This window comes from Sceloporus occidentalis, unplaced genomic scaffold, assembly GCF_023333645.1.
Source record: "Sceloporus occidentalis isolate IW3139 unplaced genomic scaffold, rSceOcc1.0.p SCAF_86, whole genome shotgun sequence".
In the NCBI taxonomy this organism is placed as follows: Eukaryota; Metazoa; Chordata; class Lepidosauria; order Squamata; family Phrynosomatidae; genus Sceloporus; species Sceloporus occidentalis.
Window position 1 is genome coordinate 3,947,721 of NW_028317066.1, and position 72,089 is coordinate 4,019,809.

Consider the following 72,089-nt stretch of genomic DNA (forward strand, 5'->3'; position numbering starts at 1 on the left):
AATTCCAGCTCTATCATATTATGATCCGACATCGTCCTTGGCCAAATTTCCATTTTTTTCTCTTTAGTAACCAGTTGCTTCGTCACGAAAAACATATCCAACCTTGAGAAGGATTTATGTGCATCTGAATAGAAGGTATACCCTCCTTTGTTCCCATTACAATGTGACCAAACATCTAACAAATTAAATTCCTCTTTTAAAACAAAAAACCTCTTGGTAATTTTCCTTGTGTTTTCTTAATTACTTTTTTCTGGGATTTCCTGTCCCAAATTGGATTTAGAACTCCATTGAAATCTCCTGTCAAGATTAATTTGTCATTATCAACTTCTCTCTTAACCTCCGCCAAATTTCTATAAAAGGTTTCCTTCTTCTCTAATGGCCCATAAACATTAATCAGTACAGATTTAACATTATCTATCAAAATCTCCACACACAAGAATCTACCGTCTTTATCTTTCTTCTTTATATCTCCATCTTTTATTTTTGTTTCCTGTAAACACAATAAATCAAAATTATTCTTCCCTAGATACTGCATTACATGCTTTCTCTTTCTCTCTTGGCTTATTCCTTTTACATTCCACGAAACTATTTTAAGCCCCATTTTCCTTTTAGAGAGGTTCTTATGTCTTTTATGTAGACTTTCCTATCTCTCCTGAGTAACCCTCTTCTGAGCTTTTGTTTCCCAAATTGTCAGTATTTACCTCCTTAATCCCTAGATTATCTCTCCTTCCTTGCCCTTTTCTCTGGGTCTTTTCTTCTCTTTGTCTATTTACACTTTCTCCTTCCTTCTTGTCCCTTTCTTTATTTCTTTCTTCTTGCTCTCTGTTATCTCTGCTTAATCTCTCATAAAAGGCTTTTGCTTGTTCTATTGTACTTATCCTATATCTCCTCTGATGGTAATGAAAGATCACTCTTTCTATCTCATCCCATCTGTACAGTATCTCATTCTTACTGCAAAAGAATATTGTTAGGAATTTATATTCCTGTCTCTTTCTAATTATTTGCAATGGTAAATCCTTATAAATTTCCACTATTCCATCTTCCACAATCAATTTTTTCTCATAATTTCTTTGCAATATTTGCTCTCTCATCCTTGAGCTTGTAAAACATACCGTAATGTCTCTGTCCAATTTCCTTTCCTTTGCTATCTTTGAGCTAAGTCTAAATATCTTATCAATCTGTGCCTCCATCAAATCCTCCTCAATATCCACATATTTTGCCAGCATAGGTATAATTTTGTCATATATTTGTTCGTCTTGTTCTTCTTTACTTTCCCTAATTTTAATTGCCCTTTCCCTATATCTGACCTGCTGCAGAAGATTACTCTGTTGTTCCCTTAATTGAGCCTTTTCCAATTCTTCTGTTTTTTCCCCAGACTTTCCGTTCTTTCTAATACTTCCTCCATCTCCACTTTCACTCCTGATATCTCTTTAGCTAAGTTGTCTATTTTTCCCCCTAATCCATCTAGAGGAAAGGAGATTAAATGATGGTCAGAAAGTGGAAAGTCAGGTGCCAGGTAGTCAGAAATGGCGGAGTTTGCAGCAAGAACCAGGTCAAGACAGTGACCAAGAGAATGAGTTGAAGAGTTGGAGTGTGGTTGGAAGCCAAAAGAAGCCAGGAGAGAGTTAAAGCGAGATGTTGTCGGGTTATTGGAATCATCAACGTGGATATTAAAGTCACCTAGGATCAAAGTGGGGACTGAATCTGAAAGAAAGAATGTCAGCCATGATTCGAAGTCTGAGAGGAACTGGGTGGCAGAACAAGGAGGGCGATAGATAACTGCAACACGGAGCTGTAGAGGAGAAAAGAGTCTAATAGGATGAAACTCAAAAGAAGAGGAATGATAGCTGGTGGGGAAGATAGAACTTGAAACTGGCAGGAGTTAGATAGCAAGATACCAACCCCTCCTCCTCGACCCTCAGGGCGGCTGGAGTGGGTGAAGGAGAGACCACCAAAAGAAAGGGCAGCGGAGGTTGTAGTATCATGGGCTGGGAGCCAGGTTTCTGTGAGAGCGAGGAGGTTAAAGGATTTAGAGAGAAAAAGGTCATGAATTGCTGTTGCTTTAGGGGCAGCAGAGCGGCAGTTCCAGAGGGAACAGAGGAAGGGAAGCAGGGAGACAGGGAGAGGCCGAATGGGGATCAGGTTAGGAGAAATGTGGGAGCCATGGGAAAGATAGGATTCACTGCCCAGTGATTAACGGGGGAAGGTGTGACACAACAGCAAGGATGACCCTAGCAAAAACAGCAAGGATGACCCTAGCAAAAGAATGGAGACAAAGGAAAGTTCTTGAAGTAGAGGAAGGCTGTTAGGACTATTTGATGCATTGGAAGCAGATAAACTCACAAGGATCTTACAGAAACAAAACAAAACTAAAATGTATAGATTGATAGAAGACTGGGATAAGGACTATATCAAAAAAGGAAGGAAGACTGAAGGGCATACAACGGATAAAAAGAAAACAAAGACACAGCAAAGAACATACACTTTGGAAGTCTTTTAGTTTGTTTGTTGTGGAATCTGAGGTTGGATGTATGGTGAGTTTGGATGTAATTTAGTATGTTTTACAAGTTTTGTCGCTTGTGAATATTTGTATTTGTCAAGTCTTTTAATTGTATCTGTGTTATTGTTGATGGTCCTATATGTTTTTCCCCCCCTTTTACCAATAAAGTTTTAAAAAGTACAGAATCCTGAAATCTAGAAAGCATATCCAGGAGAAGGTTTTTTTGGCCACACTGCAAACAACAACCTCCAAAACCCACAAAACAGTGATACCTTTCTCCTGTTTGATGTTTAATGCTTTTTTCCCAATGAAGAAGCCAGTTGAGCTTCAAAAGCTTGCTTTATCTATTTTGTGCATTTTGGCTGGCCACTAAAGGTATCCCTGTTTTGTGGATTGTGGGTGTGCTTGTGGTTTACTGTATGGTCCAGCCAGCATGGCAACCTCTGGATATGATCCCTAGAGTAGGAATCCCTCTTCGTCTCATGGCTGTTTGGGGCTTTTCTCCCTCCCTCCTCTCTGCCCCATAAAAGTCAAGGGGGGACTCGACTCACCTTTGCGAAGGTCTCTTCCAAGGGGCTAGGATTCAGAGACATAGGTTCAATTTGCATTACAGAAATAGTGCACTTCAACACTGCTTTAACTACCATGGGTCAATTCTATGGAAATCTGGGATCTGTAGGTTTGTGAGCCAATCTCAGTGAGCTCTGGTGTGAAAACAGACTACAAATCCCAGAATCCCATAGCACTGAGAAATGGCAGTTAAAGCGATGTTGAACTGCATGAATTCTGCAGTGCAGATTCAACCATAAGCCATGTTATTCAGGAATATCAGTATCCTAAGGGATCTTGTAGCACCTTTGAGACTAACTGAGTGAAAAAAGTTGTAGCATATGCTTTTGTAGACTTGTGTCTGGAGGTTTGTAGAAGAGAGTCATGGCAACCCTAGTAGCCAGAACCTTCTTTTGTCCTCCATTTTGGGAGAGGAGAGAGGGAGGCCGAATGGAGAGCTCCCTGGGAAAGAAGCTGTGTCTCTCCAGGGTGAGAGGCCAGAGACCTAGGAGCAGGGCCTCTGCGGTTGGGGAGGAGTCGCTGTCTGAAGCATTGGACCTTCTGGGACCTTCCTTTTGTGCCCATGGAATACAACTGCTTCTTCCCACCAAGAACCCAAAATACTCCTCTCTGAAATCCCTTTCTGGGAGCATTGGTGAACTGCCCTGGGCCCTACTACGTTGCAAGAAATAAAAATACACATTTGAAATGATGCAAAACAGCTCATGCTTAAATAATACATGCCTTAAAAGATTCTCCCCATCCCACCCTGGGCTTCCCTTTCAGGTTACAATGTGGTGGGCAAAGCATGACCCACGGCTCCATGCATCAGGGACTTCTCTGTAACCCACAGCGGTCAAAAATGTCTGGGGTCTTTTCATGATCTTGGGATGTGAGGGGCACTTCCGCCATGTTTTGTGGGACCCCAGGGTCAATTTAACACCATAAGATGAGGTGTCCTCCGCTCACTTCCCAGAAGTCCCTCATGTTGATGTTGATGCTTATTTTAACCAATTCTATTTTATATTATTGCCTATTGTTTTATACATGTTTTGTAGATTGTCAGGTTTTATTTTTATTGACTTGATCATTTGTATGTACAGCACTGTGTACATTTACAGCGCTATAGAAATAAATGATGATGATGATGATGATGATGATGATAAAGTTGCACTCTCTCAGCCTCAGAGGATGGCCATGGGAAACCCACTCTGAATAAACCTGCCAAGAAAACCCCTTCAGAGACTCCCATAAGGTCACCATAAGACCTGGAAACAACTGGGAGGCAGACACCAAGAACAACATTGGAAATAGGGGCAAGCCTTGCCTTGGGAAAGTGTAATGACTGGGCTCCAGTCAATGGAGGTCTTCTTCAGGCAGAAAAGGGAGGTTTATGCAAATGCAGAATGACATCACTGCTACGGAAGGCTCTCTTGACCAATCAGAGAGCAAGATGAAGGTTCTTCTGGAAGCTTCCGTGAGAAGGAGATATAAGGCCTGAGAGACCAAGAGACAGTTGGGGGAATTGTGTCGGTTGGAGATCGAGAGAGAGAGAGTTAAAGAGCGGATCTTGGAAGTTAGTCTCAGAATTGGACGCTTAGGTCTATTTATTATTTTAATAGCTTTTATGAATTGAATATTATATACTTACAAATATTGTAACCTGCAAGATTCTTAATATCTTGTAGACTTATATTTCAGTCATATTTTGTTATTTATAGTAAATATCTCCTTGGAGTATGTACTACTCAGGCAGAGCCAGCCATTTTGTGTTCTGGTGGCCATTTTGTGCTGCTTGTGACTGTGGGCAATAATGTTCCAGAACCTTCTCTGAGGCCTCAGTTGAACAGAGGCTTCTCTTTCTCTCCTGAGGCTCCAGAGAGAGAAGGAGGCCAGGCTCCTTGGGCCGAAAGGAAGGAAGGGTGTCTCTTTGTGTGTCTTTTGTGTGTCTTTTCTGAGAGGGTTTTCATATTACACAGCTCTGCTCTTTCTGGGGAACATGGGTTTTGAAAGGGATCAGAAATGGGGAGCATAGTTTTAATACAAGCCTTATTCTTCTTCTTCACAAACATTGGGATTTGGCTTCTAAGAGGAAGCTTGTCCCCCCAAAAAAGCCAAATGTAGCTCCTTTGGAATTTTTTAAAGTCTCCCCAGTTTTCTTATTAATACATTTTCAGGGAAGACGGAAGGAGGCAGACCCGACCATCTCATATTACCAAGAATGATACATACAAACATACAAACAAACACAAATAAGAAGAATAAGGATAAAACAGAAAAACAAACTGCTTATATTTCAAAAAAGGCAAAACCATATTTAACAGGATAAAAATTTGACATGGGTGTTTCTATCTTTTTACAACCGACTTTGGCTGTATCTGCACTACAGAAATAATCCGGTTTGAAACCACTTTAACTCTCCTGGTCCCATCCTATGGAATCCTGGGATTTCTAGTTTTTGTGGCATGAGAGCTCTCTGGCAGAGAAGGCTAAGTGTCCAAAGGTAAAATCCCAGGATTCCATAGCACTGAGGGTTAAAGACAAACCTATTACTCGCATTTACCATCCGCTGCTTCCAAACTACCAGACAAACTTTTATTTCTATCTCATTCATTTTTAATTATCTGTTAATAAGTAAAAAGTAAATATATATTGTTCTACTTATACATATCCTTACAAATAATTTGTTTTCTCTTGCAGTCCTCATTAAAATTGTAAAACACTTGATACAAAATCGCTCTCATTAGATTAGATTCCACAGTACTGAGCAGTTAAAGCGGTGTCAAAGTGCCTTATTTCTATAGTGCGGATGCAGCCTTCTTGGGAAAGGGGCTGATGCTGGGGAAAAGAGGAGGAATGCAGAAGGAAAGGAGGCCAGAGGGATGGACGGAGGGCCACCTGCAGCTGGACTGGCCTCCCTGAGCGGTCAAGACCTGAGCTGGGTTGTGGACGATGGACACTCTTAATATTAATATTGATATCTTTCACTATTGATTGTAATTAATCAGGTTCCTCCTTTCAATAGCATCAGGAAAATGTTTAGGCTTTGTTAAGGTTTAGAAGTCCTGTTTGGGTCCCTTCCGACTTTGGGGCCCTTTCATCCTCCATTTTGGTTTCCCTGAAGGCCACAAACTGAAAACTGCCAAGCGCTGAGGCAGAGGCGGCCATTTTGTGTTCTGGCGGCCATTTTGTGCTGCTTGTGACTGTGGGAAATAATGTTCCAGAACCTTCTCTGAGTCCTCAGTTGAACAGAGACTTCTCTTTCTCTCCTGAGGCTCCAGAGTGAGAAGGAGGCCAGGCTCCTTGGGCAAAAAGGAAGGGTGTCCCTTTGTGCCTCTGACCCTCCATTTTGAGGCAAAGGAAGGAAGGAAGGGGCCTGTGGGGGTCTGAGGAAGGGGAGGCAGGGGACCCAGGGCTAGGCTTTCGGGGCTGGGAGAGAGAGGTGGGGAAAGAGACCCCCCTTTGGGTCCTAGCTGGGGAGGGTCCACCGGTCCTTGCCTCCCCCTTTGGGAAAGGAGACCCCCTCAATCCCCTGGACTAACTCCTGCCACTCATTCCTAGAACGGCTGGGACTCAGAGGAGCTTCCTAGGCATTGTCACCTTCTGCCCTCCATGGCCATTGGCACTGACCTTTTCCCATTGCCTTCTCTCCCTCAGCCCTTGGACCTCCTCCTCCTTCGCACTCAGAGCAACCCTTCTCTACGGCTGAGGAGACTGCCTCTGGCCCAGGGAAGCCTGGCCATAAAGGACTGCAGAAGAGGCCTTTCTGGGTCTGCAGGAATCAGGGTCTTTGTACTGAAGGTAGGCCTTTATTCCTGGAGCTGAAAGAGGACCTTTGTTTAAATGTTTCAGTCCAGGATTGTGTGGAAAGGTTGCAGCTGAGAGAGTGAGACCATGCTTTGCAGGCATAAAGCCCCAAATTCAGTCTCTGGCAGCATTGTCTTCCCAGAAGGTGGAAGTGAGATTTCCAGACCCAGACACACAGTGAGCCAGTGACTCCTTTGTGTGGGGACTGTGTGTGTACATGGTGTTTACTAGAGCTTTGTAAGGTGTTTGTTTCACTGGGTTTATAAAACATAACTTGCACTTATCTTTGTCGATTTAGAAAAGGCCTTCGATAACATAGGATGGGATATGTCATTTGCAAGACTTGAAAAAATCTAAACAGGAGCTTTTTATTTAAGATGGATAAAGGCAATGTATAAAGATCAAAGAGCCAGGTCAGGAGGTTTCAGCAGATGATGCGCTCATTTCACATCTAGCTACAGGGACATAGCCAGGGTCCTCTCCAATTCCCCATCCCCTGACCCCCCTCCACTCTCACAAGGCATGGAGTGTCAGGACCATGGTGAACAGGTCTGAGGAAATGACATGCATGTGGCCACTAGGTGGAGCTGTTGTGGAAGTCATTGACAGCTCTAGTGGCAGTTAGTTGTGTCAGCATTTAAACAGTGCATCCTTGGAATGTTGATGCAACTGTCAGCTGTCATTCTCAACTGTCACTGAGGAAGAGTCAGACAGTGTGTGCCTCAGAGTGGGTTGTTACTGGTGTGGATGGTGGAGGGTTTCGATGTATATAGTGTTGTACACAGTGGAACTTCTTATAGGAATAAAAGCCTCATCTGAGAGAAGATTACAGTGTCTCTTTGCTTACTGAGAAAGCGACAGGTGTTTCTTCAGCTCACCAGCTACTGACTACAGTCAAGGTGGAGAATCTGGCGCAATACGTTAACGTGTTGCCTCACGTGCTGCACAACATAGCAACCTCAAAAGCGTTTTAACATGGACTATCTGTTGTGTAGGGGAGCTGCAGTGAATCTATGCTAGGTCCAGGGGGCTTTGTTTGGTGCAGAGAGAGGAAGGGGATACCCACTTCTGCATTGGCTCAAAGGAGGCATATGTCACCTGCATATCTCACTAGCAGCATGCTGTTCTCTGTGTCTTTGAGTGATGCAGGATTTCTTGACAAACCAAGCCTAACCCTAGTCTCTTTTCTCAGGAACCTCATCTTGGTCTCCTTGTACACAGCTTTGTGACATATTTTGCTGGAAGAGACCCAAGTGCAGGGCCACCAGGACCCCTTCCCACCTAATGGCCAACACAGAGGCCAAGCAGAGGGAGTTGGGCTCCAAGAGAAAGAGGCTGGCAAAGTACAAGAACTCTTTGGTGAGTTGCCATCCTGACTATTAGTTTCATTTGTGTCACTGCTGGGCCAGCTCATGAAAGCAAGTGGAGAACATATTTTCCCAGTTCGGCAGAGAAAGTCCTGGTTAATCCTCTGCCACCCCACCTTTTCAGGGGCTTTCAAAAATGTCCCGGTTTCTCTCTCCTCCTCCCACTTTCCCCCTTCTCTTCAGCTCTCTTGGGTCGGTGAAAAATGACTTCCAAGGAGTTTGCACCCATCAACCCAAAAGGGGGGATAGGAGAGGAGATAGGTTGCCAGGGTCTTCCCTTGCCAGGAGGCTGAGGCAAAAGCAAACTGTTGTGCCCTTCCTAGTTTGTGTGATCTTCCTCATAAACAACTTGCCCATCCTCACCACCTTCTAGTGTTGCTTGTCCATATGTGCCTTGCTTTTCCTGTCTGTGAAATGTTGGGGATATGGGAGACCATCTCTGGAGCTAAATTGGGGGTGGGCCCAGTGGCCCTCAAGTCCAGAGTGCTCCCCAGAACTGTTTTTATAAAATGACATTTGCCTCCGAAATGTGGAAAGAAATGGCTAAATGCACCATAATTCTTTTGTGGCTAAATGTTCTATATGTGTTGGGATAGTCTATCCGAATCCATCCTCAATATCCCAGCCATGGCCTAAATTATACTGTTTATTATATTGTATATTATGTTGAAAATATCTGAGACAAACTGGATCTCAAAGGCAGTACAGTGGAGCCTCGGGTTACGAAAGTAATCCGTTCCGCGGCCGCTTTCATAACCCGAACGGCTTTCGCAAGCCGAATCCCCATAGCCGCTAATGGGGAAAAGTCGCGATTTGGTGTAAAATCGCGGCAAAAAGCACCAAAAGTTTTTTCGGGACCCGAAAAAACGTTCGTAACCCGGAACAATTATTTCCAATTGGATTTTTTCGGGTCCCGAAAAATTCGTAACCCGGGTAATTCGTATCCCGAGGTTCCACTGTACCTTTTTTGCATATGTATGATGGGTATGATGGGCACAAACGGGACAAAGTCTTTAATGAACATCTACTGAGGAAACCTTCCATTAATAACTGGCTAACTGTGAAAAAATGTTTTACGTTGGACTTCCACTTTGGGTTTCCACACAAGAGGCTTTTTTAGGCCAATGGGGAAAAGATCAGAAATGGATAAAGTACAGAGACATATTTACTCATGATAATGAAGGAAATGTTATATTAAGGTTAAAGGAAGAAATCATAACTAAAATAGGCCATATGAATTGGTTGAATTATATTCAACTTAAAGAAGGACTCATAGGATCGTAGGGTTGGAAGAGACCACAAGGGCCATCAAGTCCAACCCCTGCCATGCAGGAAATCACAATCAAAGCATGTCGAACAGTATGCAAAGCAATCTTGTAGCACCTTGAAACCAACTAAAAGGAAGAGATTGGCAACATGAACCTTCATGGCCTGGTGCCCAATTCATCATATGCATGATAGACCTTGTCACAATAGGTCTACCAAGCCAGATTTACAAAGGATAAGAGTTTATTTGGTTTTGAGAAAGAATATAATGAATATTAATGAAAGAAAATGAAAAAATATATTATGTAAAATATATAACATCTTACTGAAAAGATCCCTTGAAGAAGTGGAAATTAAAGATTCTATGACAAAATGGGCACAAGAATTGGGATACAATTTAGGCTCGGAAAAATGGGCGAAAGCTAGATTAAAAACAAAATAAATACTGTAGCACAAACAATAAAAGAAAATTATTTGAAAGTTGTAAATAGATGGTATCAAACACCATTCTCACTAGAAAAAATTATAAATTAAAGGATAACCGGTGTTGGAGATGCCAAAAAGAAATGGGTACATATTTACATATGTGGTGGCAAAGCACATATATAAAGTCTTTTTGGGTGAAGATTCATTTGGAAATAAAGTTAATATTAAAAATTGATTTTGAGTTTGGACCAGAAATATATCTGTTAAGCAAGACTTCATTACTAGACCCAGAGGAAGAAAGGAAATATTGGGAAATATTATTATACTTAATATCGGCTGCCAGAAGGATAATAGCATAGAACTAGAAATTACCTATAATAACCCCACAAATAGAGACTTGGCAAAACGAAAAACAGGAATTGAAAGATCTAGACCAGGGGTAGGCAACCTTTTTGAGCTGGGGGACAGGTTGCTGTCCCTCAGACAACTGGGGGGGCCGAAGCCAAAAAATAAATAATTAAATAATTTTTAAAAAAATTAAATAAATAAATAAACCGGGACAAATGTAGGACACATTTTTCAAATGGAGGACACTTTTTAAAAAAAAATATTGAGGTCATGCAAAAAAATTGCTGATTTTTTAAAAAAATGTTAATATAAATGCATGTTTCTGAGGCTTCTATAGACAATTGCCCCCGCTTGCCCCCCCTTGCCCGCCTCCTCCTGATAGGCCAAAGGCCCCACACCCTCACGCGAGAGGCCAAAGGCTCCAGTGGCAATCGGAGGCAGGACCGGGCTGGGGCTGGTCCCAAGGCCTTGCTGGGCCGCATCCAGCCCGTGGGCCGCAGGTTGCCTACCCCTGATCTAGACAGATTAACAGCATTAATAAACAAGAAAAATATGGTTAAAAGGGAAAGGATTGGGAAGCTATAAGACTTTATTTAGTGGCTGCTCACTAAGGAGAGCTACAAGAAACAAAACCTTTTTATTCATACCTAGCGATAAGGGAATAAGATTTTGTATTAAAAGATAAAATTATACAGTTTCTTGTGGAGAGTTATCAGGTAAAAGCCTAATATATAACAGATTTATAGCTTGTTGATATATGTTTTTATTTATCTTGTTGTAAAAATGCAAGCTTTGTAATATATATATATGTATATATATATATATAATCATAAAATGGGAAAAAAAGGCAGTAGCTGTTTTCTTGCTAACAGAATTTAAACTTTATTTCCTGGACTGAATTCTGAAGTGAGGAAATAATATTTGGGATGCACCATGTGCTTTCCTCCCCTTTTGCTTAGTCACTCTCTGGATGAGGGCTATTTTCTATTTCAGGTGACCTTTGCGGATGTGGCAGTATATTTCTCAGAGGATGAATGGAAACTGTTGACCAAGAAACAGAGACTGATGTACAATTATGTAATGATGGACAATTATGAAAATGTGGTTTCTGTAGGTAAGGAACCTGAATCCGTTGCTCGTTCTATAAAGACTGAGGGTCCTTTCATACTATATTATCATGTTGCTTTGGTTCCACTAGAATAATAGAATCATAGAGTTGGAACAGACCACAAGGGCCATCCAGTTCAACCCCCTTCTGCCATGCAGGAATACACATTCAAATCACCCCCAAGAGATGGCCATCCAGCCTCTCTTTAAAGACCTCCAAAGAAGAGGACTCCATCAAACTCTAAGGGAGTATATTCCACTGTCAAAGAGCTCTTACTGTCATGAAGTTCCTCCTACTATTTTGATGGAACCTCTTTCCCTGTGTCTTGCATCCATTGTAGTGTCTCCTTTTCTCTGTAGCAGCAAAAAGCAAGCCTGCTGCTTGCGCAACATGACACCCTTTCAAATATTTAATCATGGCTATCATATCCACTCTTTATTTTCTTTTCTCCAGGATAAACATAACCAGCTTTCTAAGCTGCTCCTCATAGAGCTTGATGGCTTTCATACCCTTCACCACTTTGGTTGGCCTCCTTTGGACATGCTCCAATTTTTCAACATCCTTTTTGAATTGTGGGGCCCAGAACTGGACCCAGGATTATTCCAAGTGAGGACTGACCAAAGCAGAATAAAGTGGCACCATTACTTCCCTTGATCTAGAAACTATTCCTGTATTGATGCAGCCTAGAATCACATGGGCCTTTGTAGCTGCCTCATCACACTGTTGGACCATGTTCAACTTGCGGTCTACTAGGAGTCCTAGATCCCTTTCAAGCCTAGTTTAATTGTGATAGCAACATCCTGTAGAATATTTGAATCTGTAGTTCACTGAGGCACTATTGCTCTCCAGTTTCTAAGGATTCTAAATACTCCATCCTAAACTGCCTATTATAGGATTTTGTAGGAAAAAGCCATAGAGATTAATGCTTTTCTCACCCAAATGGTACTCAGCACATCCCTGGGCAAGTTTCCTACCTCTTTTGGCCCCTCTTCCATCCTTTAAAGGCTCTGGAGAGTCTTCTTGGGGGAAAGACCTCCCTTGTGTCTGCAATGGCTCAGAGAGGGCCCAACAATGGCAAAATGGCCTCCATGTCCCCAAAGGGATGCTGTGGGATGTTGAGGGGCAAAATATTATTTCACTCCCCTCCCCCAGGCATGTGGGGTTGCCCCTGAGGTCTCCTCCAAACCCCATCAGTAGTCCATGCCTGTCTTATAATGTTTTAAGGCTGCTCCCTGGTGCTTGACCCTCACCAAAACTGGAGTCCAAGTCCCAGCCCCCTTGCTCTGCCTTTGCCAATGAGTTATTTGTATATTGATTATCCTGCCTTTCTCAACAAATGGGCCTCAAAGTATCCCTTTTATGCATCACACTCTGTGGGTAGGTGTCTGTGATGGAGAGACAGAGGGAAAGTTAAAAAATAGAAAAGCAGGGAAGAGATGCTGAAAATGAGATGCTGAAGTGGTGCAGATGTGCAAGAGGGAAGGTTGGGGAGCAGAGGGAGAAAGGGAAGGGGATCAGGCTATGGGAGCCAGGAGGGGAAGGCAGGAGCAAAGCCAGGATCGCCTAGCTCTGTGTGGAGAGGAAGGGACCTCTGGGAAGGGCCAGGAGAGGGGCCTTGGGGATTGGGAGGCAGCCACCAACCTGACAGATTTTAAGAACTGAACTGGTGAGAACCGGCTCAAGTCCTTGTTTTCAAACATATTAAGGGGTTCCATTTAGAAATTATGAGCAATGTCTATGAATAGAGGAAAAGGTGACAGAAAAATTCCTTTTTCTCTAATGTTTCTTTTCCAACCTGAGCTTGCTTAGCTCCATGGTTGATTCCAGAGGCTCTTTGTTACCCGAAATGCTGGAGTCTGGGGAGGACACTCCCAAGTGCTATGCATTTAGGGGAATTTCATACTTCGTTCAAAGGGGAGATTGGGGCAACAGTGGCCTCGGGAGTCATCCCGTCCCCCCCCCCCCCCCCCCGGCATTAGGGGAACTCAGTGTATTCTCGAGACCTATTTACATGAATGGTGCTCCGCGCAGTGGAATGTCCGTGCCCGGCACAGTCACAGGCGCCATTAACCCTTATGGGGCACACCTCCCTTTTTCCTAGTGTGGCTTTTAGTGTATGCTGAAATCCGCCCAAGGCGTGCCCGCATGTGACATAGGTGCACTGTACACGCTTGCACACACATATAAGTGTTCACATGCACACACAAGAACTAGGTAACAAAGGTAGGAGTGGTGAATAGATGTTAGGCTTTGCTAATGGTAATACATAACCTAGACAGAACTTGATTCCAATTGCTGAGGGTCCAGAATGGGGAGAGAAGTCAGTAACTCCCAAGGCAAGTGGAGCTGGTGAGTGTAGTGAGATGTTTAGCAATGTAAACCAACAGAGAGTCTGTCTGCAACAAGACTGAAATATTTATACTGAAATTGTTGCTAGTGGGCAGAACCTGAGTTTTCTATAAGGTTTAAATCACTTTAGAATGTTTTCTGGGTGGGGAAAATATAGTCCAAAATCAATTTGAATGCAATAGGTGCTTGGTGCAAATACCTCAGACATAAGGGATTAGCACACCGGTCCTCAGGTCCTTGTTGGCTCTGAATTCCAGTCCTGTTCAAAAGCCAATGTACAGCGCAATGTGAGCATGATGCTCCCAGATGCAGCTCAACTTAGCAAAGTATGGAAAAAAAATTCCAGGTACAGGTTTTGGCAATGCACTGACTACTTTTCACACTTAAAAATAAGTCACTGACACAGTTGATTTCATCTGAATCTTTGGGAGTTCTCTATCTTGAGTTGCAAAATAATAAAAGTATTTGCAAGCTCTCTTCTCTGACTTCCATCATGCTCGCCATCTCTTGTATATACAACTCCAATCCAATCCTATACACAGCAATTCACATGTGAGGAGTATACTGTATTGGCTGTGATTCATCTTCTGGTGCCACACAGCATGAAGCATCCTCTGCAGTTAGCTTGCATCATGCCATGTGCTCTGACTTAAGAATCTATGGCAGTCTCACTGGAAATGATGCCACCTGTCAATCAAAATATTTTTACTCATGTTTAATGGAATATTTTTTCAACAGCCCTTTGACTATCAGCTTCCACTGACTCCCTCAAGGTAGTCCCCATCCAGTCTCTTCTTTGCTAGCTCATATGAGTAAGGATACAATCGTTCCATTTATTTAGGGGCATAAGCAGCAGGATCATGCTCAGGTCACCCACTCCAACTTTATTAATTTAATATCAAATAGGTGTTGTGGATGATAGGCTTTAAAAGGTTGTGACAGAATAGAGTAAGGCAGAGGAGCCAGATTTTGTTAACAATTCAGATTTATTCAAAGCTAGCTGTCCTCAGTAGAATTCCCATTCTAACAAAACTGAGGCCCAGAGCCAAAGAAAATGGCTACCTTTATAGGAAAACAAACAAAGAAAACTCATCTTCATCACTTTATTGGGCACTTCGCACTCCAAACATATACATTTCCAACAATCATAGTTCAGATACATGAATACATTTAAATATACTTTAAAATACCCTTGGCTACACCCCATTGCCCCTTATCAGATATGGTGGCACTCAGAGGAACTTCTGCCAGTGAAATTACATTCTATATCAGTCTTTTCCTAATGCTCTTTGTTGCCTTTAAGTGCTTGGACAAATGCTTCACCTTGAAGAACTTCACATCTGCCTCCCTTCTGCATTCCACTCTCCCAGAGGCCTCTATTCTAAACTGTGTACTTTGGTTCACTCTCATACTTTATTCCATCTATATATACATTGATTCTTGCATATTACCAAACACTGATATTTGGGTTTCTTCACCTCATAGAGAGGTGGGCTTGGGCTAAAACGTTCCTCTCTTAAATCTGATATTCAGTATTATCTGTCATTATCCTTCTTTACAGAAGAACTTGTCAGTCATGAGAGAGTCCACACATCAGAGAAGCCATACAACTGCCAGCATTGTGGGAAACATTTTGCTTACAAGTCGATTCTTGTCATGCATCAGAGAGTCCACACCGGAGAGAAGCCATGCAAATGCCAGCATTGTGGGAAATGTTTTTATTTGAAGTCAAGCCTAGTGACACATCAGAGAGTCCACACCGGAGAGAAGCCATACAAATGCCGGCATTGTGGGAAATGTTTTTCTCAAAAGTCCCACCTACTAACACACCAGAGAATCCACACAGGAGAGAAGCCATACAAATGCCAGCATTGTGGGAAATGTTTTTCTCAGCTGTCAACCCTACTGACACACCAGAGAATCCACACAGGAGAGAAGCCATACAAATGCCAGCATTGTGGGAACTGTTTCTCTTTGAAGGGAGACTTAGTGAAACATCAGAGAGTTCACACAGGAGAGAAGCCATACAAATGCCAGCATTGCGGGAACTGTTTTTCTCAGCTGTCAGCCCTACTAACACACCAGAGAATCCACACAGGAGAGAAGCCATACAAATGCCAGCATTGTGGGAACTGTTTTTCTCGGCAGCCACACCTAGTGATACATCAGAGAGTCCACACAGGAGAGAAGCCATACAAATGCCAGCATTGTGGGAACTGTTTTGCTCGGCAGTCAACCCTACTGACACACCAGAGAGTCCACACAGGAGAGAAGCCATACAAATGCCAACATTGTGGGAACTGTTTTTCTCGGCAGTCAACCCTACTGACACACCAGAGAATCCACACAGGAGAGAAGCCACACAAATCCAAGCAGTGAACCAACATTATTTTTGTAAAGAAGGAATAAAAACTATTTTTCAGTCCAGCGGTGCTAAGAAACGGCCCTTATGATTTTATATGTACGGTTTATCTGTCCATATGTCTGTTTATATTTTAAAGTTATGTTTTGTTAAGTTTAGGTTTTAATTGCTACTAGTATAGATAATCACTTTGGGTTATAAATTTGGCTGGGGATTATGGGTCATGGTTTAGGTTAGTTAGACGGGGGGCTGGGATTTGTTGGAGCTAGCTAGAATACCAATGATAGCATTCAGAATTTGTGGGATGTTGGCTGAAGAAAGTTGGGGATCGGTAGTAACAGAAAAGGAGCTAGCTTCTTCGAATGTCTGGAGGGAGAGATTGTGCTTGTGAGAAGGATGGCAAAGTGGGGCTGGTTAATAGTGGGGGATGGATGGTGGGGATTGTAGGTGGGGGCTAGGTTTGGTAGAAGGTGGAGTTTTAGGTTTTGGGTTTCAATATATCCTTTGGCTTGGGGAGGGCAGTTCTGGCTTAAACACTGAATTTCTGACTATGTTTTCAATAAAGTTCTTTGCTATTTCAACACATTGGACTCTTTGATGCACAGAAGTTCTGAATTTGCACAAAACTGACACCTTCTTCTCTCCTCAGCCCTCAGCTCCATTCCCAGTTATAAGAACAGGCCGCCAGCAGAATGAACAGCAGCAGCAGTAAGGCCCTGGTGATCCCTGTGCATGATCAGAAGGGGCCTTTCGATGTATGTGTGCTTGCGCAGTCTCACACCTGAAGCCATTGCTGCTTTCACAGTCTGTTCTGAGAGAGGCAAGGAAGTGGGGAGAGCTCTCGTTCTATTGAAGGAATGGCTAGAGGGTCTCCCGGGGGGGAGGGCTCGGGGTTATAAGAAGGAAGAAAGCCCCTCTTCTCCCCCCAAAGAAAGGGAGCGGGCTTCCCAGGCCTCCTCTCCTTCTTTCTTTCCCTTTGTTCTCCTCAGGGGATTCCTTGAGGCCTAGGTACTTGGGGGTTTATTAGGAGAAAAGAGGGCAGGAAGGACCCTTGGAGAGAGGTATGGCCATGGACGGGATCAGGATCCAATGGTAAAAAGGGCTTTGAGGAGCCCCCTTCCTCCTGGAAAGTGGGGCAGAGGAAAGACCCTCCATTCTTATGCCTCATTTGGAGAATATTTTTGTGCCAAATAAAGAGCATCACACAGGATAGCATTGGAAATAACATTTTTTGGGTGGGATGAGTTGTCCCTGGGGTCTTGTGGAAGGGGCTCTATCTGGGCAGGAGAGAAGAGCCCAAATTTAGGACATAGACAAGAGAAGGCAGATGGAGGGACCCAAAGCCCCTTCTGGAAGAGGGACACCCCCATGGGAACCTCGGAACTAGGCATAGAAGCCCACAAGATTTGGATTTTCCTTCACAACAACCCTGCAAAGGAGGAAAAGGAGAAAGACCTTCAGCCCCTGAAAGATTACCCCCCTCCCGGTTCTGGGAAAATGCTGAATGGGCCTTGGACCCCCTTGAAGGGATGTAGGTTAAAGGATGGGAAGGAGGAGGGAGGGAGGGAAAGTGTCAAGGGCAGAGAAGCATAAAGGGACTGCTGAAGTGGGGAGCATCTGGGACCTGATCCAGAAATCCACCTCCCAGAACCCATTGTTAGAGCCTACCACAGCTCAGTGTGATGCTTTAAATGACCATTTTGCAGATAAAATCTCTCACAGAAGAACCAACTTCGATACCAGCATAAGATGATGATGATAATAATAATAATAATAATAATAATAATAATAGATTTATTTCTAGGTTACAACAATAAAATACATTGAGATTACAATAACATCCAAAAGAAATCAATCCCTATGCCCACCCCGATCCCAATACTAAAACTGGATTAAACAATGATAGTATAAAAACAGTAAAACAGTAAAAACATTCGATTAGAGGCTATAGGTGAGGTGTCCAGTGACTCTGTGAATAAGATCATACTGGATCATTTTGAATCTGTGAGTACCAAGGATGTGGACAAGCTCCTTGGAAGTGTGAAGAAGACAAATTGCCCTCTCGACCCTTGCCTTTCATGGCTGGTCATCCAAGGAGGAGATGCTTTGAGGACTCACTTGAGATATATCATAGATGCATCTCTTAGTTAAGGCTATTTTCCATCTTGCTTAAAAGAAGCGGTGATATGGCCTCTTCTGAAAAAGCCCTCCCTAGATCCCTTGGACATGAAGAATTACAGACCGGTCTCCCATCTTCCATTTCTAAACAAGGTGATTGAGAAGGCAGTTGCTCTTCAACACCAAGTAGTCTTGGAAGAATCAGATTATCTAGACCCATTTCAAACTGGCTTCAGGATGGGATACGGAGTCAAGATTGCTATGCTCACCTTAGATGATCTCCACTTGAGTATTGACAGTGGAAGTGTGACCCTGTTGATGCTTTTGGACCTCTCAGTGGCTTTTGATACTAGTGAACATGGCATCCTTCTGGAACTCCTGAGAGAACTGGGGATAGGGGCCAATGCATTGCAATGGTTCCGGTCCTATTTCTCAAGCAGATTCCAGATGGAGATGCTTGGGGACAGTTGCTCCTCTAAAAAGGAGCTTAAATCCAGCATTCCCCAGGGCGACTTCCTATCCCCAATGCTATTCAGCATCTACAGCGGCTTTCGATACCATTGACCATGGTATCCTTCTGGGACGCCTGGCAGAGGTGGGAATCGGGGGCACTGCGCTCCAGTGGTTCCGGTCCTACCTCTCCGGGAGGTCCCAGATGGTGCAGCTGGGAGACGTGTGCTCCGATGAGAGGGCCCTTAAAACTGGGGTCCCTCAAGGAGCCATTCTGTCTCCCATGCTATTTAACATTTACATGAAACCGCTGGGAGAGATCATCCGGAGACATGGGGCGCGGGGTTATCAGTACGCTGATGACACCCAAATCATTTTCTCTATGTCTCCGACTGATGCAGTGACTGGGGATGGCGTCTCTCCTCTCGTGGCCTGTCTAGAGTCAGTAATGGGCTGGATGAGGGAAAACCGACTCAAGCTGAATCCAGAGAAAACGGAGGTACTAGTGATAGGTTCCCCTGGTCCAGGAATGGCGGTGGTTCCACCTGTCCTGAACGGGGTCACGCTCCCTGTGAAGGACTCCGTGCGCAGTCTGGGGGTGCTTCTTGACTCGTCGCTTCACCTGACTGCTCAGGTGAATGCGACGGTCAAGAGCACCTGTTATCAGCTTCGGCTTATCCGCCAGCTGCGCCCATACCTGGCCCAGAGAGACCTTGAAACTGTAGTACATGCCCTGATAACCTCGAGATTGGATTTCTGCAATGGACTCTACATGGGACAGCCCTTGTACCAAACCCGGAAGCTTCAAATGGTGCAGAACATGGCTGCAAGGCTGGTCACTGGCACGTCCAGGGCCAGCCATATAACACCGGTTTTAAAAAACCTCCATTGGCTGCCCATTCGCTTCCGGGCGCAATACAAGGTGCTGGTAATGACCTATAAAGTCCTAAATGGCTTGGGCCCAGGATACCTGAAGGACTGCCTCTCCCCATACATTCCGCCTCGCACCCTCAGAACATCTGGGCAGCAACTCCTTAGGGTTCCCGGGGTGAGGTTATCCTCCACTTCTAGGAGGTCTTTTTCCATCGCCGCCCCGGCCCTTTGGAACACGCTGCCCATAGAGCTCCGCTCAGTTACCTCCCTGGCCCAATTCAAACGGGAGTTGAAGACTCACCTGTTTAAAATCGCATTCCCCGACTAAGTCCTTATAGGCCCCCCCACCGTAAAGGCCGCACAGGCAATGGTTGGCTAACCCGGGGGCATTTGTTGTTATTTTATTTTGTATTGTATTGTTTGTAATTTTAACATTGTTTTTTGGAATTTTTTATGTATTTTTAAATGTTGTGAACCGCCCTGATCTCACGGAAGGGCGGTATACAAATAAAACATTTATTATTATTTATTTATTATTTACATGAAACCGCCAAGAGGGTTCATCCAGAGGCATTGGGCGGGTGCTATCAGTATGCTCATGAGATCCAGAGATATCTCAGTGTCAACTAAAGAAGGCATCTCCCTCTGAATGAATGTCTTGAGGCAGCAATGGGCTGGATAAGGAAAGAAAAGAATGAAACTGAATCCAGATAAAACGGAGGTGCGTGTTGTTGGAGGTCCTAATCTGGGTATGGAGGTTTGTCAACTGGTCCTGGATGGAGTCACACTTCCCCTAAAGGACTGTGTTTGCAGTTTGGGGGTGCTCCTGAATCCATTGCTCCAGATGTCAGCTCAGATAGATGCGATGGCCAAGAATGCCTGTTATCATCTTTGACTGATACACCAACTGCGTCCCTTCCTGGAACCTGAAGACCTAAAAACTATGGTGCATGCGCTGGTAACCTCACATCTTGACTTCTGTAATGTGCTCTACATAGCGCTACCCTTATATCAAGTCCGGAAACTTCAACTAATCCAAAATATAACAGCCAGAGTGGTCACTGGAAGATCTAGAGGTGACCATATCACACCTATACTAACCTCTCTTCACTGGCTGCCCATTAATTTCCGGGGACAGTACAAGGTGATAGTTATAACCTTTAAAGCCCTTCATGGCTTGGGTCCAGCTTACTTACAGGATCCTCTTCTCCCATACACTCTGCCCCACATATTGAGGTCCTCTAGTAAAAGGTTACTGCAGCCAACCATAACAAGGCTCTCTGCATTTACCCAGAGGACCCGCTCTTTTGCTGCTCCCAGTTTATGGAATGGCCTCCGGAAGAGGTCTGATATATCACCCGTCTTGAAGGCTTTAAAAATGCGATCAAGACGTATATCTTCCGGCAGGCCTTTTCAGATTAACATTACAGCAATCTCCTATTAATTTAATAAATTGTTCAACAACTGCTCTAACTGCCTCTGCTCTGTTTTTAATAATTATTTTAATAATTGTTTAAGAATTTAATTGTATTTTAATGTGGATGGGAGGAATTGGGAGAGTTTTGGATGCAACAATGATAAGTTGCTATTGTATTTTACTTATGCTTTTACTGTTAGCCTCTTTGATCTGTTTGGAGAAGTGCAATAATAATAATAATAATAATAATAATAATAATAATACAATGATTTGATAAATAACCAAGGCAATATGATTAAATTAAAAACATTAGAGGAAATAAGAGAAGAAGGTAAACAATGTAATTGGCTTATTTTCAGGCAAATAAGAGAGAGGTTTTTGTTGGATATGAAAACATATGGAATAGAAATAATTAGTACAGAAATATTAGGAAATGTGCTTGCTATCAGGAAATGTTCACTTGTGGGGAGATTGTATACAATCCTGTTAAAACATGAGATGGAATCTGAAGTGGTTAAAGAAAACATGGTTCAATGGCCAAGAAACCAGGACACAATATTGAGATGGAAGAATGGGAGTTATCCTGGAAAAGGAGGATAAAATACACAGCTTCCCAAGCCCTAAGGGAAAACTACTACAAAATATTTTTGAATGGTATTTTAAACATGAAAACGTTGGTTTTCTGACTGTCCAAGGCATTGAATTAATTGGGGGGAAGAGCGTTCAGTAAAAAGTTTGGGGTGGATTTAATGTTGCCCTGCCCTGACCTCTGTTACTTAAAGGATAAATTCTCAGTGGGGAGGAATAACTAACTCTCTTTGCAAGACAGCTGGATGCGAACACGCTGCCCAACTCTAAAACACATGGAAAGTGCATAGGCTTCTTCTGTACCTTGTCAGTTAGTTCCAGGTCGTCGTCTGATTCTTATGAGATCCATGTTCCTGTAGCCATGCCAGTAAGATCCCAGCGGCAAATGTGAGTCATCCTCCAATCCACATTCAACATCCAAATGGGCTGCTTTGACTCCGTAGGTCAGAGAAAACCTGTCCATTTGAACAAAGAGTAGAAAGAGGAGGTGGTGCCCCTTTTCCATATTGCGGCTTTTCTCCTAAGGCCAAGAACCTATTGCATAAAAGTGTCCCAGACTCACTTGGGTCCCTTCCTCTGGGTCAGAAAGAATTGTCTGGTTCACGATCGCCGTCTCTTCTTCATTTCGCATGATGCCTTTGTCATTCATCTTAAGGCCAGACAATTTTGTGGAGGGACCTTTCTTTTTTCCAAGTCCTTTGGAGAAGATTTTTTAAAAAAAAGATAATAACAGTCTAATAAATAAATACAATTTTACCTCAGCAAATTAAGTGAAACTCAGAAGAAGCATCATAGGATATATCAGGCAGAACTCTCTTCATCATGTAAACTTTTAACAGGTTCGCTAGTGGTCAAGTTGAAGGCAGCTATTCATTTGCCTGTGTTCAAAGGAGGTTTCCCATAGGCCACCTCCACCATAAAACTGTGGATGAAAAAGCCCAACAGCCTCTATGCCTAGAAAAGAAATTGAGGGCACCTTCCTGGTAGGATTTTTCTTGAACTGCCTCCCAAATAATATGTCTTCTGTGAAAGATTACAAGCCTTGTGTTTTTTAAGGAGCAAAACTGTGACTAAGCATGGCCATGGAAGAGGTTCATACATTTCTAAATGGGGTTGAGAAAGTGGAAGGAGACACAGTTTTCTCCTTCTCTCTTCTTGCTTGATCTTGGGGTCATTTAGTGGAGATGGGAAATTCAGGACAGACAACAGCAAAACAAAAACCACATTTCACACAATTCATGTAAACTTTGACAGAGTGTGACTTCCATATTATTGGGGCATTGGATTTCCTCCAGGTTTTCATCCATGGGGCTGGAGCCCATTTCCAAAATAGAGTCAGCACCAGAGAGAGCTCAGACTAAAAGACAGAGCAGATTCACCAACCCACTAACATGGAAGTCTCCATTCACTACTGTCTATGTGATATAACTCCAAGCCATTGTCCTCCAATGTCCTCTTTCCCTCCCAGTTAACATTTGTAGATTATCCCTTGCAGATCTTGGAGAATGAACTTCCAACTGAAGGAATAGCAATATCCTTATTTTACTAACATCTGTTCTTTTTAAAGAAATGCTTTTGTTCATTCTTTATTTTGTATCCTAATCCACCTTCAGACCCACACATGGGAGAAAGGTGGGATGAAATGTAATAAGTAACACAACCATACAGTTCAAAGAACGTACAATAGGAATGAATGAATAAGAAGGATGCTTTCAGGTGAGATCAACCAGTCCAACTTGTGATGCCTTCACAAAGCAGGAGTAGGTTCCACTGTAAGGAAGACAGTATTCAAAACACCAACATAAAATAGGAAACAGGCAAACTAACCCAGAGAAATGCTCTTGTCCTGAGATCTCTCCTCCTTCTCTCAGCCTCAACTGACTCAACTCCCTCCTTGGACAAGATTCTCAGTTCTTTCCAGGGAAACCAACCAAAGAAACACATTCTCCTTGGTTCCATGTGATCACTTCTCCATGAGTCCAATTACATGGGTTGCATTTCTCTTAATAGGATGATTTCAACTGCTTTTTAACCTTTCACAGTCATCTATTAGTATCCACAGATTCTGCATCTCAATATATCCCCAAAAAGCCAACCTTGATTTTGCCACCTTTCTCTCTCTCTCCTTCATAACTTTACCACTCTCTTTCTCATCATTCCACTCTACCCAACTCTATCCTCTACCTTCTACACTTACACATACCTTCAACTACATACATACCTCTCTTTTTACCACCTCTATCTTCTTTCTCCCTTTCTTTCTCCCTTCTAGAAGAATAAGAAACATCTCATTTCAGCTTCCTCACTTCTAATTTATTCTATACTTTACCATGTATCATAACTTTCCTTTCTTTCTCTATTTCATATTTACTTTACTACTACACTTCTATCTTGTTACTCAATTTACATTCTTCTACTCTATCCAAAGTTCACTTAATACACAGAAAAGAATCTACAATGTCATCTCCTTCTATCTCCTTTGAAGGCTGCTGACTGATGCATTTCTGCATCATTATATAAAACAGTGATGACTCCACTCCACTCCTATGCCCTCTAACTCTGGGTGAAGATGAATATGATGATGATGATGATGATGATGATGATGATGATGATGATGATGATGATATATTTAGATCCCGCCTTTTCCCGAAGGAATGAAGGCGGGTTACAAGAAAAAGTAATAAAATACAATATACATTTAAAATAATAGCCAAACCCTAACCCTCCCTCCTGCACCCCAGTCCCAATTATAGAAGTAAATTATGGGCCTGAACAGAAAGGCCAAAATAAAGCTGCTTTGGGTCACTTTGGAGGCATGCTGTTCAGAGACACATGCATCTTAAGAGGCCAGAAGCTGCACCAAAGCTGTACCCCAGTCCTTAGGACTGTAGCATGGCTTTGTCATGGCTTCTGGCCTCTTCGGACACATTCATCATTTAAATAGCATACCTCCAAAGTGATCCAAAGGAGCTTTGTTTTGGCCTGTCTCTATGGGCTCTAAGTAAGATAAATTACAATACAGATAAGAGAAAGATAAAATGGTCTAACATTAGGGTGGAGAGGCTGAGGGGAGAACTTCTATCTATGCAGGGTAGCCGGGTTATCGTTAACAATAACAGTGTCAGTGACAGTGAAAAGTCTAATCTGGAAAGGCCTGCTGAAAGAGATCCGCCTTAACAGCCTTTTTAAAGGCTTCTAAGGTGGTGATGTGATGGATCTCTTCCGGAAGGACATTCCAAAGCCTAGGAGTGGCAGAAGAAAAGGTCCTCTGGGTTGTTGTAGCCAATCTAGTCTTCTTAGGCTTTAGGAGACTTTTTCCAGTGCAGGGAGGATTGTGTGGAAGAAGGCAATCCTGCAAGTAGTCTGGATCCAAGCCATGTAGGGCTTTAAAGGTTACATCCAACACCTTGTATCTTGCAAGTGGAGGGATTTAAGAGCCTCCCTTTGATTCTCTTGGATCCCTCTCCAAAATCTCAGGGCCCCACAGAGACTCCCAAGAGAGGAGAGGAGGCCTGGCAGCCGGAGAAGAGGGGAGGAGGAGGGTGCCTTCCTTGCTTCCAGCCCCCAAAGGCTGCCTCCCTACAGAAGACCTTCCAGACCCCCATTCTTGCCTCCAAAATGGGGGCTCTTCCCCCTCAGCCATCCTTCTCAGAGAGGAACCAAATTTGGGGGTCCCCCATTGCCATCTCGAGGCCCCCACCTTCCCTTTCCTGCCAAGGAAACCCAGAAGGAGCCCTTCTTCTTCCTAAGCAGCCAACGGTCAAAGCCACCAGCCTTCTAGAACCCTATTCAGGCTCCATGCCAACCACCTGCCTTTCCCAGAATTCCATGCTCTCCCTCCTCCCAGCGGAGGAGACCGGGAGACGGAGCAATGGGTGCAAACGCCAGGGAAAGAGAGTTTATTGTCTTAAACTTGTAATTTCAGTTGTGTCCCTTTATGAGAGAGAATGGGATATCATCATCATCATCATCATTAACAACAATTATGATAATTAGCTTCTTGTTCCCAAAACCACAGAGCCTTGTGAAATCTCAAAGACTGTGTTTATCACACAGAGGCTTTTGCAGATCTTTGCAGCTCAGATCCGAAGCCACTGCGGGTCCAACGATGCGAATTCAGGCGACAACGTTTTGTGTTATCACACGCGATTCCTTTCTTCTTCTTTTAAATAAAGTTTATTGAGTTTAAAATAAAACATACATACATACGTCTTTCTAAAAAACAACCGACAGTTACATTGACAAGGTATAAGATGTACCAATATTTGTATGTAGGCTTTTATACTCAGAGGTTCAACAGTCAGTTCTTTGGCTTCTCCCATCTCATTCCTTCTTCAGATCAGCTCCCCGCTCCTTCTATCTTTCTTACCTCACTCATCCAACTAATCACACTTTCCATGTCTCTTCCTCCTCGTTCATACATACTCTAACCTTCTTCACTTACTTACTCTTCTCTCTTCTCTTTACGAATCTGCCTCTGAATCTACATCTTCTACAGACTTTGCTAATCTATCAACTACTTCTAACGTTCTCATCTTCTGCACTAAAAGACTTCCGCCTCCATTGATTTATAAAGCTTAGTCCTCTCTTGCAATCCACTTCTCTTCTGTCGGTTCAGTTGTCCATTTGAAGTATAAGTTCTAGAAGATGGTCTGTTTACTTATAGGAAATGACACAAATGGATAAACTCTCCTTTAGGATTAAAGAAGGCTCCTGGGAGACTGTTTCTAAGGACTGGTGCAAAGTCTTAGACCACATTAAGAAGAAATGGGGTGATATAATTATATGCTATTATCAGCTACATCTTGGGATACTATGTTAGAGGTTAAAGAGATCATTACTTTTCTCTCTCTGAAAGCATGCTGGAAGAAATCAATTGGTTTGCTTTGTTGTTGGAATGGTTTACCCTTTACTATAATTCTGAATTTGGTGAAAATAGTTATCCTTCAAGACTGGCTTTCTCTTTCGATCTCCATTTCTTTGCATACAGGATCCTGGCAATAGAAACCATATACATTAAGGTTTTCTCATGTTTCTTATCCAGATTATCTTCAAACATTCCTAATAACAAAGCTTTAGGGTTAATGGAAGGAGGAACCGCTTCCAAGCTCACTCCGATTCCACTCCGAATTGGTCTGGTGTGGAATGCAGCTTCACTTCTGCTCTGTTTCAACACCGCAAACCCCCCGGTTGCAAATTTCCCACGATGCAGCGCTGCAAGTCCCCCCATTTCCTTCTGGTGGTCCTTTCGCTTTCAGGGCAACCAAGGGGGGTGAACAGCAGCCAATGGGAGCGGAGGAAGGTCCAGGTAAAGGGAAGGAGGCCACGCCCCCTCAGGAATGGGAGCCAATGGGAAAATCACATTAGTCCCCATAGACTTCGGTTTTATCAATCAAGAACATTCCTAATACAGCGCCGCCCTCTTGTGGATACTCAGGGCACTGCAGCCTCCTTGGGCTTCTCACCAACTTCTATCCTGGAACGCCATCTGGTGGCCACTCTTGGCAATTCACTAATAGCAGTTAACCAAATTAAACAGTATATAAAACAAAAACATGAAACAAGCTAGACAAGGAAACTGTTACATGGATTTGTAATTGGTTGACTGGCCGAATCGAAAGGGTGCTCAAAAATGACTCCTTTTCATCCTGGAGAGAAATGACCAGTGAAGTGTTCAGTGGGTTTCTGTCCTGAGCCCAGTGCTATTCAACATCTTTATCAATGACTTGGATGACAGGAATGAGGGCATACTTATCAAATTTGCAGATGAAACCAAATTAGGAGGTGTAGCTAATACCCCAGAGAACAGGATCAAAATTCAAAATGACCTGAATAGACTAGAAAGCTGGGCCAAAGCTAACAAAATTTAATTCAATATGGAGAAATGTAAGGTACTGCATTTAGGGCGGAAAAATGAAATGCACAGATATAGGATGGAGACACCTGGATGAATGAAACTACGTGTGAAAGTGATCTGGGAGACCCAGGTAGACGACAAGTTGAACATGAATCAACAGTGTGATGCGGCAGCTAACAAGGCTAATGCGATTTTAGGCTGCATCAATAGAAGTATAGTATCTAGATCAAGGGAAGTAATAGTGCCACTCTATTCTGCTTTGGTCACCTGGAATATTGTGGGCACCACAATTCAAAAAGGATGTTGAGAAACTGGAGCACGTCCAAAGGAGGGCGACTAAAATGGTGAAGAGTTTGGAAACCAAAGATCACAATGGGACAGTCTCAATGCTTCAGGCAAGGAGCATCAGCTTCCCTCGTTTCGCCTCTGACGTCTTCCTCCTCCGCATCTTTAACTTGGGCGCCATCCACTTCATAAGGTCCTTTAATTCCTTTATGTCTTCCTCCATTCGATAAACGTCTACATGGGGTTCTTCTGTCCTGGGGTGGCTATCAAGCGACTCCCCCACTGCCAGGTCCCAGGCTGTCATTCTGACCCCCGACGGCCTTCCTTTCCCCAGTCTGGGGCCGGAAACCCAAATCCTCCAGTGGTGGCCTGGATGGTGTGAGCTTCAGGAGGTTTCCCAGTCTTGGGCTTGGCCCTAGTTCCTCTGAAGAAGGCACCTGCTCCTCCACCACCAGGATCTCCAGGAACTCTTCTTGTTCCTCGGTCTCCCTTGGAGTTAAAACTGTGAGACTTTGCAAAAGAAGCTTTATTAATGAATCCAGGCAGAAACATCCATTAACACCTTTTTGCAAAGTCTGAAGTCCAAAGGCAATTGCTCCCTTCTTAACCCACTCAACCCCTCGCTAAGCCAGCCCCCAATTCCCAAGCTAAAGCAACACAAGTGGAGGTTTCATAGATACCAAGGTTATCTATACTTCCCTTGCACAGATATTGGATGAGTGACACCTGGCTGAATGAAACTACGTGTGGAAGGGATCTGGGAGTCCAAGTAGACCACAAGTTAAACATGAGTCAACAGTGCTATGCAGCAGCTAACCAGGCCAATGAGATTTTAGGCTGCATCAATAGAAGTATAGTGTCTAGAACAAGGGAAGTAATAGTGCCACTCTATTCTGCTCTGGTCAGGCTCCAACTGGAATATTGTTTCCAGTTCTGGGCCCCACAATTTAAAAAGGACATTGAGAAACTGGAGCACATCCAAAGGAGGGCAACCAAAATGGTGAAGGATTTGGAAACCAAAGATCACAATGGGATAGTCTCACTGCTTCAGGCAAAGAGTATCAGACTGAAGTCACAATGGGACAATCTCAATGGTTCAGGCAAGGAGCATCAGCTGCCCTCGGTTCACCTCTGACATCTTCCTCCTCTGCATCTTTAACTTGGCCACCATCCACTTCATAAGGTCCTTTAATTCCTGTATGTCTTCCTCCATTCGATAAACGTCTACCTGGGGTTCGTCTTTGCTGGGGCGGCTATCAAGCGACTCCCCCACTGCCAGGTCCCAGGCTGTCTCTCTGCCCCCCCCCCCCCAGCCTTCCTTTCCCCAGTCTGGGGCCGGAAACCCAAATCCTCCAGTGGCAGCCTGGATGGTGTGAGCTTCAGGAGGTTTCCCAGTCTTGGGCTTGGCCCTAGTTCCTCTGAAGAAGGCACCTGCTCCTCCACCACCAGGCTCTCCAGAACCACTGGGTTCTCCAAGAACTCTTCTTGTTCCTGGGTCTCCATTGGAGTTAAAACTGTGAGACTTTGCAAACAGTGAGATCTGGAGTCAGTCCTGTGCTCAAAAAATAAAACTCATTTGAAACAAAAGAAGCTTTATTGATGAATCCAGGCAGAAACATCCATCAACACCTTTTTGCAAAGTCTGAAGTCCAAAGGAACTTGGTCCCTTCTTAACCCACTCAACCCCTCCCTAAGCCAGCCCCCAATTCCCAAGTTAAGCAACACAAGTGGAGGTTGCATAGATGCCAAGGTTGTGTATACTTCCCCTTCCCTTCTCCCAGACAGCCTCACCTTGAAGAGCGGTCTTCCCAAGCCAGCTTCACTCCTCCTTGATAACCAGTCTCCAGCTGCAACCCCAGCCCCTCTCCAAATGCCCTCCTTCATCTGAAAGCCACTCCATCTGTCCTTCTATCATTTTCCATTACATGCTTTCTATAACTCATCACTCTATACTGCCTATTATGAACTACAACTATCACTCCTACATTAACTCTAATTACCAAACCCTAATATTTTTACTCTTTATGACAGAACCCTTATACACTGTTTCTGACACGCAATGGGCCAGTCCCAGTCCTTCAGGTATACAGCACCAGTCTGAAGTGACAATTCTCCCATCTCAATCTTTCAGGCAATGAGCATCAGCCAGAGGTTGCAATGGGACAGTCTCAATCCTTCAGGTTTACAGCACCACCCTGAAGTCACAATAGCACCGTCTCAATCCTTCACCCAAGGAGCAGAAGCCTGAAGTCAAAATGACCACATCTCAGTCCTTCAGGTAATCAGCATTAGCCTAAATTCACAATGGTCCCATCTCATGGCAGCAGACAAGGAGCATCGGCCTGAGATCACAATGGGCCAGTCCCATTCAGGTAAGGAGCACCAGCCTGAAGTCACAATATGTCATGAATCCCTTCATTCATGCATTTATTCATTTAGGGATTCATGACATAAGGGTTATAGGTTTAGCTTTAAGTTAGAGTTAAGATAGCTGGGATTTATGGTGGGTTAAAATAATATGTTTTAATATGTGCTTTAATAGAAGATACTAGAAAGAGGTAGAGAGATCATGGCTAAAGAATGTGATTGTTTGCTAGGATTGGAATGTGCAGGAATCACCTTTCTAACAGAGGCTTGAGTTTAAAAGACTGGTCTCTGTAAAAGGAGGAGGGAACATAGAGAGTTATTGGTATTGTTATATTGTATTATGTTGTTATGGGTTTATGCTTCTTATATTTTAATTTTATATATATATATATATATATATATATATATATATATATATATAATGGTATCGTATTAGATTGGGATGGCTGAGGTTTCATAATATATCTATATATCTATATCTATAGATAGATAGATAGATAGATAGATAGAGATATATAGATACACACACACACACACACACACACACACATATCGTTAAGCCATAATGTTAATTAAACTGTTGTGTGGCTGAGTTCTATGGTCCAAGGCACATGAGAGCTTAATTGTTTTTAGAAATGCTGCCAGAATCCCATATGGGAGGACACTGCGTGGGAAAAGGCTATCCAATTAATAATTTATTGGTTAATGGGGTGGAGTGAATTGATATGGTTAGAAAAGTGATAGGTTTATAAGTTCTTTCATTCCTGACAAAAAAGTCACTTCTATTGTATGTATCTTCTTCAATAAAAGCTGTTCCTTTTTCAAAGTACTGCCTTTTGTGTTGCAAGACGGGCTGCACTTAGGACCCTGACAGATATCTATCTCCCCTTCCATTCACCCTGCTGTCCCAAAAGGGCTGGAGAGCAGACCAAACCAACCACAGAACCTTTCCCTGGTATTGTGTAATGCCAGGTCAGTCAAAAATAAAACACACATAGTCCATCATCTCCTACTGGACCAAGAGGCTAACTTGACTTGTTTCATGGAGACCTGGCTGGTGATGATAGCTCAGCCACCTGGGATCGGGCCTTACCAGCCGGGTTCTCCGTCAGTGAGCAGGTAAGGGGACGTCACTTTGGCCCATAAAGACAATGTTGCTTTGGCCAGGATACCTATCCATAAGATGGACCACATTGAATGTATTTGCCTCAGCTTAAAGACTAGGGAAAGTCTGGGGATTCTGTTGGTTTAGTGTCCACCCCGTTGCTTCACATAAATACTCTCTGGAAAAGATAACATCTTAATTATCACAAACCAGGGAAAGAGTGACATTCCTGGAAGAAGAAAATAAAAAATCGGGAAAAGAGATAGAGAGATTAACAAAAGATCATACTTAAGATATAGCAGAAAGAATTAAATTAGAGATTTAAGATTAAAGATTTACGGAGCGAAGTCTTAGAATAAGAGGTCTTCCTGAACAGAAGGATGAAGATAAAAGGATAATACCAGCCTTGGCTAAATTTATGGACCTAGATAATGAATCTTTTCTCCTTGAGGTGGACAAGATGTTTAGAGTAAGCTCCTGGGTCGCAAAACAGAAGAGACTGCCCAGTAAAACCAAGGCACCCAAAGCTCCAGGGCCGGATGGCCTAAGTGCAATATATTACAAGAGCTTACAGAAAGAGCTAATTAAACCCCTAGTAGAAATCATGAATAGACTCTCACTAAGAAGAACGCCTGACTCTTGGAGATAGCTGATATTGCACTGATTCCTAAAGAAAGTAAGCAGGTGCTGGAGGTGAAACATTTCAGACCGATTTCTCTCCTTAACAACAATTATAAAATCTTTGCAATGGTCTTAGCAGAAAGATTTTTAAAAACCCTACAAAATATCATAAAGGAAGACCAAACGGGATTCCTCCCAAAAAGGCCCCTTAGAAACAACACGAGGAATTTACTAGATATTATAGACTTCTATGAGAAGAAAACAGATAAAAAAGCAGCTATGATTTTTCTTGAGGCCGAAAAGGCGTTTGATGAAGTTAATTGGAACTTCATGCTGGAAACCTTAAGAAAAATGGTTCTAGGAGATAACTTTATCATCTGGATAGATGCAATCTATAGAAAACAAACAGCGAGGCTTATTATTAATGGGGGGGGGGGGGAAAGCGAAGGCGTTACCTGTAATGAGAGATACCTCTCTCACCTTTGTTATTTATGGCCACTTTAGAGACTCTGAGTCCTAGCATTAAAGAAGATAAGAAGACCAAAGGCCTGGAAATAAAACAGGAAGAGTACAAACTTAAACTATACGCAGACGACGTGGTGATATACTTATCTGACCCAATAGAAAGTGTTAATCCCCTGCTTTATAAATTAAAGGAATATGGACAGCATTCAGGTTTCCGGATTAACAGGGATAAGACAAAAATGTTACCAATAAATTTAACAAAAGAATGATCAGGAAAATCTACAAGAGGAGACTGGCTTTAAAGTGGAAGAAAAGGTCAAATATCTAGGTGTTGAGTTCACCCCTAAAAACCGAGAGCTCTTTAAAAACAGCTACAAGAAAATATGGGGTGATATCAACCAAGATCCCAATAGATGGGCTAAACTCAACCTGTCCCTCTTGGGAAGGATCAGGGCAGTTAAAACGAACGTACCGCCTAAATTACTATTTTCATTGCAGACTATACCTATCCTTCTTAATGACAAACCATTTTTAGAACGGCAGAAGGACCTTCAGAAATCCATCTGGGCAAGAAAAGACCTAGATCCAGATTTAAATCTCTAATAGATGATGTAACGATTCACAATCCTCTCTTCTATTTTGACCCGACACTTCTTTGGGTGTTTGAAGGACAGTCGTGTGGATGGATTTTAAAACACAGACCAAGCGGCTGGTTAAACAAGGATATAAGTTTATTTTTAACACAGAATAGGCAAAGGTATCTTTGAGATGGAGTTGTTACTCTGTCTTCTTTTGTTACATATATACAGGGCTGGTTTTAACTCAATAATAATAATAATAACTCCGCCACACAGGCTATTACTATCACTCAAGAAATGCTGTAAGCCAAAGCCCTATTCCTGAGTCTGGTTCCACTGAGTGTCTCTTCTAGACTCTCCAGAACTAATCCTGTCCCTCTCTGGACAAAGCAGTTCCTTAAGTAACCATCCCTCAGGAACTATGGGAACCCAGTCCTCTCTTGGACTCTACTGTTCCCATCCTCTCTATCACTATCTCCCACTGAACTCCCGCTTCATCCCTCAGGATTGCAAACCCTAACTGACTCCACCCAACTGCCAAGCGGAAGCTTCAAACTCCTCAGCCAGCACCTGATTGGCTTAGAGTCTCTGGCTTCTGATTGGCTGGTTTGTAAGTCAGTCCGTCACACGCCTCCCCCCTTTAATAGGTTCATTGAGACACAGAACCAAACGGTTCTATGGTCCAAGGAACTCCCAGTTATCAATTATACTTACCCATCATATATAACATTATACACACATCAGGTGACACATGTGATATACTTCATATACTTGTTTTATCAATAACCATTTCCAACTTAAATATCTTTGGGATTTTCCTGTATGTTCCCCTTTTAAACATATGTCTAATATCAGTTCTACCTGTTATAACAACTTACCATCATTTTCTTATAAGTTTAGCATATTATATCCATATCCCTTATCACTTGTTGGGTTTTAATATTTTAATAACACTTAAATAACCTTTTTTCCCAACTTTAGATCTTTATATGTTCCATTTAAATGTTTTTATCAAACATATTTAATCTTTTAACCCTTTTCTCTTATTGATGGATCATCCTCTCCAACTACTTTGCCCCGTTCCCAGTATGGTTTTGAAAACATTTCATCTTCCATTATACTAATGGCAAACAACAATATATTGGTTTTCCAGTCTATCAACTCAATGATATCCTTGTCCTTTTTAGGAGTCTTCTCTGGATCAGTCCTTGTAACTGACCACGTGTTTCTTTTTACCGGCTGTGGACTTAACACCTCATCTAGTAAAAAGTCTTTGCTTCCTCCTGTTTCACTGGACCACATTCCTTGAGTGCGCTGAGCAATCTTTACATCTTCTTCTGTAGACCGTAAAGTGTCCCTTATCAAAATCATCCCGATCTCTAGATAGTTTATCACAATCTTTGGTCTTTTTCCCTCTGTTGAATCTCCTTTTCCAGTTGGTTGATGGCTTTTGGGGTCCCACCAACGCTTGTCTGTCATCTGGTCGCAACAAGTATGTTTGACAGTGAAGTTTATAGATGTGAACATGCTCTGCATATACACATCTATTCTTTCAACTTTTACTTTAAGATTCTTCCAGTCTCTGTGAACTAATCTTTTTTCTTGGGTTATATCACCCATTTGCCAAACTACATATCTTTCAACACTGTCCCATTTAATATATACCTTCCAGAACCCTGAACTCTTTATTAGAACCTACAAAAGCCTGATGTGATGCTTTTAATAACTACTTCACAGACAAAATCTCTCAGATGAGAGCCGATTTGGATGCCGGCCTTACGACAGAGGCAACAGGAGAGGTATCCAGGGCCTCCGCCCATACTGTTATTCTGGATCAATTTGAGTCATTAGTACAGAGGATGTGGAGAAGCTCCTTGGGAGTATGAAAAAGGCGACTTGCTCTCTCAATGCTTCCCCGTCTTGGCTGGCCATCCAGGGGGAGATACCATCAAGATGGTACTTAAGAAATATAACTAATGCATCTTTCAGGGAAGGCTGTCTTCCATCTTGTCTCAAAGAGGCGGTGGTTAAACCACTTCTTAAAAAAGCCTTCCCTTGACCCTCTGGACAGAAACAATTACAGGCCAGTTTGGCTCTTACCATTCTTAGGCAAGGTAATCGAGAGGGAAGTCGCCATTCAACTCCAAGCAGTCTTGGAAGAAATGGATTTTTCTACATCCATTTCAAACTGGATTTACGATGGGTTACAGAGTTGAGATGGCCATGGTCACCTTAGTCGATGACCTCCGTCTGAGCATCGACAGCTCTTTGAAAAGGGGAAGTCTGACCCTGCTGGTGCTATTGAAGGCCTCTCAGCGGCCTTCAATACCATTGACCACAGTATCCTTCTGGAACTTATGGGAGAGTTGGGAATTGGGGCACTGCTTTCCAGTGGTTCAGGTCCTACATCTCGGGCAGATTCCTGTCACTTGGGGACAGTTCTTCGTCCAAGAGGGAGCTCAAGGTGGGCATCCCTCAAAGCGTGATTCTGTCCCCAATGCTATTCAACATTTACATGAAGCTGCTGAGTGAGATCATTCGGAGACATGGGACAGGGAGCAGGGAGACCTTGAAACAGTAGTACATGCGTTCAATTTCTGTAACGCACTCTACATGGAGCTATCCTTGTGCCAAGTTCAGAAACTTCAATTGGAACAGAATATGGCAGCCAGGTTGGTTATGGGCTCTTCTAGAACTGCCCACATTACACCGGTTCTTAAATCCCTCCACTGGCTGCCCATTAGTTTCTGGACAAGATCCAAGGTGTTGGTTCACTCTGGAACGACCTCCGGATGAGATCCGTCCTATTAACACCTTGGAAGCCTTTAGGAAGGCTATTAAGACAGACCTCTTTCCAGACTAGATGAGATCTATTGACTTGCCTCCCCCTCCTCCTGACCCTTACCCTTGCCATCGTTAGTGTGATGGAAATTGCTATTGATGTATATCGTTCCTGCCCTCCCACCTCTCCTTCAGAAAACGACCCATTTCTTGCCCCAAAAAACTTTTTTACTGTATTGTGTTATGAAAGTTTTTAATTTTCTTGCTGTTTAATAGGATTTTTAAGGGTTGATTAATGTTTTTATAATTGGGAGAAGGGTTGGGGGTTTGGAATTTTAATTGTATTTCTTAAATTGTATATTATTTTATTACTGTAATCCTCTTTGATTCAATTGAGAAAAGGTGGAATATAAATTATTATTATTATTATTATTATTATTATTATTACATCTCTTCAAGGGGGTCAAAAGCCCTTTCAGTATGCTCCCAGAACTGGGGGGGGGGGGGTGTTTCTGGGGCTGTGGGTCTCTCTGTTGGTCCTCCTCTGCAGGGTTGTTGTGAAGGAAAAGGTAAGTATGTGAGGGAGGATGCCCAATCTGGATCCTGTGGGTCTCTAAGCCTAGTTCCCAGGTTGACAGGGGATTGCCAGAGTTTTGAGGTCCCTCCGTCTCCCTCCTCTTGGCTTTGGCCAAGAGGATTTTGGCTCTTCTCCCCCCCCCCCCCCCCAGAGCCTCCTCCCCCAGGACTCCAGAGAAAACTCCCCTCCCCCAAGAAAAATGCCATTGAATCCTATCCTGTGTGATGCTTTCTATTTGGCACAAAACTCTTCCCCAAATGAGGCATCAGAAGAGAGGGGTTCTCCTCGGCCCCACTTTCCACGAGGGAGCGGGCCACTCAAAGACCTTTTTCCCTTTGGATCCCCCTCCTCTCCATGGCCATGCCTCTCTCCAAGGATCCCACTGGCCTTCATGTCTCATAATAAATCCCCAGGGACCCAATGAATCCCCCAAGGAGGGGGCAGGGAAAGAAAGAGGGATAAGAGGCCTTGCAGGACCCCTGCCTTTCTTTGGGGGGAGAAGAGGGGCTTCTCCCCTCCAGCCATTCCTCTGAATGAACAAGGGCTCTCCCCACTTCTCTCCCTCCCTCAGAACAGACTGTGAGGGCAGAAATGGCTTCTGGGGCTGAGACTGTGCTGGCGCATATAGTCCCAAAGGCCCCTCCTCAGCTTGCACAGGGATTGCCAGGGCCTAGGTGCTGCTGCTTATTCCGCTGGCGGCTATTGTGGGAAAGGAAGGTATGCGCCGGGGTTCAGTGGCCTCCCCTTCCTTCCCTGCTTTCTTCCTTTGAGGAGACCGCAATGGAGGCCAAGGTGCAGAGGGAGGGAAAGTCAGGAAAGGAAGGCTCTGCTTTGGAAATATAGCTCTCTCTGTGTATCCTGTATGTTTGTGTCTGTGTGTCTGTGCTGTTCTTATGGCTGGGAATGGAGATGAGAACTGAGGAGAGAAGAAAGGGTCATTTTTGGGCAAATTCAGAAGTTCTGTGCATCAAAGTCCAGTGTGTTGAAACAGTAAAGAACTTTATTGATAACACATAGAAATTCAGTGTTTAAGCCAGAACTGATCACTCCAATCCAAACAATATATTAAAACTCCTAAAACCTAAAACATGACCCTCTTCCAAACCTAGCCCCCACCTCCAATTCCCACAGTCTCTGCCCCACAGGTAACAAGGCCCCCTTTGCCATTCCCAGAAACTAGCCCTTTCTGTAAATACCTGCCCCCAACTTTCTTAAGCCAAAATCCCACACATTGCAAAAGCTATAATTCCCATAACTATTCTAACCAGCTGCAACAAATCCCAACCTCCCATCTACCTAACCTATACCACAACCCACAATCCCCAGCCAAATTGACAACCCAAAGCAATTATCTATACTATTGGCAATTAAAACCTAAACTTAACAAAATCCAACTTGAAAACATAGAGACATATTGGCAGACAAATTTTACAAATAAGATCATAAGGGCCTTTTCTTTGCACTGCGGGATTGAAAATATATTTGTTGTATTCGTTATTGACAAATATAATGTTAGGATTTGTGTGGCTTCTCTCCTCTGTGGACTCTCTGATGTTTCACTAGGTGTGACTTCTGAGAAAAACATTTCCTACAGCGCTGGCATTTGTGTGGCTTCTCTCCTGTGTGGACTCTCTGATGTATCTTTAGGATTGACTTCTGAGAAAAACATTTCCCACAACGCTGGCATTTGTATGACTTCTCTCCTGTGTGGACTCTCTGATGTATCATTAGGATTGACTTCTGAGAAAAACATTTCCCACAACGCTGGCATTTGTATGACTTCTCTCCTGTGTGGACTCTCTGATGTATCATTAGGATTGACTTCTGAGAAAAACATTTCCCACAACGCTGGCATTTGTATGACTTCTCTCCTGTGTGGACTCTCTGATGTTTCACTAGGTGTGACTTTGAAGAAAAACATTTCCCACAATGCTGGCATTTGTATGGCTTCTCTCCTGTTTGGACTCTCTGATGTATCATTAGGATTGACTTCCGAGAAAAACATTTCACACAACGCTGGCATTTGTATGGCTTCTCTCCTGTGTGGACTCTCTGATGTATCATTAGGATTGACTTCTGAGAAAAACATTTCCCACAACGCTGGCATTTGTATGACTTCTCTCCTGTGTGGACTCTCTGATGTTTCACTAGGTGTGACTTTGAAGAAAAACATTTCCCACAATGCTGGCATTTGTATGGCTTCTCTCCTGTTTGGACTCTCTGATGTATCATTAGGATTGACTTCCGAGAAAAACATTTCACACAACGCTGGCATTTGTATGGCTTCTCTCCTGTGTGGACTCTCTGATGCATCACTAGGTTTGACTTCCGAGAAAAACCTTTCCCACAATGCTGGCATTTGTATGGCTTCTGCCTGGTGTGGACCCTCTGATGCATGACTAGGATTGAGTTGTACGCAAAATATTTCCCACAATGCTGGCATTTATGTGACTTCTTTCCTGTGTGGAGTCTCTCATGACTCAAATGTTTTTCTGTAAAGAAGGACAATTACAGATGTGACTGAAAATCAGTTAAGAGAGGAAGGTGTTATCGCATGATTTAATCCTCATTAACCCCTCCTTCTTACAGATTAAATTAATAAAGTTGCTGTGAGTAACCCAAGCCTGACCCTGCTGCTTATGCCCCTAAATCCATTGAACGGTTGCATTCTTACTCATAGGAGCTAGCAAAGAAGAGACCATATGGGAACTGCCTTGAGGGAATCAGTGGAAAAAGATAGTCAAAGGACTCTTGAAAAAAATATTCAATTAAACATGTGCAAAAATACTTTGATTGGCAGATGGCATCATATCCTGTGAGACGGCCAGTGAATGCTGAGTCAGAGCCCAACACATGATGCAAGCTAACTGCAGAGGATGCTTCATGCTGTTTGGCACCAGGAGAGGACTCACAACCAATACAGTATGCAGCTCACATGAGGATTGGAGTGGATTGGATCGGAGTTGTGTGTACAAGGGATGGTGAAGTTGATGGAAGTCGGAGAGGAGAGCTTGCAAATATTTGTATTATTTTGCAACTCAAGATAGAGAAGCTCCAAGGATTTCGATGAAATCGACTGTGTTTGTGTCTTATTTTTAAGTGTGAAAAGTGGTCATTGCATTGCCAATGCCTATATCTGGATATTTGCTTCCGTACTCTGCTATGATATTTTTTAGCTGTATCTGGGTGCATCACTCTCAGACTGTAGTGTACATTGGCTTGTGAACGCGGTCAAAATTCAGAGCCAACAAGAATCTGAGAGGCAGTGTGCTAATCCCTTTTGTCTGATGTATTTGCATCCAACACCCATTGCATTCAGTTCGTTTCACACCATTCTTCCCCCACAAAGGAAATATTCTAAAGTGATATAAACCTTTCTGAACCCAGTTTCTGCCCCCAAGCACCAATTTCAGTATAAATATCAGCCCCGACTTGCTGTTCTTCGGTGTCAGTCCAGTTACAGATAGACACTCTGTTTGTTTTCATGGCTAAACACCTCAATGCACTCACCAACCCCAATTGTCATGGGAACTACTGACCTCTCCTTAATTCAAATCCTCAACAATTGGAATAAAGATCTGGATAGATAACGTATCACCATTATCAAAGCCTTACATCTATTCACCACGCCCACCTTTGTTACCTAGTTCTTGCGTGTGTGCGTGAACACTTATATGCATGTGTCTGTGTGTTTTGCTTTCCCCCTAAATAAAACACAAAAACCTATTTCAAATCCCACTGAAGATCTGTTTGATTCAGGAACTGCTATAGATTGGCTGAGTCCAGAGGTCACTATTGCCCCAGTGAAACTATTTTGCTCTATTGAGCTAAGTACCAAACTCCCCTAAAAGCATAGCGCTTGCGTCGCACAACATTCCAGAATTGGCAGTTTAGGATTGGATATTTAGAAACCTTACAAAGTGGAGAACAATAGTGCCTCACTAAAACTAGAAATTCCAAGATTCCGCAGGAAGTTGTTATGACAGTTAAATTACGTGTGAAAGGGAACTAGGAATTGTAGTACAGCACAAGTTGAACATGTGTCAACAATGTGATGCAGCAGCTAGAAAGGCCAATGTGATCCTAGGCTGTATCAATAGGAGTATAGTGTCAAGATCAAGGGAAGTAATAGTGCCACTCTATTCTGTTTTGGTCAGGGCTCACTTGCAATAATCCTGTGTCCAGTTCTGGGACCACAATTCAAACAGATGTTGAGAAGCTGGAGCATGTCCAGAGGAGGGAAACTAAAATGGTGAACGGTCTGGAAACCATGCTCTCTGAGGAACGACTTAGGGATCTGGGTATGTTTAGCTTTGAGAAGAGAAGGTTAAGACTGGATATGACAGCCCTGTTCAAATATTTGAAGAGATGTCATATTCAGGATGAAGCAGGCTTGCTTTCTGCTACTCCAGGGAAAAGGACATGGGACAATGGATGCAAGCCACAGGGACAAGAGATTCCTCTTAAACTTTAGGAGGAACTTCCTGAGAGTAAGAGCTCTTCAAAAGTGGAATATACTCCCTCAGAGTTTGGTGGAGTCTCTTTCTTTGGAGGTCTTTAAACAGAAGTTGGATGGCCATCTCTTGGGGGGTGCTTTGAATGTCTATTCCTGCATGGCAGAAGACTGAAACGGATGGTCCTTGTGGTCTGTTTCAACTCTTTGATTCTATAATTCTAAAGTGGAATCATAGCTCTCTGACAGTGAATTATGAAAGGGCCCTCAGTCTTAACAGGAAGGGCAATGGATTCAGGTTCCTTACCCACAGAGGCCACATTCTCGTAATTCTCCATCATCACATTACTGTACATAAGTTTCTGCTTCTTCGTCAACATTTTCCATTCCTCTTCGGTGAAATATACCGCCACATCCGCAAAGGTCACCTGCAACAGAAAATAGCCCTCATCCAGAGAGTGACTAAACAAAAGGGGAGGAAAGCACATGGTGCATTGCAAATATTATTTGATCACTTTAGAATTTAGTCCAGGAAATAAACTTTAAATTCTGCAAGCCAGAAAAAATCTACAGCCTTTGAGATCCAGTTTGTCTCAAATCCTATCAATATAATATACAATATAATAAAGAATATAATTTAAGCCATTTCTGGAATATTATTGATTGATTAGGATACTGACTATCCCAACATGTATAGTACATTTAGTCACCAATGAATTATAGTGCATTTAGCCATATCTCACCTAATTTCAGAGGTATATTTCATTGTTAAAAACAGTTCTGGGGAGTACTCTGGGTTTGAGGGCCACTGGGCCCACCCTCAGTTTAGGCCTAGACATATTCTCCCATATCCCCCAGCATTTCACAGATGGGGAAAGCAAGACACATGTGGCTAAGCAACACCAGAAGGTGGTCAAGATGGCCAAAGTTGTATGATAAAGATCACACAAGCGAGGAAGGGTACCGCAGTTTGCTTTTGCCTCCGTCTCCTGACAAGGGCAAGACCCTGCTTCCTCCTCTCCTCTCCTCTCCCCTCTTTTGAGTGGATAGGATGCACACTCTTTTGAATTTGGAACAATTTTTTCAGCAACTGAACTGACCTGAGGAGAATGGGGAAAGTGGGAGGAGGAGAGAGAAATAGGACATTTTCTAAGCCCCTGAAAAAATGAGGTGACAGAGGATTACCCAGGACTCTTTCTGCCAAACTGGGACAGTATGTTCTCCGCTTGCTTTCATTAGCCGGACCAGACATAGATGAAACTACTAGTAAGGATGGTAACTTACCAAAGAGGTGTTGTACCTCAGGAGCCTCTTTCTGTTGGAGCCCGACTCCCTCCGCTTGGCCTCTGTTTCGGCCATCAGGTGGGCAGGGGGATCCTGGTTGTCCTCACTTGGGTCACTTCTAGCAAGAGAGGCCCAAAGCCGTGTCCAAGGAGGCCGAGATGAAGGTCCTGAGAAAAGGGACCAGGATTAGGATTGACTTGGCAAGAAACCCTGCAGCACTCAAAGACACAAAGAACAGCATCCTGCTGGAGACATACGCAGGTGACAAATGCCTCCTTTGGCCCAATGCAGAGGTGGGCATCCCCTTCCTCCCTCTCCACCAAAGAAAGCTCCCTGGACCTAGCATAGATTTACTTCAGCTCCCCTACTCAACAGATACTCCATGCCTTATTAGAGTGGGGGGGGGGGATTAGGGGATGGGGAATTAGAGAGGCCCCTGGTTATGTCCCCATAGATAGATGTGAAATCAGTCCATCATAAATAAATAAACCATCTGCTGAAACCTGCAGAGGTCGACAGTGCTTTTCCCCAGCATCAGCCCCTTTCACAAGAAGGCTGCATGCACACTATAGAAATAAGGCACTTTGAGACCGCTTCAACTGCTCAGTGCTATGGAATCCTGGGATTTTACCTTTAGGACACTTAGCCTTCTCTGCCAGAGAGTTCTCATGCCACAACAAACTACAAATCCCAGGATTCCATAGAATGGAGCCAGGAGTTTCAAACTGGATTATTTCTGCAGTGCAGATACATCCTGAGTCGATTGTAAAAGGATAGAAGCACCCATGTCTTGTATTTACCCTCCTAATAATGGTTTTCCTTTAAAAAATTAAGTAGTTTGTTTTAGACTATAATCCTTATTTTTGTTGTTTGTTTTATGTTTCATTCTTGGTAATATGAGTTATTCTGGTCTGTCTCCTTCCTTCTTGTCTGAAAATCTATTAATAAGGAAACTGAGAAGACTTTTAAAACCTCCCAAAGGAGCCACTTTTGGCCTTGTTTGGGGGACTAGCGTCCTCTTAGAAGCCAAAGCCCAATGTTTGTGAAGAAGCAGAATAAGGCTTGTATTAAAACTATCATCTCCATTTCTGATCCCTTTTAAAACCCATGTTCCCCAGAAGGAGCAGAGCTGTGTAATAAGAAAACCCTCTTCAGAAAAGAGACACAAAAGACACAAAGGGACACACTTCCTTCCTTTTGGCCCAAGGAGCCTGGCCTCCTTCTGACTCTGGAGCCTCAGGAGAGAAAGAGAAGCCTCTGTTATACTGAGACTCAGAGAAGGTTCCGGAACATTATTCCCCACAGTCACAAGAAGCACAAAATGGCCTCCAGAACACAAAATGGCCACCGAGACACAAAATGGCCACCTCCACCTCAGCACAGCAGTGAAGCCTACCACTTCCAGGCCTTGTCCCTCTGCTCCCTCTCTTTTCCTCTCCCTTCCTTCCTCCTTCTCTCTCTTTCTCCCCTCCTCACTCTCTCTTCCCCACACAGAGCTAAATAGAGAGGCAGAAGCTCCTCCCCTTCTTCAGTCTGGCCAATGGGGTCAGAGGAGCTAGAAGACCCCGCCCCCTGCCCCACCCTCACAGGCTCCTCCTGCAGTTAATATAGAAAGAGAAAAATCAGTGAGGAAGAAAAATTGTGAGAGAAATAGATCCTCACACACAAAGAAGCAAAACAGCAAAGGGATGAGGTGTGTGATGACATGTATGATGTGCCCATGAAACCACTGTGTGTGTTGTGATCAGTGGTGTGACACTGAAAGTCAGGCCTTTGCTTAGATGTTCAAGTAACTGTTTGTATATGATGTGAAAAGGGCTGATGTGAAAGTGTAAAGGCAGGATTACTGCTGAACATAAAGAAAAGAAAAATAACAACCATGGAGAAGCTGCATGAATTTAACTTAGACTGTGAGGAAATCACAATAGTTAAAGAGTTCTTGTACCTTGGATCAAGCATTGATCAGAATGGAGACTGCAGTCAAGAAATCAGAGGAAGACTAGGAATGGGGAGGGCAGCGATGAAAGAACTAGACGAGATCCTAAAGAGAAACAACTGAGCACTAAAACTAGAACCGTCCAAGTCATGGGATTCCTCATCACTTTATACACATGTGAGAACTGGACAGTTAAGAAAGCCAACAGGAAGAAAATCAACTCATTCGAGATGCGATGGTGGGGAAAAGTGCTAAGGATCCCATGGACAGCCAAAAAGCCAAACAAATGGGCTCTAAAGCAGATCAAGACAGAACTCTCTCTGGAAGCCAAGATGACTAAATCGAGGCTGTCGTACTTTGGACACATCACAAGAATGCATGACTCATTAGGAAGGACAATGATGCTAGGAAATATAGAAGGTAGAGAAAACCGCATGCCCAATGGGTAGAGTCAATAATCGGACCTGAATCTGCAGGACCTAAGCAGAGCAATGGAGGACAGGGGTCTTGGAGATGTCTCATCCACAGGGTCAGCATGAGTCGGGGGCCTCGGGACCAGTTCAAGGGCAGTTAACAACGTGTATATGATGTGAAAATGACAGACTCGAATATGTAAACAGTACAATCTAATCTGATTTCCTTATTCAGCTTCTTCAGAATCTTCCAACTGTGTTATATTTTGGAATTAAATGAAGTTTGCAGCAATATTGTACTCTGGTTATTTGGCTTAAAGGTCATACAACAATGAAATACTACATTAGCCACGCAGAGAAGAAAGTAAGGGGGATGTTGAACTGTCTAGACTAGAAGATGGTGGAGAACCTGGGGCACTGGTGGTGCAGTGGTTAAATGTCAGTGCTGCAGCCACGGTTGTGAGTTCGATCCCAGGCAAGGCCCCAAGGTCCACTCAGCCTTCCATCCTTTCGTAGGTCAGTAAAAGGAGTAGCCAGCTTGTTGGCGGCAATTTAGGAAATTCATGCTAGGAGGGTGTCTGTCTCCCCAGAAGGGGCTTTGGGGTCTGTCCATCTCCCTCCTCTTGGCTTTGGCCTATATTTGGGATCTTCTCTCCCCCCAGACAGAGCCCCCTCTCCCCAGAGAAAACTCCCTGCCAAATAATGTTGTTTCTAATGCTATTGAAGCCTATGCTGTGTGATGTTCTTTATTTGGCACAAAAATCTCCCCCAAATGAGGCATCGGAAGGGAGGGTCTCTCCTCTGCCTCATTTTCCAGGAGGAAGGGGGCTCCTCAAACCCCTTTTTACCTTCAGATCCCCCTCCCCTCCATTGCCATGCCTCTCTCCAAGGGTGCCCCCTGCCCTCTTTTCTCATAATAACCTCCCAAGTACCTGGGCCCCAAGGACCCCCCGAAGGAGGGGGTAGGGAAGGAAAGAGGGAGAGGCGGAATGGCAGGTCCCCTGCCTTTCTTTGGGGGGAGATCGGGGTTTCATTCCTTCTTACAACACCCCAACACCTCCCCCAGAAGACCCTCCAGCCAATCCTTCAAACGAACAAGCGCTCTCCTCCACTTCCCTCCCTCAGAGCAGGCTGTGAGGGCAGCAATGGCTTCAGAGGCTGACACTCTGCATGCACATTAGCAGCCATTTGCCCCTCCTGAGTATGCACAGGGATTGCATGGCCCTTGCTGCTGCTGCTGCTGCTGCTTATTCCACTCTTGGCCTTTGGAAGAAAGGAAGTAGTATGCCCTTCCTTCCTTCCTTCCTTCCTTCCTTCCTTCCTTCCAGAATGGAGCCCAACCAGCGGAGCTGGACTCAGGAGAGAAAGGCTGGGAAGGCTCTGCTTTGTACATATAGCTCTGTTTCTCTGAGTGTGGGTGTGTGTTTGTGTGTGTGTTTGTCTGTTTGCCTCTGTTCTTATGGCTGGGAATGGAGCTGAGGACTGAGGAGAAAAGAAAGTGTCAATTTTGTGCAAATTCACAATTTCTGTCCATCAATGAGTCCAGTGTGTTGAAACAGCAAAGAATTTTATTAAGAACACATAGTGAGAAATTCAGCTTTTAAATCAGAGCTGCCCTCCCCAAGCCAAAGAATACATTAAATCCCTAAAACCAAAAACTCCAACCTCTTCCAAACCTGGCCCCCACCTCCAATTCCCACAGTCTTCGCCTCATAGGTAAAAAAGCCCCCTTTGCCATGCACAGAAACTAGTCCTCTTTATGTTAATACCGACTACCAACTTTCTTCATCCAACATCCCACAAATTCCAAAAGCTATCATTCCCTTAACTATTCTAGCCAGCTGCAACAAATCCCACCCCTCCATCTAGCTAACCTATTCCACAGCCCATAATCCCCAGCCAAATTAATAAACTAAAGAAAAGAAATATACTAATAGCAATTAAAACCAAAACTTAACAAAATATAACTTTAAAACTTAAACAGACATATCCCCAGACGGGCATACAGATTCAAAAAACAGCTAAATACCTGGGAATAAATTTGACCAATAGCAACATAAACTTGATAAAAATTACAAGATAATATGGGAAACAATTAAGAAAGATATGAGAAGATGGAGTAGAACTAAGTTATCATTTTTTGGCAGGATGGAGGCAATAAAACTCTCAATATTACCAAGGTTGATATTTTATTTTCAAATGATTCCAATCTCGATAAAGGAAAAAACATTTAAAAACTGGCATAAAGAAATTTCATCTTTTATTTGGCAAGGGAAAAAACCTAGATCTAGACTAAAAATTTTACAGGACACTAAACTAAGAAGTGGATTAGCGATACCAAATTTAGAATTATATTACGATTCATGTTGTTTGTCATGGTTGAGGGAGTGGATTACATTGGAGAATGCCAACCTTTTGGTGATTGAGGGGGCGAGCCTCCAATTCGGATGGCACGCTTACCTTATATATGATAAAGAGAAAGTTAACCCCGATGTTAATAATCACTGTATTAGAAGGTCTCTACTGGATGTCTGGAAAAGATATAAAAGGCGCTGGGTTCAAAAACTGCCCGACTGGGTTTCTCCCAGGGAATCGTTACAGAGGAGGGACACCATCCAGAATGAAAATTGGCTCACATATAAGATATTATTAAAATCTCACGCTGGAGGAGTGAAGTTAAAAACCCGAGAAGAGTTAGAGTTGGAAGGATTTAGGATTGGCTGGTTCCCCTACAGGCAGATTTTTGACAGATTTCAATGGGATAAAAAGAGTATGGGCTTTGTGGGGAAAAACGAAGGACTTGAAATATTTAAGATTATTATCGCAGGGAAAAAAGGATTGATTGGGAAACTTTATAACATCTTACTGAGAGAAAGTATGGAGACTGAAACCATTAAAGAAGTGATCGTAAAATGGGCACAAAACATCGGACACAATCTAGATTTAGTAAACTGGGAAAAAGTATGGCAGAATGTTAAAAAGCAGACAGTATCTCAGCGAATCAGAGAAAACTGTTACAAACTTTATTACCGCTGGTATCTGAATACCAGAAAAAATCTCAAAAATGTATTTTAAAAGTTGTAATTTATGTTGGAAGTGTAAAAGGGATCCTGGCACTTTCTTCCATTCTTGGTGGTCCTGTATGAAGGTGGGGAAATATTGGGATATCGTCAATGATACATTATCGGAAATATTAGGAACACCATTGCAGAGGAAACCTGAAATGTATCTACTAAATGTGATTGATGAAACCCCGGAAAAATTTTTTGGTAAAACTCTGTTTTATGCAGTTACCACAGCTAGGATCTCGCTGGCACAGAAATGGAAGAATGAGGAGATTCCTGACAAAGAAGATTGGTTAAGTAACCTCTATGAAGCAATAGAGATGGATAAGCTTACTCAAATTTTAAGAGGGAAAACGACAAACTCAGTAGATGATACTTGGGCGCCTGTAACGGCGTATCTAAAGAAGATCTGGACATTTAATGACAATTAATGATGGGATGGAACATTCTGTCAATTAGCTTTTAATGAGAAGGTAGTAAATATATTATATCGAAGGGAATGTAATAATTAGTAGAAACATTGTAGAGAGTAAAAGATTGCTGAGAGAAAGTGTTTAATCTGTGAAGCCGCAATAATAACAGATTAAGTTTGGATGACCTCATTAGCTTTACCTGTTTGTTTTTTTTTAATATTATGAAATCGAGTGTAGTTACAACAGGATTATAAAGGAAAGAAAGTCACTATTTGTTATTATTTGTACAAACAGCAGAAGGAGGAAATGGAAGTCGTGTGAATGTCAGAATGATAGGTAGAAGAATGATTGGGATGTCTCAGAAATTAGATTTGGATGCGAGGAGAGCGGAGAAAGAAGAAGAAAGAATTATAGAACTAATTTTCTAAGTGTGTGTAATTGTAAGTTGGTAGGTAAGAATGTCAATGTTAAGTAAGTAATTAAGAATGTTTTATGTTTGACTTTGTATGCAGTGAATATGCATGTATGTATATATGTTTTTTAATTTAATAAAAATGTATTTAAAAAAAAGAACATTCCTAATACAGCGCCGCCCTCTTGTGGATCCTCAGGGCACTGCAGCCTCCTTTGGCTTCTCACCAACTTCTATCCTGGAGCGCCATCTGGTGGCCACTCTTGGCAATTCACTAATAGCAATTAACCAAATTAAACAGAATATAAAACAATTTAGAAAAGTACAAGAAAAATGGATAACATATGAGCATATTGTGGAAGAAGGGGAAAAAGCGGTATTAAAACTTAAATCTAGAGAAAAATTAGAACAAGAAAATATAGAAATAGAATGGTTTGCATATAAACAATTAGAAGAAAGATTTAAGAAAGACATGAAGCAAGAAGGAATAGAGAAAAAAACAATGAATTGGACATAATAATATTAGAAAACAGAAAAAGAAAAAGATAACAAAATATTATAGGGAACTACTAAAAAGAGATTTGGAACAGGAAGTGATTAAAGAAAACATGACAAAGTGGAGTCAAATAATACAACAAAATATGTTCTTAGAAAACTGGGAATTGTCATGGAGGAAAACCTATAAGTTCACCATGGCACAGCACCTGAAAGAAAATGTCTTTAAAATGTTTTATTTTTGGTATTTGACACCGGTTAAGCTATCCAAAATGTACAAAAAGGTAAACAAAATGTGTTGGAAGTGTGGAAAAACAGAAGGAATGTTTTACCACATGTGGTGGGTCTGTAACAAAGCAAAGCAGTTTTGGGGGGAAATATATGAAGCAATGAAAGAAATGTTGGAAAGGGATTTCCCAAAAAACCCGGAGTTATTTTTGTTAAATATGACAGGTGTGATAGGAAGAGAGACTGAAAGAACATATTGGAAAATTGTGTTATACATGGTGACAGCAGCAAGGTTGTTATACGCTCAAAAATGGAGATCTACACAGACCCCTACATTAAAAGAATGGACTAATAAGTTGTTAGACATGAGAGAGTCAGACAGATTGTCTAAAAGGTTAAAAGGAGAGAAAGAGGAAGAGGATAAGGATAAAGATGAATGGAACATAGTAATATATTAAGTGGAAAGAAGAAAAGAAAACTAGTAAAAGGAAAATAAAGGAGAGGAAAAGAAAAGAAAAGGAAGATTAGGAAGTAAAGAGGTAAAGAGCAAAAGAAATGACTTGTATATAGATATATGTAAAGGAAGGATGATGATTGTAAAGGAAAATTGAAAGAGTAATATGTAATCTATAAAGGACTATATAGGTTGGAATGTACTAGGATGTGTACAGGGGGGAGGGGAAGGAGGGGAAGGGTAAGAGGGTGGGGGGTTTAAGGGGGGAAAGGGAGAGAAGGGAAAGGGATAAGGGAAGGTATAGACGATATGTATGATCTTTTATTGATGATTACTGAAAATAAGGATGTAAAGAAAAGAAAAACCAAATAAAAATAAAATTTAAAAAAAGAATATAAAACAAAAACATGAAACAAGCTAGACAAGGTAACTGTTACATGGATTTATAATTGGTTGACCGGCCAAACCCAAAGGGTGCTCAAGAATGACTCCTTTTCATCCTGGAGAGAAGTGACCAGTGGGGTGTCCAGTGGCGCTCTGTCCGGGGCCCAGTGCTATTCAACATCTTTATCAATGACTTGGAGGACAGAATTGGGGCCATACTTATCAAATTTGCAGATGACACCAAATTAAGATGAGTAGCTAATACCCCAGAGGACAGGATCAAAATTCAAAACGACCTGAATAGACTAGAAAGCTGGTCCAAAGCTAACAAAATGAAATTCAGCAGGGAGAAATGTAAGGTACTGCATTAAGGGCGGAAAAATGAAATGCACAGATATAGGATGGGGGACACCTGGATGAATGAAACTACGTGTGAAAGGGATATAAGAATCAAGTAGACACAAGTTGAACATGACTCAACAGTGTGATGCAGCAGCTAAAAAGGCCAATGCGATTAAAGGCTGCATCAATAGAGGTATAGTGTCTAGATCAAGGGAAGTAATAGTGCCACTCTATTCTGGTCTGGTCAGGCCCCACCTGGAATATTGTGTCCAGTCCAAAGGAGGGCGACTAAAATGGTGAAGGATTTGGAAACCGCAATGGGACAGTCTCAAAGCTTCAGGCAAAGAGCATCAGACTGAAGTCACAACGGGACAGTCTCAGTGCTTCAAGCAAGAAGCATCAGACTGAAGTCACAATGGGGCAGTCTCAATGCTTCAGGCAAGGAGCATCAGACTGAAGTCACAATGAGACAGTCTCAATGCTTCAGGCAAGGAGCATCAGACTGAAGTCACAATGGGACAGTCTCAATGCTTCAGGCAAGGAGCATCAGACTGAAGTCACAATGGGACAGTCTCAATGCTTCAGGCAAGGAGCATCAGACTGAAGTCACAATGGGACATTCTCAATGCTTCAGGCAAGGAGCATCAGCTGCCCTCAGTTCATCTCTGACATCTTCCTCCTCCACATCTTTGTTATGCCCAAGTTTGTAAGGGCAACCTGTTTAACCTGAGGGCGTGTAATGAAAATTTCTCTTTCTGTGGACTTGTTCAGAGCAGGGCTAAGACAGATAGTGAGACACCAAATTTGGGTTTAAACACTTTACATGCAAAATTTATTAAATCACAAAACATAATACAAACATTGATTATAAAGAGCTCTTTCATTCACTCACACATCCATACAATACTCACACACAATTTCCTTCCGCCAGACATTGATCAGTTGTTCTCAAAGGCTGGGGATGACATCGTTGCCGCATAGTTGGTGCCAACAAAATTAGGGTGAAAGCCAAGGATCCTTATACTTTTCTTCTCTCTGGCTTTTGGCTGTTGAAGTCTTGCAATATTGCAGCCCATTACTCAACTTCTTCTTTTTGGGAGGAGACAGCTGTTCAAACAGTCCATGTTGTTCAAAGGCAGGCTGTTCTGTTCAAATCAGTCCATTGTCCTGTCAGTTCCTCTTTATTGCCACTCAGGAGAAAAAGCACCTTCCAGGTCATAGTTCGACACACCAAAACAGCACCCAGCTTCAGCTTCCAAATTCCTCAGCCTTTCCTCGTCTCAGATGCCAAATCCCTCCTTCACATCAATGCTCTGAGCGGAACCATCTTGTTTAGTTCTTTAGCTTGTTTAAAACACCATTCCTTTGTTCTTTGGTTCTTCAGTTTTGGGTTTAAGTCAGAATTCACACATTTGTCTCACATCTTTAACTTGGACACCATCCCCTTCATACAGTCCTTTATTTCCTTTCTGTCTTCCTCCATTCAATAAACTTCTACCTGGGGTTCTTCTTTGCTGGGGCAGCTATCAAGTGACTTCCCCACTGCCAGGTCCCAGGCTATAACTCTGCCCCCCGACGGCCTTCCTTTCCCCATTCTGGGGCCAGAAACCCAAATCCTCCAGTGGCGGCCTGGATGGTGTGAGCTGCATGACGTTTCCCAGTCTTGGGCTTGGTTCCTAGTTCCTCTGAAGAAGGCACCTGCTCCTCCACCACCGGGATCTCCAGAACCACCGGGTTCCCCAAGAACTCTTCTTGTTCCTGGGTCTCCATTGGAGGTAAAAAAGTGAGACTTTGCAAACTGCGAGATCTAGAGTTAGTCCTGTGCTCAAAAAATAAAACCCATTTGAAACAAGAGCAGCTTTATTGATGAATCCGGGCAGAAACATCCATTAACATGTTTTTGCAAAGTCTGAAGTCCAAAGGACCTTGTTCAACCCCTCCCCAAGCCAAGGTTGTGTATACTTCCCTTCCCTTCTCCCAGACAGCCTCACCTTGAAGAGCATTGTTCCGAAGCCAGCTTGACTCCTCCTTGTTAACCAGCCTCCAGCTGTAACCCCAGCCCCTCTCCAAATGCCCTCCTTAATAATAATAATAGGTTTTATTTATAGACCGCTATTCCGCAATGATCATAGCGGTGTACAGTAAAAATTGAATACAATACAGATGCAAGGTGACAATTAAAGGAGGGAGAAGTCTCGTCCTTCAGGCAGTCCCTGATGTTGCTGGGTCTCCCTGATCGCTCCCTCTGAGGCCATGTAAAAGCCACTCTGTCTTCCTAACATTTCCCACTACATGCTTTCTACAACACATCACTCTACACTACCTACTATGAACTACAACTATAACTCCTACTTTAATAACCAAACCCTAATATTTTACTCTTTATGACAGAACCCTTATACACTGTTTCTGACACATAATGGGCCAGTCCCAATCCTTCAGGTAAATAACACCACCCTGAAGTCACAATAGTACTGTCTCAGTCCTTCATCCAAGGAGCATCAGACTGAAGTCACAATGGGCCAGTCTCAATGTTTCAGGCAAGAAGCATCAGCCTCAGGTTGCAATGGGCCAGTCTCATTCAGGTAAGGAGCACCAGCCTGAAATCACAATATGTCACGAATACCTTTATTCATGCATTTATTCATTTGGGATTCATGCCATAAAGGTTATAGGTTTAGGTTTAGATTAGAGTTAAGACAGATGGGATTTATGGTGGGTTAAAATAATATGTTTTAATATGTGCTTTAATAGAAGATGCTAGAAAGAGGTAGGGAGATCATGGCTAAAGAATGTGCTTCTTTGCTAGGATTGGAATGTATGGGAATCATCCTTCTAACAGAGGCTTGCGTTTAAAAGACTGTCTCTGTAAAAGGAGGGGGAACCTAGAGAGTTATTGGTATTTTATATTGCATTATGTTGTTACAGGTTTATGCTTATTATCTTTTCACATGGTATCATACTAGATTGGGATTGATGGGGTTATATATTTATTAACTATATATATAGTTAAGCCATAATATTAATTAAACTGTTGTGTGGCTGAGTTCTGTGGTCCAAGGCCACAGGTTCAGTGGTTGAGAAAAGGCACATGAGAGCTTAATTGCTTTTAGGAAAGCAGCCAGAATCCCGGATGGGAGGACACTGCGCAGAAAAGGGCGGGAGAACACTGTGCGGGAAAGGGATATCCAATTAATTAGCTTGATTGGTAAATGGAATGGGGTGGATTCATATGGTTGTAAAAGGGATATGTTTATATCTTCTTTAATTCCTGACAAAAAAGTGACTTCTATTACATGTATCTTCTTCTTCAATAAAAGCTATTCCTTTTCCAAAGTACTGCCTTTTGTGTTGCAAGATGGGCTGCAATTAGGATATCTCTCTCCCGTTCCATTCACCCTGCTATCCCAAAAGGGCTGGAGAGCATACCAAACCAACCACAGAACCTTTCCCTGCTCTTGTGTAATGCCAGGTAAGTCAAAAATAAAACACACATAGTCCATGATATCCTACTGGACCAAGAGGCTGACCTGGCTTGTTTCACGGAGACCTGGCTGGATGATGATAGCTCAGCCACCTGGGATCAGGCCTTACCAGCCGGGTTCTCCCTCAGTGAGCAGGTAAGGGGAGTGCCTTTGGTCCATAAAGACAATCTTGCTTTGCCCAGGATACCTATCCGTATGATGGACCACATCAAATGTACGTACCTCAGCTTAAAGACTAGGGAAAGTCTGGGGATTCTGTGGGTTTACTGTCCGCCATGTTCTTTAACAGACTCCCTAGCGGATCTGACACAACTGGTCTTTGAGCTGCTGCTGGATTCGCCTAGGCTTTTAGTCCTGGCAGACCGCAACATCCCCCTCGATGCCACTTCTCAGCATGCGCAGGGATTGCCAGGGCCTAGATGCTGCTGCTGCTTATTCCGCTGGGAGCCTTTGCGGGAAAGGAAGGTATGCTCTGGGGGTTCAGCGGCCTCCCCTTCCTACCTTCCTTTGAGGAAACCACAATGGAGCCCAAGGTGCAGAGCTGGACTCAGGAGGGAAAGGCAGGAAAGGAAGGCTCTCTCTGTGTATCCTGTATGTGTGTGTGTGACTGTGTGTGTTTGCCTCTGCTGTTCTTATGGCTGGGAATGGAGCTGAGGACTGAGGAGAGAAGAAAGGGTCAGTTTTGGGCAGATTCAGAACTTCTTTGCATCAAAGAGTCCAGTGTGTTGAAACAGCAAGGAACTTTATTGAGAACACACAGAAATCCAGTGTTTAAGCCAGAACTGCCCACTCCAATCCAAACAATACATTAAAACGTCAAAACCTAAAACACCACCCTCTTCAAAACGTAGCCCCCACCTCCAATTCCCACAGTCTCTGCCCCACAGATAATAAGGCCACCATTGCCATTCCCACAAACTAGCCCTTTATGTCAATACCTGCCCCCAACTTTCTTCAGCCAACATCCCACACATTGCAAAAGTTTATCATTCCCATAACTATTCTACACATCTATAACAAATCCCAGCCCCCGAACTACCTAACCTATACCATGACCCACAATCTCCAGCCAAATTTACATCCCAAAGTAATTATCTATACTATTAGCAATTAAAACCTTAAAATAACAAAATACAACTTTAGAACACAAACAGACATATCGACACACAAAGCTTACAAACAAAATCACAGGGGCCTTTTCTTAGCACCACTGGGTTGAAAATATATTTTTTGTATTCATTATTGAGAAAAATAATGTTAATTCACTACTGGGATTTGTGTTGCTTCTCTCCTGTGTGGATTCTCTTGTGCCTCACTAGGTTTGACTTCCGAGAAAAACATTTCTCACAATGCTGGCATTTGTGTGGCTTCTCTCCTGTGTGGACTCTCTGATGTCTCACTAGGTCTGAATTCCCAGAAAAACATTTCCCACAATACTGGCATTTGTATGCCTTCTCTCCTGTGTGGATTCTCTTGTGTGTTACTAGGTGTGACTTCCTAGAAAAATATTTCCCACAATGCTGGCATTTGTATGGCTTCTCTCCTGTGTGGATCCTGTGATGTTCCAAAAGATGTGACTTCCAAGAAAAACCTTTCCCACAATGCTGGCATTTGTATGGCTTCTCTCCTGTGTGGATGCTCTTGTGTCTCACTAGGTTTGACCTCTGAGAATAACATTTCCCACAATGCTGGCATTTGTATGGCTTCTCTCCTGTGTGGCCTCTCTGATGTGTCACTAGGTCTGACTTCGAAGAAAAACATTTCCCACAATGCTGGCATTTGTATGGCTTCTCTCCTGTGTGGACTCTTTGATGTTTCACTAGGTCAGACTTCCAAGAAAAACATTTCTCACAATGCTGGCATTTGTATGGCTTCTCTCCTGTGTGGATCCTGTGATGTTCCAAAAGATGTGACTTCCAAGAAAAACCTTTCCCACAATGCTGGCATTTGTATGGCTTCTCTCCTGTGTGGATGCTCTTGTGTCTCACTAGGTTTGACCTCTGAGAATAACATTTCCCACAATGCTGGCATTTGTATGGCTTCTCTCCTGTGTGGACTCTCTGATGTGTCACTAGGATTGACTTCAAATAAAAACCTTTCCTACAATGCTGACATTTGAATGGCTTCTCTCCTGTGTGGACTCTCTGATGTGTCACTAAGTGTGACTTCGTAGAAAAACATTTCCCACAATGCTGGCATTTATGTGACTTCTCTCCTGTGTGGACTCTCTCTTGACTCACAAGTTTTTCTGTAAAGAAGGACAATGACAGATAAGTGAAAATCAGAGTTAAGAGAGGAGGGTGTTACCCCCAGATTTAGCCCCCATTTACCCTTCCCTATTTGACAGCAAATTAATAAAGTTGGTGTGAGTGACCCGAGCATGATCCTGTTGCAGATACCCTAAATCCATGGAACGATTGTATCCTTACTTATAGCAGCTAGCAAAGAAGAGACTGGATGGGGACTGCCTTGAGGGAATCAGTGGAAGCAGATAGTCAAAGGACTGGTGAAAAAATGTTCCATTAAAAATGTGCAAAAATACTTTGATTGACAGGTGGCATCATATCCTGTGAGACTGCCATAAAGTACAGAGTCGGAGCCCAAGGCATGATGCAAACCAACTGCAGAGGTCACTTCATGCTGTTTGGTTCCAGGAGATGACTCACAGCCAATACAGTATACAGCTCACATGCGAATCGGTGTGGATTGGATTGGTGTGTGAACAAGAGATGGTGAAGTTGATGGAAGTTGGAGAGGAGAGCTTGCAAATATTTGCATTATTAGGAGCAGGTAACTGTTGAAGTTGCCAGATATTGTGCAGCTGTGATTATTTGTCACAGAAATTTTTTGAAACTGATGCAGAAACAACCATGAAATACCGTCCAGTTAGTCTGACATCAATACCAGGAAAGATTCTAGAGCAGATCATTAAACAGAGAGTCTGTGAACATCTAGAAAGCAATGCCATAACCACAAAAAGTCAACACAGGTTTCAGAGAAAGAAGTCATGCCAGACAAACCTGATCTCTTTTTTTGATAAAATTACCAGCTTGGTAGATGAAGGGAATGCTGTGGATATAGTATATCTAGATTTCAGTAAGACCTTTGACAAGGTTTCCCATGACATTCTTGCAAACAAGCTTGTAAAATGTGGGCTAGACAAGGCAACTGTTACATGGATTTGTAATTGGTTGACCGGCCGAACCAAAAGGGTGCTCAACAATGGCTCCTTTTCATCCTGGAGAGAAGTGACTAGTGGGGTGTCCAGTGGGGTTCTGTCCAGGGCCCAGCGCTATTCAACATCTTTATCAAGGACTTGGATGACAAAATTGGGAGCATACTTATCAAATTTGCAGATGACACCAAATTAGGAGGAGTAGCTAATACTTCAGAGGAGAAGATGAAAATTCAAGATGACCTGAATAGACTAGAAAGCTGGGCCAAAGCTAATAAAATGAAATTCAACATGGAGAAATGTAAGGTATTGCACTTAGGGCAGAAAAATGAAATGCACAGATATAGGATGGGAGACACCTGGCTGAATGAAATTATGAGTGAAAGAGATCTAGGAATCCAAATAGACCACAAGTTGAAAATGAGTCAACAGTGTGACGCAGCAGCTAAAAAGGCCAATGCAATTTTAGGCTGCATCAATAAAAGTATAGTGTCTAGATCAAGGGAAGTAATAGTGACACTCTATTCTGCTTCGGTCAGGACCGACCTGGACTATTGTGTCCAGTTCTGGGCACCACAGTTTAAAAAGGATGTGGAGAAACTAGAGCATGTCCAAAGGACAGCGACTAAAATGGTGAAGGTTCTGGAAGCCATGCCCTACGAGGAATGACTTAGGGAGCTGGGGATGTTTAGCCTAGAGAAGCGAAGGTTAAGTGGTGATATGATAGCCCTGTTTAAATATTTGAAGGGATGTCATGTTGAGGAGGGAGCAAGCTTGTTTTCTGCTGCTCCAGAGACAGGGACCCGGAACAATGGATGCAAGCTACAGGAAAAGAGATTCCAACTCACCATTAGGAAGAACTTCCTGAGAGTAAGGGCTGTTCGACAGTGGAACAAACTCCCCTGGAGTGTAGTGGAGTCTCCCTCCTTGGAGGTCTTCAAGCAGAGGCTGGATGGCCATCTGCTGGGCATGCTTTGATTTGGATTTCCTGCATGGCAGGGGGTTAGACTCTTGCGGTCTCTTTCAACTCTATTATTCTATGATTGTATCTTGAAATAATTATGACATAGAGTCAGTCTACTGTTTTAAGTCTATATTTCTCAAAGTTATTTGGGACAATTTTTACTTGCAAGGTTTAGGATTTCATTTTATGAACTGATTTTACCCTTATTGCTAGGATGCAGTTTACTTATTGTGATTCTTTGTAATACTTGTTTTTACTTCTTCTTTTTTTTTTAAGTTGGCCATGTGCCGTAATAAATTATTCATTTATTCATTTGTATTATTTTGTAACTCAAGATAAAGAACCTCCAAGGACTTGAATGAAATCTACTGTGTGACTTATTTTTAAGTGTGGACAGTGGTCTGTGTATTGCCAATACATATATCTAGATATTTGCTTCCATACTCTGCCATGTTATTGTTGAGCTGCATCTGGGAGCGTCACCTTCAGATTGTAGTGTACATTGGATTGTGAACGCAATCGAAATTCAGAGCTAACAAGGACCTGAGAGGCAGTGTGGTCTTTGTCTGAGGTATTTGCATCAAACACACACTGCATTCAATTCGTGTTCATGCCACGCTTTCCCCTCACAGGAAATATTCTAAAGAGCTATAAACCTTTCCGAACCCTCAGTTTCTGCCCTAAGCACCAATTTCAGTATAAATATCAGGCCCAACTTGCTGTGCTTCAGTGTCAATCCAGTTACAGACACTCTGTTTGTTTTCTTGGCTAAGCACCTCAATGCACTCACCAACCCCAATTGTCGCAGGAACTACTGACCTCTCCCCATTCCAACAATTGGAATAAAGCTCTGGATAGGTAATAAATACCTTTAACAAAGCCTTACATCTATTCACTACTCCCACCTTTGCTACCTAGATCTTGTGTGTGCGCATGAACACTTATATATATATAGTATGTGTGTCTGTGTATTTTGCTTTCCCCCTAAATAAATAATATAACTTTATTACAGCCATTTGGCCAGCACAATTACAAAATTCCAATTTAAAACACAACATAGGTTCATGTACAGGCAGATTGGAGAGTATAACCAAATGATAGTTTATAAAAAGTAAGGATAAAAAGTAAGGATAGGGCTGCACGATCAGGTAAACAGACAACGAGTAGGCTGCCATCACCTCACAAAGAGCTCTATCATATTGTGTAATAGAGTACCACATTCAAGACATATTAGTTCAAAACCACAGTCATATCCCCTGTCCAAGCAAGAGCTAAACTACAAAGTGCCATTAATCAGATGCAACTGATTGGGGTAACTTCATTAGACTTTAGTCCCCAACTAGGTTAGTTTGATGGTATGGTAAAATACGGCCATACCTCCTCCTTTACAAATCTTACCGTTAAATCAAGCCATCTATACAGATTTTGAGATTATAACATATTACATCTGTTTAACAAACTGTTAACGATTTGCAATAGCAGCTGCAAAGAATTGTGCAACTGCTTGCGTTATAACTTCCTTCTGATCTGCAAGTAGAAAATTAGTATAAAATTGCTCTTGTCTGCCTGGAAACTGCAACACAATTGGTGTTATATATAAAGCACGTATTTCTGTATACAAAGAACAGCCAAAGAGAACATGATTAATATTTTCGATTTCCTCCGAGCCACAAGGACAGTATCTGTGTTCGTAAGGGATCTTTTTAAATCTGCCCTCCAGGACTGCTGATGGTAAGATGTTAAACCTTGCTGACATGAAAGCTCTTCTGAATTTCGGGACATTCAAATTCTCAAAATATTTCGCATATTTGCCAGGTCTACTGGATTCCCTAACAGGATGTAAAGTTAGTTGGCTTATATGAGTCTGGAAATCAATATCCTTGATGTGTTGAGAAATAACAGATTTTGCTTTATCATAGCCTAGTACAGTTATTTCAGATAGTGAGAGTCCAAGAGATAAGAGTTTCAAGGTCAGCGTCTCCTTCCAGGGAGACAAAAAGGAGTCTGTTAGAATTAATGGCACTAAAACGATCGGAACAAAAAACATTTTGAGCCATATATTTAATTTGCATATCCATACACGCGCCTCAACAGATAGCATCCCTGTTTCTAGACGGAGAATGGGATTCGAAACACAATTTGGGGCACGTAAAATTGTTCTTAAAATTTTTACTTGAACTGCCTCGAAGGTTGTAAAGCTACTGAAAGTACAAATCTCAGAACCGTATAATAGTTGTGCTAAGATATTAATAACAAAGACTTGGAGAGCTGCTGGAATGTATTGGCCTCCCTTATTATAATAGAAAGAACATAGAGCTTTAATACTTCTTTGTGTATCCCCTAAATAAAACACAAAAACCTATTTCAAATGCCTCTGACGTACTGTTTGATTCAGGACCTGCTAGAGCTGGGCGGGATCCAGAGGTCACTGTTGCCCCAGTAAAACTATCTCGATCTATTGAGCTATGTACCAAATCCCCCCAAAAGCATAGCGCTTGCGGGTGTCCTCCCCAGACTCCAGCATTTTGGGTAACAAAGGGCCTCTGGAATCAACCATGGAGCTAAGCAAGCTCAGGATGGAAAAGAAACATTAGAGAAAAAGCAGGTTTTGTGTCCCCCTTTCTTCCCTTCATAGATATTACTCATAACTGATCATAGAATCATAGAATCGTAGAGTTGGAAGAGGCCACAAGGGTCATTCAGTCCAAACCCTTGCCATTCAGGAACTCTCAATCAAAGCATCCCCGAAAGATGGTGATCCAGTCTCTGTTTAAAGACCTCCAAGAAGGGAGACTCCACTACACTCCAAGGAAAGAATGTGTTCCAGTATCAAACAGCCCTTACTGTCAGGAAGTTGCTTTGATTCTATAATTCTAAAGTGGAAACAAAGCACTCTGACAGTGAATGATGAAAGGGCCCTCGGTCTTCACAGGAAGGGCAATGGATTCAGGTTCCTTACCAACAAAGGCCACATTCTCATAATTCTCCATCATCACAGAACTGTATGTAAGTTTCTGCTTCTTTGTCAACAGTTTCCATTCCTCCTCGGTGAAATATACTGCTACATCCGCAAAGGTCACCTGCAATAGAAAATAGCCTTATCCAGAGAGTAACTAAGCAAAAGGGGAGGAAAGCACATGGTGCATCGCAAATATTATTTCAACACTTCAGAATTCAGTCCAGGAAATAAACTTTAAATTCTGCAAGAAAGCAAAAAGCTACAGCCTTTGAGATCCAGTTGGTCTCGAATCCTTTCAATATAATAAACAATATAATTTAGACCATTTATGAGATATTATTGATTGATTGGGATACTGATTACCCCAACATGTAAAGTACATTTAGTCACCAAGGAATTATAGTGAATTTAGCCATATCTCTCCTAATTTCAAAAACAGTTCTGGGGAGTACTCTGGGCTTGAGGGCCACTGGGCCCATCCCCAATTTAGGTTCAGAGAAATTCTTCCATATCCCTCAGCATTTCACAGATGGGGAAAGCAAGACATATGTGGACAAGCAACACCAGAAGGCGTTTAAGATGGCCAATGTTGTTAATGACGAAGATCGCACAAGCGAGGAAGGGCACAGTAGATTGCTTTTGCTTCCGACTCCTAGCAAGGGTAAGACCCTGTCCCTTTCTCTCCTCCCCTCTCCCTCTTTTGAGTTGATGGGCTGCACACGTCTTTTGAACTTGGAACACATTTTGCAGTAACTGAAGTGAACTGAAGAGAAGAGGGAAAGTGGGAGCAGGAGAGAGAAATGGGTCATTTTCAAAGCCCCTGAAAAAATGAGGTGACAGAGGATTAAGCAGGACTCCCTCTGCCAAACTGGGACAGTTGTTCTCCGCTTGCTTTCATGAGCCGACCCAGCAGTGACCCAGATGAAACTAATACACAGGATGGCAATTTACCAAATAGTTGTTGCACCTTGGCAGCCTCTTCTTCTTGGAGCTCAGCTCCCTCTGCTTGACCTCTATGTCAGCCATCAGGTAGGCAGAGGGTTCCTGGTGGGCCTGCGCTTTGGTCACTTCCAGCAAAAGATACCGCAAAGCCGTGTACAAGGGGGCCAAGATGAAGTTCCTGAGAAAAGAGATCAGGGTTAGGCTTGGTTTGGAAAGAAACCCTATAGCACTCAAAGTCACAAAGATCGGCATCCTGCTGGTGATATACGCAGGTGACATATGCCTCCTTTGGGCCAATTGAGAGGTGGGCATCACTTCCTCCCTCTGCACCAAACAAAGCCCCTTGGACCTAGCATAGACTCACAGCAGCTCCCCTACACAACAGTTACTCCATACCTTGTTAGATTAGCTGGGGATCAGGGGATGGGAAATTGGAAAAGGCCCTGGTTATGTCCCCATAGCTAGATGTGAAATGAGGGCATCACCTGCTGAAACCTGCAGAGGTCCCCAGTGGCCCTCACAGGAAAATGTCTTCGTTTTGCTTCTGGCTATAGAAACACAGCTGGATGCATCTCCAATACCTTGCACCCAACACTCCCACCAGGCATGGAATGGTCATGCGGCATGGCTTCCACAACTCTATGGTAATACCTGGGTCATTGAATGGCCAGTTGCAGCCTGATTCCACCTGGAGCAACACTGGAGCATAGAAGGTTCTGCTGGGTCAGGCATGTCTGGCCTGGTGGCCCCTCATTCTCCCAGTGGCCAAACTAGTTGCCGTCCATCCCCCAGAGAGGCCCCTGGTCAGGCAGGGCAGGAAAGGAGCTCTCTCTTCTCTGGTTGCCCCCCTTCCATGGGATCCAGCCCTCCTCCCCAATTCCCATGGCAGCCTTCTGCATGCAGAGAAGTCACAATTCAGAGAGTGTCTTTGCCCATGTAGAGATTGCCTATTTTCCACACTATTGCCTGGCCATGTTGGCTTGGGAATGTCCTGTTCTAGCCACATAGATTCATAGAATCATAGAATCGTAGAGTCGGAAGAGACCCCAAGGGCCATCCAGTCTAACCCCATTGTGCCATGCAAGAACTCTCAATCAAAGCATCCCCGACAAATGGCCATCCAGCCTCTGCTTGAAGACCAAGGAAAGAGACTCGACTGCACTCCGAGGAAGGAGTCTGTTCCACTGTCGGACAGCCCTTACTGTCAGGAAGTTTCTCCTAATGTTGAGGTGGAATCTCTATTCCTGGAGCTTGCATCCATTGTTCCGGGTTCTAGTCTCTGGAGCAGCAGAAAACAAGCTTGCTCCCTCCTCAATATGACATCCCTTCAAAAATTTAAACAGATCTATCATATCACCTCTTAACCTTCTCTTCTCTAGGCTGAACATCTCCACCTCTCTAAGTCATTCCTCATAAGGCATGGTTTCCAGACCCTTCACCATTTTAGTCGCCCTCTATGATTCTATGATTTGTATCCCAGGTGGAGAAATTACAGCCCCTGGGCTGAATAAGACCTGTATTTCTTCAATGATCTGATCAATGGCTTCCCCTCATTAAGCCCCCTTCCCCATTTAGACACTGGTGAAAATAATCATTTCATTTTTACAAATGAGACAAATCTCTGAGCTTAACTGCTGTGTTTGTAATATAATAATCTAATAATAATACATTTATTTATATACCCCCTTTCCAAAAAGATCAAAGCAGTTTACAAATTGACAATTACAAAATTTGTGTGTTTGTGTGTGTCAGTCATAGCAGGAGCATGAGGTATATACCTCCTCCCTCTGTTTGCTAAAGCCACACAGAAATTGAGGTATGTACATTTGTGTGCATTGTTTCTGAACGGATCTATTGTCAAAATCACAATTTCTTCACTTTTCCTTGTATATTTTTAAAAAAGAAGCACACTGCTGAATATGTTGCATTTATACAACAAAAATCTATAAATGTATAGGTTTATGATTGAAGATTGCATCCTGGATTACGCTCATTTTGGGGAAGTGAAGACCTATGTAAATTCGTTATATAAACCCAGTGAAACAAATACCTCACAAAGCCCTAGTAAACAACACGTACACACAGTCCCCACACAAAGGACTCACTGGTGCATTGTGTGTCTGGGGTCTGGAAATCTCCCTTCCACCTTCTGGGAAGACAATGCTGCCACAGACTGAATTTGGGGCTTTATTCCTCCAAAGCAAGGTCTCACTCTCTCAGCTGCAACCCTTCCATACAATCCTGGACTGAAGCATTTAAACAAAGGTCCTCTTCCAGCTCCAGGAATAAAGGCCTACCTTCAACACAAAGACCCTGATTCCTGCAGCCCCAGAAAGGGCTCTTCTGCAGTCCTTTATGGCCGGAGCTTCCCTGGGTCAGAGGCCGTCTCCTCAGCTGTAGAGAAGGGTTGCTCTGAGTGCGAAGGAGGAGAAGGTCCACAGGGCTGAGGGAGGGAAGGCAATGGGGAAAGGTCAGTGCCAATGGCCATGGAGGGCAGAAGGTGACAATGCCTAGGAAACTCCTCTGAGTCCCAGCCATTCTAGGAATGAGTGTCAGGAGTGAGTCCAGGGGGCTGAGGGGGTCTCCTTTCCCAAAGGGGGAGGCAAGGACTGGTGGACCCTCACAGTCACAAGCAGCACAAAGTTTCTTCCAGAACACAAAATGGCTGCCTCTGCCTCAGCACCTGGCAGTTTGAGGCCTTCAGGGAACCCAAAATGGAGGATGAAAGGGCCCCAAAGTCGGAAGGGACTCCAAACAGGATCTCTGACCCTAAACAACACAGAAAGGTTTTCCTGATGGCACCCGATGGCTGTGAGAACACAAAAAGTCCCCAAACAGGATTTGCAAACCTTAACAACACCTAAACATTTTCCCGATGCTATTGAAAGGAGGAACCTGATCCCCTCCTTAATTACCATCAATAGTGAGAGATATTAATATTAATATCAAGAGTGCCCATCGTCCACAACCCAGCTCAGATCTTGACCGCTCAGGGAGGCCAGTCCAGCTGCAGGTGGCCCTCCATCTGTCCATCCTCCTTTCCCATTTCATTCCTCTTTTTCCTAGCATCAGCCCCTTTCCCAAGAAGGCTTCATCCGCACTATAGAAATAAGGCAATTTGACACCATTTTAACCGCTCATTCCTATGGAATCCTGGGATTTTACCTTTGGAGACTTAGCCTTCTCTGCCAGAGAGCTCTCATGCCACAACAAACTACAAATCCCAGGATTCCACAGGATGGAAACAGGAGAGTTTACACACTTTAGAACTGGATTATTTCTATATTGCAGAGAAAGCCTGGGTCGGATGTAAAAGTCTAATTATTATCCTGTTAAAAATGGTTTTGCTTTTTTAAAATATAAGCAGTTTGTTTTTCTGTCTAGTCCTTATTCTTCTACTTGTTGTTTGTTTCCTTCTTCTTCCCTGAAAATGTCTTAATAAGGAAACTGGGGAGACTTTTAAAACCTCCCAAAGGAGCTATTTTTGGCCTTTTTGGGGAACAAGCCTCCTCTTAGAAGCCAAAGCCCCATGTTTGTGAAGAAGAAGAATAAGGCTTGTATTAAAACTATCCTCCCATTTCTGATCCCTTTTAAAACCCATATTCCCCAGAAAGAGCAGAGCTGTGTAATAACAAAACCCTCTCAGAAAAGACACACAAAGAGACACACTTCCTTCCTTTTGGCCCAAGGAGCCTGGCCTCCTTCTGACTCTGGAGCCTCAGGAGAGAAAGAGAGGCCTCTGTTCAACTGAGGCCTCAGAGAAGGTTCTGGAACATTATTCCCAACAGTCAGAAGCAGCACAAAATGGCCACCAGAACACAAAATGGCTGCCAGAAAACAAGGAGGCAGGGGCTGAGATTCTAGCCAATCAGGGCCAGGGATGGTGGGATGGACAGGAATTCCAGCCAATCAGAGCCAGAGACTGTGGGAGGGACAGGGAATCCAGCCAATCAGGGCCAAGGATTGTGGGTGGGACTGGGATTCTTGCCAATCAGGGCCAGGGATCGATGGATGGACTGAGATTCCAGCTAATCAGGGCCAGGGATGGTGGGAGGGACTGGGATTCCAGCCAATCAGGGCCAGGGATGGTGGGAGGGACTGGGATTCCAGCCAATCAGGGCCAGGGATGGTGGGAGGGACTGGGATTCAAGCCAATCAGGGCCAGGGATGGTGGGAGGGACTGGGATTCCAGCCAATCAGAGCCAGGGATGGTGGGAGGGACTGGGATTCCAGCCAATCAGGGCCAGGGATGGTGGGAGGGACTGGGATTCTAGCCAATCAGGGCCAGGGATGGTGGGAGGGACTGGGATTCCAGCCAATCAGAGCCAGGGATGGTGGGAGGGACTGGGATTCCAGCCAATCAGGGCCAGGGATGGTGGGAGGGACTGGGATTCCAGCCAATCAGGGCCAGGGATGGTGGGAAGGAGTGCGATTTCATCCAATCAGGGCCAGGGATGGAGGGAGGGATGGGGATTCCAGCCAATGGCAGCACCTCAGAGTGTCCTCAGGAGGCAATCATGTGTAAAATACATGTCATAAAAACATCACAAAGTATAAATTCCAATTGCAGTAATCGCAGGGCAGTTATGCTGTTATGACCGAAAGTAAACATATATACAATTATAATTATATCTACATGCTGATGTTGACCAGAACCTGGGGGGTGTATACATGCGCATTCATATGTACTTACATATTCCTCTATGCATTTCCTTATGTTTAAATTGTATGCAAGTAGAAGAGTATATATAAATATATAAATCATATATATATGATCCAACATATATGTGTACATGTGTTTGCATCTCTCTCTCAATCTCTCTCTCTCTCTCTATATATATATATATATATATATAAATACATGTACGTACACAGGTATCTATGGGTATGTATAGATGTATCTATGGGTATTGTATGCAAGATCTATAGACTTTAAACATTCCATGTCTGTGTGTCTGTAAGCTCTTAAAAGTATAAGTCAGAATGCACTTAGATAGAGATGCCTCCACATACATACATATATATACAGATGTATATATACAGAGGTATATGCACAAACACACATGCCACATCCATCTGTTGTTGTCCATTGTTCTGGTCCCTTGTTCCAGGTGATGCTGGAGAAGAGGCCCTGCCTCCAACGGAACCAGAGGCTGCAGGCGATGACCAACCCCCCATATTTTAAACCAAACCTTACGGCTGGCAGTGGATCAGAACTCCAAAGCCTGTCTCTTATAGTGGAATCGTAATGGGTTAACAAAGGAAGTGTGCCCCACTGCTTGGTTAGTTCTCTTTCCGCTTTCAGGGATCAGTGCAGAAGCTCCATAAGGTGAAATGAGAGATCACACTCCTGTCACCAATCTAGGTGTTCTTCTTTACATCTAGAGTGGTGAGTAAATACAGAATTGGACTATAAAACCTTTAATCAGACACATAAGAGACCAGATCTGGGTTCAAACACTTTGTATGTAACATTTATTCTAACATTAGGGACATTCATTCTAATATATTACATATCAAGAGGCCTCAAATCATGCACACATTCATACAATGCTTATGCACACAAATCTTCCCAGAGGTTGGTCAGTTTCCTGAAGGAGCAATGGGTGCCAGTTCCAGCTGATTTTGGCACACTATCACCATGGTTTTGAATATTCCTTTATGCTTTTCAATATGTGCATCATTTTTCCTCATGAGTGACTTCTTGTTCCCATTCCGTTCTTCTTCTGGTGCTCTTTACATCAAGTTGTGTTATACACAGTCCATTCTTCTTTTAGTACATTCATTTTCATGTCCTTGCATTACGGTGTCTTTATCTTTTGCACATTCCTTTTCGACTCAGCAGTTTGAGCTTTTCTTGCTTCTCTGTGCCAGATCCTTCATCTCATACTTCATCTTCTAATTCTGTCACAATAACACATAACACACCTACCCACCATGCTATGTCTTCCTGTATGGCAGGGGCTTGGACTAGATGGCGCTTGTGGTGCCTTACAGAGCCAGAATCCTATAAATCCATGCTTTGTCATCCTGTGTGTCGGGGGTTGGACTACATGGGTCCTGTGGTTCATTCTTATTCTAGAATTCTATAAAACAACAACAACAACAACAACAACATACAAAAATCAATAATTTTATGAACAGAAAACCCTTACAAACCAAATCAGAAGGGCTTTTATCACCAATGCATTGAAAATATTTTTCTTGTAATACTTCTTAACAAAAACAGTGTTAGTTCACTGCTGGCATTTATGTCGTTTCTCTCCTGTGTGGACTCTCTGATGTATCATTATGTATGACTTCGAAGAGAAACATTTCCCACAATGCTGACATTTGTATGGCTTCTCTCCTGTGTGTACTCTCTGATGTTTCACTAGGTCTGACTTCTGAGAGAAACCTTTCCCACAAAGCTGGCATTTGTATGGCTTCTCTCCTGTGTGGACTCTCTGATGTTTCACTAGGTCTGACTTCAAAGAAAAACATTTCCCACAATGCTGGCATTTGTATGGCTTCTCTCCTGTGTGGACACTCCGATGTCTCAGTAGGTGTGGCTTCCAAGAAAAACATTTCCCACAATGCTGGCATTTGTATGGCTTCTCTCCTGTGTGGACTCTCTGATGTTTCACTAGGTTGGACTTTTGAGAAAAACCTTTCCCACAATGCTGACATTTGTATGGCTTCTCTCCGGTGTGAACTCTCTGATGTTTCACTAGGTTTGACTTTGAAGGAAAACATTTCCCACAGTGCTGGCATTTATGTGGCCTCTCACATGTATGGACTCTCTCAAGACTGACATGTTCTTCTGAAAAAAAAAAGAAGAATGACAGACAAGACTGACTCTCCAAATTAAGAGAGGAATGTGTTACCCCCAGATTTAGCCACCTGTTAACCCTTCCCTATTCGATATAAAATTAATAAAGTTGGAGTGGGTGACCTGAGCATGACTCTGCTGCAGATGCCCTGAATTTAGCATTTTTGCAGGTATGGACCCCTACTCATAGGAGGTAGGAAAGAAGAGATTGTAGGAGAACCTGCCTTGAGAAAATGAGTGGATTTAGCTGCATGATCCATTTATGTCTGTAGAGGTTGAAGGGATTATGGCTAAGGAATGGGACTGGAAGGAAATAGTCAGAAAAAGGTTCTGAGAATCGGTGTGCTAATCCTTTTTGTCTGAGGTACTTGCACCAATAATAATGATGATGATGATGATTTCTTTATAGCCTGCCCAATCACAAGGAATCCGGGCGGGTTACAACAATAAAAATAAAGAGAATAAAATAAAATACAAAAATAAATAAAATACAGTAAAATAAAACAGAGCGATGTGAGTTACAGTAAAATTCACAGTTAGGCCTGATGGAAATTGGGCCTGTCTTTTTCACTCCCTCCTAGGTCTGATGATGACAGTTGGGGCGGAGGGAGGGCTCTTCTTTTTGAGGCCAGAATATAATTTTAATTTAATTTAATTCTCCTCATTACTTTAAGAGAAGAAGTGATGGACAGAGTGAAGGAAGTCACAGTAAATGGGGAGAGCTTAAACCAAGCCCTCATTGCATTAAATTTGGTTTCAGACCATTCTTTCCTCACCCAGGAAACATTCTAAAGCAATTTAAACTTTTTGTACCCTCAGTTTCTGCCACTAAGCAACCATTACAGCATAAATATCTGCTCCTAGTGCTGTTCTTCAGCCTCAGTCCAGTTGCAGGCAGACACTCTGCACCCTATTGCATGGGGTAAGAAAGCCAGGTTACCTTCCCAAAGAGAATTTTAATTAGGGCTCTGTCTGGGTCCAATCATATGTAAATCACTGCTGAATCTATTGGCCAAATCCATCCCAGATGTAGCCTGGGTCTGAGGCATGCTCAGCCATCCCCCTCTTTTTTAAGCGGAAGCTTCCAACATTAATAACATGGCTTCTGAAATGCTGCGGGGATTCGGGCTGAATCCAGGATGGATTTGGATGGTGGATTCAGCGGAGATTTACATATGATAGGACCTGGATGCAGCCCGAATCAGAATTCAATTCAGAAAAGTTAAGCTGGCTTTTTTATCCCATGCGATAGGATCCTCTGTCGGTTTACATGGCTAAGCACCTCAATACACTCTCCAACCCCACTTGCCATGGGAGCTATTTATTGACTTCTCTCCCCATTCCGGATTCTCAGCAACTGGGATTGAGATCCATCCAGGCAACATATTACCATTAGCAAAGTCTTACATTTATTCACCACTCCCACCTTTGTTACCTAATTCTCTGTGTGCATGTGTGTGCATTTTGCCTTTCAAATGCCTCTGGAGTTCTGTGATTGCAGACCTGCTATAGCTTTGCTGGATCCTGAGGTCACTGTTGCCCCAATCAAATTATATCTCCCCTTTGAGCTAAGTATCTAATTCCCCTAAAAGCATAGCACTTGCAGGTGTCCTCCCCAGCATTTCAGGTAAAAAAGGGCCTAAGCAAGCTCAGGTAGGAAAAAGAAACATTAGACAAAAAGAAATTTTTGTGTTGCCCTTTCCTCTCTTCATAGACATTGTTCATAATTGCTAAATAGAAGCCCTTAATATGTCTCAAAACCAGGGCCTATGCCGGTTCTCACCAGTTCAGTTCTGAAAGCCTGTCAGGTTGGTGGCTGCCTCCCAATCCTCAAGGCCCCTCTCTTGACCCTTCTCAGAGGTCCCTTCCTGTCCACACAGAGCTAGGCGATCCTGGCTTTGCTCCTGCCTTCCTCTCCTGGCTCCCAGTGGCCTGGTCCCCTTCCCTTTCTCCCTCTGCTCTCCAACGTTCCCTCTTGCCCATCCGCACTGCTTTACCATTTCTCCTTCAGCATCTCTTTCCTGCCTTTCTGTTTTTCCCATTCCCTCCATCTCTCTATCACAGACACACACCCACAGCATGTGATGCACAAAAGGGACACTCTGAGTCCCATTTGTTCAGAAAGGCAGGATAATCAATATACAAATAAGTCATTGGGAAAGGAAGAGCAAGGGGGCTGGGACCTGGACTCCAATTTTGGTGAGGGTCAAGTGCCAGCCTTAAGGCATCTATAAGACAGGGATGGGCTAATGTTGAGGATGGGGGGGGGGTCACACTGGCCCACAGGGGATCTCAGGAGCAACCTAACATTGTATTGTCTGGGGGTGAAATGAAATACTATTTTGCTCCTCAATATCCCACAGCATCCTTTTGGGGGGAAAGAGGCCATTTTGCCACTATTGGGCCCTTTCTGAGCTATTGTAGGGTCAAGGGAGGCCTTTTCCCCAAGAAGACTCTCCTGAGCCTGAAAAGCCTGGAAGAAGGGCCAAAAAAGGCAGGAGACTTAGGCCCTTTCCAGAAGGGCACCCTAGTAGGTACTGTGTGTGTACTACGGTTGACGGGGAGCATCTCTTTCAGATGCCCCCAACTCTAGTATGTACACAGTAGGTACAAAATGTTGGCACCCATTCTACATGCAGATGGTGGTGCCCCTTAGGACGTCACGATCGCGCTGCCTCCAAACAGAGTGGCATGGACGTGACGTCCTGGCGTCACCAAAGGGCGCTTGTGGAGCCCTTTCCGCGGCGCAGGAAGGAACTCCGTTTCGGAGCTCCTTCCTTCATTTGTGTCACTGGCACAGCCTTTAGAAAGCTGCGCCAGCGATAGAAAAGAGAAAGGGGCTGAGGGCCCCCTTTCTCCTTTCGCCGCCACTGTTGGGGTGTCCTTGGGGTTTGAAGCCCCAAGGACACCCTTTCCAGGCCGCGGCCTGGAAAAGCAGCGGATTGGGGCCTCAGGGCTGCCGCTGTGGCAGCTGAGGCCCCGATCTGTTGATGAAAGAGGCGGGTACAGGCCACCCCAAAGGGGCGGTTTTTAAACAGCCCTACTCAGGGATGTGCTGAGAAGCATTTGGGGGTGAAAAGCATTTATCTCCATAATTTCTTCCCACAGAATCCTAGAATTGGCAGTTTAGAATGGGATATTTAGAATCCTTAGAAAGTGGAGAGCAATAGTGCCTCACTAAACTACAAATTCCAAGATTCCACAGGATATTGTTATGACAATTAAACTACGTGTGAAAGCAGTTTAGGACTCATAGTAGACCACAAGTTGAACATGAGGCAGCTAAAAAGGTCAATATGATCCTAGGCTTTACCAATAAAAGTATAGTGTCTAGATCAAGAGTGCCACTCTATTTTGCTTTGGTCAGGCCTCACTTGAAATAACATTGTGTCTAGTTCTTGGCACCACAATTCAAAAAGGATGTTGAGAATCTGGAGAGTATCCAAAGGAGGGCAACCAAAAAGGTGAAAGAACTGAAAAGCATAAAGCCCTATGGGAAGTGGCTTAGGAGCTGGCTATGTTTATCCAGGAGAAGAGAAGGTTAAGAGTGGATATAATAGCCCTGTTCAATTATTTGAAGAGATGTCACCTTGATGGATCAAGCTTCCTTTCTCCTATTCCAGAGAAAAGGAGAGGAAAAGTGGATGCAAGCCACTGGGAAAGAGATGCCACCTAAATATTAGGAGGAACTTCCTGACAGTAAGGGCTGT

The 72,089-nt window shown here is 43.2% G+C and overlaps 1 protein-coding gene across 3 annotated transcripts; it reads left to right on the forward strand.

Annotated features, from left to right (window-relative positions):
* Nucleotides 1–6,936: 6,936 nt before the first annotated feature.
* LOC149285036 (uncharacterized) lies at nt 6,937–16,931 on the forward strand. 3 transcript variants are annotated; one of them, XM_089495876.1, is made up of 4 exons: nt 6,937–7,269; nt 8,049–8,215; nt 11,257–11,377; nt 15,282–16,653. In XM_089495876.1, the coding sequence occupies exons 2-4, from the start codon at nt 8,141–8,143 to the stop codon at nt 16,097–16,099; spliced, it is 1,014 nt and encodes a 337-aa protein (XP_089352002.1). In that variant the 5' UTR covers nt 6,937–7,269; nt 8,049–8,140; the 3' UTR covers nt 16,100–16,653. The 3 variants fall into 3 exon arrangements, 2 of the variants coding, with proteins under 2 accessions (XP_089352002.1, XP_089352003.1); XM_089495877.1 differs by lacking the exon at nt 6,937–7,269 and adding an exon at nt 7,656–7,755; XR_016277792.1 differs by lacking the exon at nt 6,937–7,269 and adding an exon at nt 16,732–16,931 and having other exon boundaries at nt 7,840–8,215; nt 15,282–16,181.
* The last annotated feature ends 55,158 nt before the right edge of the window (nt 16,932–72,089 follow it).

Excerpts from the sequence above, each read along its gene's own strand:
- LOC149285036 (XM_089495876.1), top strand. The coding sequence starts at position 8,141 with ATGGCCAACACAGAGGCCAAGCAGAGGGAGTTGGGCTCCAAGAGAAAG. Across the intron at positions 8,216-11,256 it reads CAAAGTACAAGAACTCTTTG|GTGACCTTTGCGGATGTGGC; the intron begins GTGAGTTGCCAT and ends TTTCTATTTCAG. Across the intron at positions 11,378-15,281 it reads TGAAAATGTGGTTTCTGTAG|AAGAACTTGTCAGTCATGAG; the intron begins GTAAGGAACCTG and ends CCTTCTTTACAG.